Source organism: Drosophila persimilis, unplaced genomic scaffold (genome assembly GCF_003286085.1).
Source record: "Drosophila persimilis strain 14011-0111.01,24,50 unplaced genomic scaffold, DperRS2 tig00000579-arrow-pilon, whole genome shotgun sequence".
NCBI lineage: Eukaryota > Metazoa > Arthropoda > Insecta > Diptera > Drosophilidae > Drosophila > Drosophila persimilis.
Genome location: NW_020825322.1, coordinates 2,260,813 through 2,325,546, shown reverse-complemented (window position 1 = coordinate 2,325,546; position 64,734 = coordinate 2,260,813). Strand labels below are relative to the sequence as shown.

The 64,734-nt window shown below is 45.3% G+C and overlaps 7 protein-coding genes across 7 annotated transcripts; 3 read left to right on the top strand and 4 right to left on the bottom strand.

The window, feature by feature from the left end:
* Nucleotides 1-23,250: 23,250 nt before the first annotated feature.
* On the bottom strand, nt 23,251-23,622 carry LOC6598551 (protein new-glue 1). The gene has a single exon (XM_002023669.1). The coding sequence runs from the start codon at nt 23,620-23,622 to the stop codon at nt 23,251-23,253; it is 372 nt and encodes a 123-aa protein (XP_002023705.1).
* Nucleotides 23,623-27,561: 3,939 nt separating this feature from the next.
* LOC6598552 (protein new-glue 1) lies at nt 27,562-27,915 on the bottom strand. Its single transcript, XM_002023670.1, has one exon. It carries the CDS (start codon nt 27,913-27,915, stop codon nt 27,562-27,564), a length of 354 nt encoding a protein of 117 aa, XP_002023706.1.
* A 446-nt stretch (nt 27,916-28,361) lies between these two features.
* On the top strand, nt 28,362-28,724 carry LOC6598553 (protein new-glue 2). The gene is made up of 2 exons (XM_026990468.1): nt 28,362-28,553; nt 28,617-28,724. Exons 1-2 carry the CDS (start codon nt 28,362-28,364, stop codon nt 28,722-28,724), a joined length of 300 nt encoding a protein of 99 aa, XP_026846269.1.
* Nucleotides 28,725-30,107: 1,383 nt separating this feature from the next.
* LOC6598554 (alpha-tubulin N-acetyltransferase 1) lies at nt 30,108-31,285 on the top strand. Its single transcript, XM_002023672.2, has 2 exons — nt 30,108-30,171; nt 30,238-31,285. The coding sequence occupies exon 2, from the start codon at nt 30,262-30,264 to the stop codon at nt 31,129-31,131; it is 870 nt and encodes a 289-aa protein (XP_002023708.1). The 5' UTR covers nt 30,108-30,171; nt 30,238-30,261; the 3' UTR covers nt 31,132-31,285.
* A 3,232-nt stretch (nt 31,286-34,517) lies between these two features.
* Nucleotides 34,518-37,571, top strand: LOC6598557 (cAMP-specific 3',5'-cyclic phosphodiesterase). Its single transcript, XM_026990467.1, has 3 exons — nt 34,518-34,598; nt 35,076-36,382; nt 37,368-37,571. The coding sequence occupies exons 1-3, from the start codon at nt 34,518-34,520 to the stop codon at nt 37,387-37,389; spliced, it is 1,410 nt and encodes a 469-aa protein (XP_026846268.1). The 3' UTR covers nt 37,390-37,571.
* Nucleotides 37,572-39,215: 1,644 nt separating this feature from the next.
* Nucleotides 39,216-39,695, bottom strand: LOC6598558 (pre-intermoult gene 1 protein). Its single transcript, XM_002023676.1, has one exon. The coding sequence runs from the start codon at nt 39,693-39,695 to the stop codon at nt 39,216-39,218; it is 480 nt and encodes a 159-aa protein (XP_002023712.1).
* A 2,700-nt stretch (nt 39,696-42,395) lies between these two features.
* Nucleotides 42,396-42,755, bottom strand: LOC6598560. Its single transcript, XM_026990466.1, has 2 exons — nt 42,543-42,755; nt 42,396-42,500 (listed from the first exon to the last, which is right to left on the bottom strand). Exons 1-2 carry the CDS (start codon nt 42,753-42,755, stop codon nt 42,396-42,398), a joined length of 318 nt encoding a protein of 105 aa, XP_026846267.1.
* Nucleotides 42,756-64,734: the final 21,979 nt, after the last annotated feature.

Genomic DNA, 64,734 nt, shown 5'->3' with positions numbered 1-64,734 from the left:
AAAAAAAAGAAAATTGTTCCTAAAAAATAAATATAACATTCACATATAATAATTCATCATTTAAAAAAAATATATATATAAAAATAATACAAATATATATACAATTAAAATTAAAACAACAGAATTACAAAATTAAAATATATAAAAATATATATTTACATATTTAAAAAGTTGAATAAAATCTATAAAGATTAAATTAAATTAATAAGTATTAAATAGAGCTTGAAAATGAGAAGCATCTCAATAAATATGAATTAAATTATCCCGAGAATATTTTGTTTTATGGTGACTTGTACCCAAAGTAATACGTTTTTTGTAAAGTTTTGAATGTCAGGAAAAATGATTAATCTATTTTTTTTTTAAATTACAAAACGTCTTATCACATTTTCTTCTCGCAAAACATAAATATCCCAAAATCTGTGTTTATATTATATTAATTAAGCCTGCAGCAAAAAAATAAATGTATCAATATAAAATATAATATCCAGAGACATTTTGCCTTGCCATTGTCTCTCCCCACGACGAGGGGCCACAAGAGTATTATTGGCCTCGTCTTGAGCCAAATGGCATATGTATGTATGTATGTATGTACATATTATTGAGCAGAGTCGGCAGAGCGAATTCTTGTTCGGCGGAGGCTTTGCGTTTGACGACTTAACAGCTCCCCGGTTGGCAATAAACGAAATTTTAATGCTGGAAAAGTAGCCGAAAGTAGGCCGAAAGTAGCCTGAAAGTGGCCGTCGCCAAGGCGCAGTTACAGTTCGAAATTAGACTTTCAGATACAATATGATAAGCCTTTCGAGGCAGCAAACCAGCGAACCAACAGCAGCAGACTCGGCAAAAGATTATTTGTTTTAGGACGGCGGTCGGGGGACGGAGAGGTCGGACAGGATTTTGTGTGCGTAGAAGAGGGCTCAAAGGGAATTTTCCATCAGTTGGGATGGGCTCCCAGTGTTCTAGCCACGCCAAGGCGAGTCCTGCAATCGATATGTCCCCCTCTATATGTATGTACATGAGTATACAACCCGTATTTGTATATGAGCATGTGTATGGCATTAAAAAATACAATAACAGGCGTAAAAAAAAAGAAAAAACGTGGAAGGGGAAGGGGCAGGGGCAGGGGCAGGAGTCCACAATCTGCCTCGTAAATGTGGCAAAGAGCAAGCAGAACTTGGCGATAAATAAAGCGAAAGCAAACGCGAACGCCAACGGAATGGAATTCCATTGAAGAAGTCATCCGAGAGCAGCGCTTACATGTCTTTTGTGGACATACTCGTATCATAAAAAAACTAACACAAAGCAGAAATAGTTGAAAGTTTAACTGGCAAAGCATATTTCAAGGAGATTGTTCTGCCAACGTATTCATAAAATGCTATCAGTGAATTTCCAAACATTAAATTTAATAGGAATATATATATCTTAGTTTAAGGCTTCCAGAGAGTGCTGTTGTCGTTCTTTGCCACAGCCTCTGCCTCTTGACAGTCATCATTGAATGGAATGCATCCATCCTCCAGCCTTGGTATTATCAGAGCCCAGAGTCGGCCTTCGACTGGCTGTACTCATGGTTTCATTCACCATATGGTGCAGGTGGGCTTACGGTAATGTGTATTGGTATTTTAAAAGCAGTTAAAATTTTATTTACTGTCTTGAAAATGCTTAAATCCACCGCAGATGTGGTTTAGCGGTGGCAAAAATACTTTTTGACGGTGCAGATGGCCATATACGTAGTACATACTAGACTCCTGCCTGAACGGGCAACCAAATCGATTCTTCAGATCCGAAAATTTCGTTTGTTTTTCTCGCTCACTCTCCATGCGCTTTCATAGAGTACCTCTCTAGAGAGAACGAGAAACGAGATTCGAATCTGACTGAAGGAAGGTTTCGGATTGATCGAAAGAATTCAAGAATCATGAGTATTTTGAGTCGATTTTCTGAATACTATGGACTCATTTCATTTGTTTGTATATACCTTATTGTTTGTATACCACCTTTTGTGTAATACACCTTCAACTTTTTATGGATCTGAGGCGAACCCCAGGAATGGCGTCATCATGATCGGACAGGCTATATCTGTGCTAGTTTATTTATTTTCATTACGTTAATTCATTTGTAAATATTTTCCTTTAACTTTTTGCCAGGCTCTTGGTTGCTTGTTTATTTACCGATTTTCCACCCCACTCTTTTCTCTCTCGCCGTATTGACCGAGCCTCTTGCCAAAGAACATTTCCGTGGTGGAATGGATGGGGAGGCGGGAGGCGGGCATGCTTTTGAATAAGCCAACCAACGCTCAATTTCATTTATTTTGTTGTCATTCAGTGGGGCACAGTGGGGGGGACCTTCGTCTGGAACTGGCACTGCGGCAAATATGATAGAAAGAGATTTCCATTCACAGCAAATGCTGTAAAAATTATATAATAATTGCCTTTTGGGCCAGTATCGCAGCGGGCGAAACAAAAGCATCCACTGTCCCAATCCACTGTCACCAATCGCAGACGGGACGCCATTCTGCCATTAGCGAGTACAATGCTCATAGTACGTTAGAGGGCGTTCTCGGGTAGCGATTGATGGCGGGGACAAAGGGACACTGGCATCCCAGACAGGATATCGTAAAACTATGGATTTGGGAATCAAAGATTTGGGTCTGGGAGGATGGAGTCTTCATTGTTCTCGATCGAAGAATGGCATAAATCATTTCATATTTTCGAATTGGATAAACATTTTACGGAGCACTCATCTGGGAGCGTTTATTGACGCTCTCGGCCCACTGTCTGCTCGGTTTGTTTTGAGGGAGTTGTTCCTCTTGCCTGCTGCCTGCTGGCCCTCTGCTTCTTTGTGGCCATTTTGTTGTTCTTGTGCGTTGTTTAATGTATTTGCATGCCACGGACGAGCCGCGTGGCTAACAGTATTGGCCTTTGGCTTCCAGCTGCCTTCCAGCTGTTTGGCCTGTGGGCAAATTGCAATTGATGAATAAACGATGAGCTCGTCATTAATTGCATCCCCTATGGATTCCCCTGGGGGTGCGGGAACGAGCATTTACACACACATTAAGTGCAGTCTAAGGTGCTGCATGGAGTGCACTTTTTGGCCGGTGGATGGTGGGTCTTTCTCTCTCTCTGATTTATGCAAGTTGGCCCAAGCCGTGCGCCAGGCGGTAATTGCAGGCTCGGGCCCCCCTTTTGTGCCTGGAATGACGTCAAGCAAAGATGAGAGCCCCCAAACAATGACGACAGAATTTATCGCATTTAATTTGCATGCAAATTTGTGCAGGGAACTGCGCTTTTGCCTTTTTCCTCTCGCCCTTTGGTTTCTGCCTCCCTCCGCCATTGAGTGGGGGCCGAGATAAGTTTGCGGCCGCGGTGTATTTTTCTTTCTGTCCGAGTTTCCCGCTGAAGAATTGCTGCAAATGAAAAAAGGGAGAAAATTACAAAAAAACAAATAGGACAGCTCGGGGCCTCAACGACAGCAGGAATACCCTATGATCGAAGTGGGTTTTCTATACTCGTATAATATTTCAAAGAGAGGGAAAACATGGTATTTTCAGAAAACCTCTAAAGTTAGATACTAAAGTTAATGAAATTGTATGTCAATTGGTTGTATTATTTATTGAAGAAAGTCATATTTTTATTGACTCTTAAGTTTTGTTAAACATACTTCAAGTGGATTTTCAGAGCCTCATCGGCCAGCGAACATCCTTCCCAACAAAGTGAACAACTTTACAGTAGCCATTATAAATGACAAACTAACCAGTCGCATTTATTAGGGAACTCTTCAAGAAAGCAGGACTTGCACTAGGACTCTCTGGACACTCGTTGTCTCTGTTTTTGTCTCTGTCTGTCCCACCCGGGACTTTGGCTTACTGCTTCTTCTTGGCTATGTTTCCGACAGCTTTTGAGTGTGTAATGGAGGGCATAAGGAGGGGGAGATAAGGAAAGGAATTTATTAGCTATTTATTTGCTACTTCATTATAGCACAAGGTGGGTGGCCCAAGGACGGAGCTGCCCGCGTACTTCTGGCGCAAACTGGTGGCAGGGGGGATGTTCGGGGGGGGTCCGGCACTCTTAACTGGCAGCTGTAAAATTAATTTGAAATGTTGCGGACAACTGAAGAACTCTGGCTGAATGGGGCAGCGCTGGCTGTTCCTGTTCTTGTGGCAAGCGAGTATTTTCCATTAAGTATTTAAGATGAACATTTTTAAGCAGATTCGGAACCTTTTGCTGCTTCAGCTGGGCCCAAAGGCCAGGAGATGGTCTGAAGGATGGCAGAGTGGGAACCCGCGAGACCCGAAAACTGGGAGAGAGGCAGCTATGTGAGTGAGAGAGTCTATAGAATGCACAAAGCGGCTTAAGCATCGATAAATATTCAAGTGCCAAAAATGGAATCCAAATGAATATGAAAATTTGAGGGCATAATACGATGCCTTCCAGGGAATCAGGTGCTCAGATCTTGAGATGTTTTCAGAGGAATGCCAAGAGGTTATCAGCAATACATGACTCGACCTAAAAACATCAACCATTACCAATCCCCCTTAACAAATCTGTATAGGCTTTCCTCAATTTTCTTGGAACATTTAACTGAAATTCTGCCCGTGTTTCATCGCTGGTCGAAACTTTATTCCCTTTGAACTTTCTTCAATCTGGTGTTATCTCATTGCAAAGTTCCTTTCATCACAGGAGATACTCGCTTAGCTCGAAATTTGATTTAATCACTGCCGGTGCGGAAAGAAAACCAGGTAAAAGGGGCAATATTCACGGCCTGTGGCTAAGAAAACTTTTTAATAAATATTTTAAGAAAAAATAATGCCCAAACTTGGTTTTTTAATTAGCGAAAGAAAAGTGAAAGGCGGCGACTAATTAACAGGTTGGCAGGATAATGTTCAGCAGCAGAAGGAGCGAAAGAGAGGGACAGGACACGCCAGGCCAGGCCCGGGACGGAACAGGACTGTCTTTCGTATACTTAATAAGTTGCGCATACGCCACGTGGTGTGCCGTTAGCAAAGCCGAAAACGAAAAATATTAATAAATTAATTGTTGGCAGCTGAGCGAGAAAAAAGGAAAGCGCACACAGAGCTACACACACACACATACATACACACACACACACATACGAGAGAGCTTACGTATCCTTCTGGCCCTGTTGCTGCTGCTGTTGCTGCTGTGTTCGACCAATAAAAGGAGAGCAGGAGAAGGACTCAGATCCATAGCCATAGCCATAGCCACAACGTGCTCTCAGACCTGCCCATCACACTAAAAATAACAGTTTCCGCTCTAATAAACATTTCCGCTTCGTGAAATTTAACATTTTACAATAAATTAAGTGAGAAGGAATAAACATAATCATCATACATAAAGCCAACAGATAGAGAGTGATGGCGAATCGCTTTGCCTGTGCCTTTCGAGCCACTTTCTTATCGATGGCATTACGCTTATTTGCCTCTCTGTCGCCGGGTGTGGTCGGGCATCCGAAATTGATTTCAGCCACAGGCACAGCCACAGCCACTCATTGGGTGTTTCTTGTACTCTTAAAGGTCTTTAAAATAAAAATAAAAACACAAAAATTCCTCCTTATGTTACGCCTGCTCGGCCTCGGCCTCGGTCGCGGCTCGGCTGCGTTTTGATTGACGTTTTCATGTCCCTCGAATGGGGAAATGCAACTTTCAGCAAGCCATTTCGCCCACATAACAGCACAGCCGACGGAGGGCAGGCATGTGTGTGTCTACGGAGCATATTCCATATTCAATCACTTGCAGACATTCTGGAGAAGACAGCAATTGGAGCTACCTTCTTATCGAATGCATTCGACTTTCAACAAACAGTTGGCGAACAGTTTGAATTTAAATTTGCATTCATAACACTCAATATTAAGGTACAGCTCGGGCTTTGCGTGTACAGACCCTTGGACCGCTTGCCCTCGTCCTGGAATCGTCTGATGTGGGCTTGTGGCCCAAAGCGAGCGCACAGATCGCCAACGAATCCAGCAGCGATGGCCACCATCGAGTCGGACACTTCCCGATTCACGAAGAGAGCTATGTGCGTGCGATAGGGCCCCCTCTGCAACACCAGATTGGTCATCAACTCGGACATAATCTCGTCGCAGTAGGGCAGCATCGGCAGCTCGATGACTGCCACGCAGGCCACACACTGCGCGGCACAAGAGGGCCAGAAGATTGTCCTTGATCATCTGAGATTGGTTCGTTGAGTGAAGGGTCAAAGGTGGTGGGCCACAGGCAAGTGGACAATGATGCCTTTATCCATCTGTTCAGTCAAAAATAACGCCATGGCGCAATCCACTCGTAGAAGAGACCATTCGATACAGCGTTGGCACCATCGCGAATAGCCTTCTCACTGCCAGCGCGGTTTTGACAGTTACCACAAAATATGATACGTTGTGAGCCCTGTTCTTTCACACATTCTGCTGTCAAAGTATAGAATAAAATCGTCTGCACAAAGCAACGTGCTGTCAAATACCGCAAAAACTAGACCAGTTGCGACTGTCATTGGAACATACCAATGCCCGCACTACTGAAGTGTTTCTTATTGATGGGAAATCTACAACAGCAGAATGATTGAAATAAGCATTCAGCGAGCTCTGGCGCTATCCAGGAATGGCTGGCTGGCAGGATGGCAAGGTGTACGCTGCATTGCGAGGCTCCTTCAACGGGTGGCTTTTGTGCAGGATGCGTCGCCGCTTTTTGGGAACACCATGATGGTGTTTCGCAATGAAATTCAAACGGTCGCTCTTCTGGTTGAATAGCTCCTAATTGTATTGATACCCTGTACTAAACACGTAATTCTTTGGGTATGCTCCAAATAAGGTATATGTGGGGTATTTGGCGGTTCTAAGTATGAGGATGTGATCTACAGCTCCTGGTGTGTCCATGAAAAAGGCCCAGACAAAGCATTTTGTTTCCCATTCATTTAGTTTCTGTGTGTGTTTGGTCTCCGTTTCTGTATCCAGGCCAAAATCAGATCAGCAGAATGCCAGCAGATCCAATCCATTCGTAGGAGGCCAGGGTATCGAGTGCTGCGGCCCTGGCTTTCAGTTCGGTTTGAGTTTCCAACAAATTTGGCACTTAATGCTGAAAACACCCACAAGCACCTGGCTACGGGGCTGGCTACAAACACAGGTGCCAAAGGAGTGTCGGGAGTGGAAATGGAGCCCCGGCAAATTTGGCAACTGTCACGTACTTGTTAAATTAAAAACGATTACTTACTCACCAGCAAAAAAGCCTCTCCGAACGGGAGAGGCGAGGAGAGGAAGCAACAGCAAACCGGCAACAGCAAACCAGCAAATTTGCTTTCCGCTTGCCGTTGCACTTAATTTAAATCGTTATTGTTATTATTTCTATATAAAGTCAGTTTGGCGGATATTCCGCTGGCTACAGGCGTGCCGGGGCGGGGCGTGGCGGGCCAGTGTGTTTTCAATTAAAAGGATATGCGTACCAGGACTTCTGTCGAGAACAGACAGACAAGCCGGAGGAGCCAGAGGAGCAGCAGGAGCGGGAGGAGCGGTAGGAGCCAGAGGAGCTGCAGGAGCGGGAGGCGTGCCTTGCGTGCCGCTGACAGTAAAAAATAAAATGCAAAGAAAACGTAGGGAACGACGGCTGCCGAAAGCGAAACTCAAACCGTAACACAAATGGAAAAATCTGGCAAAAATAAATGAAATGAAATGAAAGTGGGAAATGGAAAATGGAAACTGGAAAATGAAACGCAAAAGTTAACAAAATAAGAAAGAATGAAAAAACCGAAGCAAACAATAACAAAAAAACGATGACAGGAATAATTTGGTACAGCAGAAAATTAAGCACGGAAAAGCAGGAAAATCAGGGCCAACGAAAGTCAAAGACAAAGACAATGAAAATATAATCACAATTCAGAAATTGTGCTTCAGACAAAATTGCCTCAATTCCCAGGACAGGCTTAGAAGCCCCGACAAAACCTAACAAAAACTATCAGAATTTGCTCTAATATTGTATATTTTTAGAGCCTTAATCCATTAGAAATTGCTGCTGTGGCTGTTCAAAGCTTCTGATGAAAATCACTCGAGAAACTACTTGAAATCTTTCTTTGGAGGCTTTTCTTTATCTGGCGGCGCACCAAAGGGTTACCAGATCTGTTGAGGTGGCGCTGGGGGGGGGGGGGGCTATGGGTCTATATATATTGTCCAACACATCAGAGGCGAGATGTCGCGTCGGTCTGGTTTTCAGAGGCGAAACCAAATCGCATGACAAGCCGCAATTTTTATTACAGGAAGCGGCGAATACCTAATATACCGAGGGAAAACTTTTCATTTACTTTCTCGGCGGCGGTGGTGGTGGGGTTCCGTCATACTTGGACGATCCTTGCTTCTGGCTGGCTGACGTCACAATATGATTTCAACGCCTTTCAAAGCCCAAAATATTGTAGCAGGGGTGGGGCAGGGGGATATAATAATAACGTAATAAATGAAAGTTTTCCTCGTTTGTTTTGTAAACAGTTTTCTGGTTTCTGATATGTCCGTGCATGTTTTTATTTCTTTTGATTCTTTTGACCTTGACCAAGTGGCTTGAAAGTGAAAGTGGAATGGAAAGCATTCTTTATAGGCCGAAAAATATATACCACAAGGCATTTACCCCCATTAGCAATTGATATTCCATTCGATTATTCATGTCTGTTTTTTTTTTGTTTCGCTTTTTGCATAATTTTAATTAACTTTCGTGTGAGCGGAATAAGCTTTTGCCGCTTGACTGGCCACCGAATCGCATCGAATGTCAATTTTGCAGTCAAACAAACTGTCATTAATTTTCAATTTCTAATTGTTACGCACTGCAATTAAATGCCTGACCTTCGCTCTCCCTCTCTGCGGTTGGGGTTAATCAGACAAGCCTCGACATTCCGTTGAACACGTTCAAATTTCATTTAGTTAATCCAATGTAAAGGGAAACTGTGGGGCAGGGGGTTCTGGTCTGGTATTGTGGCTTTAGTTTGTTGTGTACTGCAGGACGACAGACGGAGCTGACGATGATGATGGTGGTCCTAGTCACTTTTTAGCCCTGGCTGTGGCTGTGTCTGTGGCCAACGCCTCTAAGACGTGACGCAAATGAAGATGCAAAAACGAGGAAGAAAAAAGAAGAAAATGTACAGAAGAACGTGACTGGGATTAGGGAATACAAAAGGTAGGAGTGGGTTAGCTTTAAGGGATGCAGAAATGTTATAGCAGGATCATCACAGACCTTCCGGGGTCCCAAGCAATCCTGGCTGTTGACCGCCTCGTGGCGCCACTCGACTGTACAGTTCTTCGGGTAATACCTTCTGTCGTTCGAGAGCGAACAGGGCTTGTGGAAACTGGCTTTAAGTTGTTTCTTCATTGGATGATTCCATTATGGCAATAAATATATCTCTCTGAGCTGTAATTCCCACTGAATTGTTGATCTCTTGTGTGCCTCTCTTTCTGTGCACTTTCCCTTTCTCCTTTCCAATTCCTTGCTGCACTCTGTGGATTTCTCTGTCCCCCCACTCTCTGCATCTCTCGTTGTCTCTGCCTCTGTCTCTGAGAGGAAAAAGTTAAGTGAAACTGAATTGTAATCCATGGGAAATGGAAATACTTGATGCCGGTGGACGGTGAAGGAAACGTTCGGGAATCTTTTTTGACAGTTGCCATGAGGCTGGTCGAAGGCTGTGGCTCTCTGGCTAAAAGCCTTATGTAACAATATTACGTATACGTTACGTTTCCCTAAATAATTAATACACACAGAAAGCAACAGGCCAAAAACAACTGGCCACTGGCCACTGGCCACTGGCCGATGGCCGAAGGCCAAACCGCAGGTTAAAGCCGCTGTCAACCAACCCGGCTTTTCTTCATGACAACCCCAGCCGCATCTCCAGAGCCACAGTCAGAGCCAGAGCCGCCGCAAACCGTCTGTAACAACAGCAACAACCACTTACACAATACGTATACAAATACAAATACATATACAAATACATAGCCCCTCCACCATCGCAGAGAAGGGGAGAGTCTGTGTGGGACTTAGTTTGACCGCAACCTTCATTTCACTGCCGGTCAATGCATGCCAGTGACAGTTAACAGCCTAGCTGGCCGCCTCCCTTGCCCCCGAACCACCCCACCCTTATGTAATAATAAAAAAAACCAACAGGGGAAAAACTTTCAAATGGAAAACTCGTAAAAAGCAAAAAATAGAAACAAAAACCAACGATATCTGCGGCAATTAGCCGCATTTAAAATTGCCATTAAAAATTATTTAAGTGCCATCATCAACAGATGAATTATATATTATGCGTATACCTATCTCTCTCTCTCTTACCCAATACTTACACACAACTTTTACTAATTTTTGTTGTCTTTTCTTCTCAATTTCTTATTTCAGGTGAGTCTGAGCTGTTAATTGTGTCGGCCCCCCGTCTAAAAGAAACTTTGCCTAGAAAAAAGGTTTGAAATGAAATATTATAATAACATATAATATAAATAAAAAATATAACTTTTAATTGATTTAACTTTAAAGAAACTTTACATAAAGTTGCGCACTCAAAAGTCTTTTCAAAAACAGTCCCATCTTATAAAAAAAACGCGTTAAAAGAATAAAAATTAAAAATAAATAATATACACAAATATAATAATAAAATAGTATAATAATAATATCAAAAAATATATATAAAATAAACTTCAGGTTAAAAAAACCAGTAAAATATAATCCGTAATAAAAAAAAATAAATAAGAAATTGTAAAGTTGAAAATTAATTCTTTTGAGAGCCAAACTATTTTTATGAAATTAGAACTCATTAATTTGTGCCTAAACTCTCGTTGGTTTTAGTGTATTTTTTAGGGAATTTTTCGAGCTGTCAATTGCCGAAATGAAGATCCTTCAAGCTGTGGGAAGTTCATTAATTTCATTCTCTCTCACTCCGACTCGCACACGCACACGCACTTTCTGTTCCCCGCCGCAAATACTCATTTATATATATTCTTTTGGCGGCCATTAGAATACCAGAAGGAGAGAAGGAGTCGGTGTCCGGCCAGGAGGAAAAACAATAAATTTGCCAACGGAAAAGTGTAAATCATATAGCATCAATTTTCATTAGATTGCTGACAGGCGTATGGTCATTTCGGGATGTGGGCATCCCCCGTGCCTCCCCCGGCAATTTAGTTGATTTGCTTAAATTAAATCAGAAGCGTAGTCCATGGGGGAATAATGAGATCTGTGATCTGAGATCTGGCAAGCAACCAAAATGACAAGTGATCCCATAAAAAACACTTTCTTTGGGCCCCCCTATCATTTTGCCACTTTGTAGCACGACGCCCCTGTCTTGAGGTCTGTTTTTTATATTTTTTTTTGTCCTGGCGGAGAGAGGCAGCAACAAAATTAATTGCATACAAATAGGCGTCAGCAGTTGGGTTCTAGGTAAATAAATTAGTTTCGGGGGGCAAAGGACCGGGGAGACACTGGGGGGAAATGAAGAGCATAGTGACAATGGCCATCAGCTGGAGGCGGAAGCTCACTCCGACTTCCGTCACATGCTGAACGTCGGGCGTCGTGCTTCGAGCAACTTAAAGCCTTAAAGGAAGCGATGCCTGACGATGGGATGCCATGCCCTGAGACCGCAGTGCCATTGCCAAAGGGGATGGTGTGCCGTGGTGTTCTATCGTAGTAAAAGTTACTGAAGCCACAGTCACGACAGCAACACTCAGCCGGGCTCAAATCTGCACGCCTTATGCTCTGAGACTTCGGCTGAGACTCCAACGCGTCGGATGGATGCGAAAATGTCATCAAATGCTGTAGATTCAAATAAGAGTCTACTCGATATGTGGTGAAAGATGTTGGCGAAAGGCAAAAGCAATCGTTAGGTATTATATGGATATTTTTTGGAGGTTTTTCAAGGAAAGAGCTGCATATTTCTGGAACTCCATTCCTTGATATTTGTGCAATTTTGTAGTCGTTTTCTTCTTGGCTTTAGAGCATTTCCAGTTCGTTATGCTTCTCGCTGGCGAGAGCTATCCGCCTCTCGTTCTCTTTCTTCGGATTTGTGTCAATGTCTCGATAGAGAGGCGGAGGGGAGGGCCAAGAAAACAGGAGCAGGGTGTAAGATTGAGATTAAAGAATGAAAGCTGAAACCGAGAGACCCTAGAAGAGAATGCGGATGCAGGGAAACTTTCGTGGGGAAACTTTTCCGTCGCCTCGCTCTGGGGCCTGTATTTATTTCATTTCATTCCATTTCAATTTCGCGCTCATTTCATGCATATGATTTTAATTTTAGCTAAACATATGTACATATAGTACGGGTGTGTGTGTGTGTGTGTGATCGTCAGACCCTCTCAGGGCCCGCCTTGGATTTGAACGCACATTTTGCTTGGCTTGTAATTGAATTTGTTTCTGCCGAGATGTGAAAATGGAATTGCCAGCCAGGCAGGCAAATGGCTATATCTGCAGATGCCAGATACATTCATCTTACACACATAGCTACTCCTACATACATATGTACACAACAGAGTGTGTATTCCTGGCAGGACACACTCTCATGGACTCTGTGGCAGCTGTCAGGCGTCAGGCGTCAGGTGGATGCCGCCACTGACGACCCTCCCAGGAAGCAGGGAAAGCAGTGGAAAGGCCACAAATCATAAATCTTCTTACAAGCACACACACACCATGAAAGATACAGAGATACTCATGGATAGAGATGCCAAACTGTTGCACACTCTCTAGGGGGGGCAACCCGCTGTCCATTGTGTGGCACTTTTCTAATGCAAATGCCACCCAAAAAAAGGAAAGGCAAGGAAAGAAATGGAACTTATAATTAGGTTGGTTCATCCCCGATGAATGCCAGAGAAAAGTATACAAAATGGATTTACGACTGCACACCAAAATACAGACACAGACACAGAGATACACAGATGGGGATGGGCGTACGGCGACGAGACGATCATCATGTTGTATCTACGAGTTCGCTCGTCTCCACTACTTGAGCAACTACAGGGATAATCAGGTTTAGCCAAGAGCTTGGAAAATTTACGACTGTTGACAATGTTTACAAAAGTTGCGTCACTTTTTACTGCCTTCCAGGATTGAAACGACGTGTGAAACTTCCTGACGTGGCAGCAGAGGGCGAACCCTCGCAGAGTCTTGGGGGTCGTAGGGTCGTTGGTGGGCGGGGGAGAAAAACCCTGGAACCCTGTCGTTCCCGGCAATTTATGCAGACTGCTCGGAAATTTACAACTATTTTTATGAAGCCAAGCGGGCGTCCTTGGGCAGCAGCTCCAAGAACTTTACGACAGCGACACGCCCGAATTTCCCGGGGTACGGAGATGCTGCCTGGCAGAAAGTGCGCGTTGAAAACGGAAATAAGTTGCAGAGGAGGTCGGTGGGAGGAGGGTAAACCAGTTACGTTCCAGAAAAAGATTAGAAAATTGATTTTGAAATCAATCAAAGTGGAGGATAAGTGGGAAATGGTTCGTCTTTCAGCTGACAATATTATGAAAACTTTAAATGGACATGCCAACTAGTTGGCGAAGGAAATACTCAGATGACTTTTGGCATCCACAAGCAAAAGGATAGCCCGTCCTTTGGGCTGTCTTTTCGTGTCTTCTCTGACATCCCATTGCGCCACGAAGCCATCGAATCCGTGGTAGCAATGGCTCAAAGAACAAACTAAAATTGGAACGAATTGAAGCTGTTTTTTAGGATACACCCTATACAGATGCAAACGGACTTAATACTAAATATTTAATATTGGTTTTTCTCTAGTACCACGTATTTAAATGTAGATATATTTGCAAATGTTTTCCGGTATTTACATACATACATATGTATATGTATATATAGGTAATCATCCATGGGAAAATCGAGATGAAAGAATCCCTGATAGGTATCCTGCTTTGGATGGGATCGTTTGATGAAATGCTAAGTAAATCGTAAAATATCTATTATAAGAAAAGTTTTGGCTCATATCGGGAACGAGCGAGTGGGCTCGACGGAGGCGAGTGGACCCGACCGCAGCGAGTGGACTCGACCGAAGCGATTGGACACGACCGCAGCGAGTGGATCCGACTGAAGCGAGTGGACCCAACCGAGCCGAGTGAACCCGACCGAAGCGGAGCAAGTGAGCCGGGGGTTGGCGCACGACCGAAGAAAAGTCGAGCTAGTTTTTCGAAATGCTGTATTCCATCTGGTCACATATTTTTTCTATGCTAAAACCCTTATAATTTCCTTCTGTCTTATCAGAAGTTTGAACTATAATTTTCGATGTCAAAAATGCCTTGAGCTCTGCAAATGATTCAGTTTTCTGAGCCTTCGGTGCTTAATTTTTGGTCTGGGTTTTTTTAAACACTGCCAGCTTGCATTAAATGTGATTGGATTATTCTGTAAATAATTCCAGGCCAACGAATGGAATGAGATTTGGGGCTGAAAGCGGGTTTGGGAGCTTTAGGGGGCTAAGCACACACTCAGACAGACAAACAAAGAACATCATTTGCGTTTGCCCTCTAAAAGAGGGAGAGGAAGAGGTGGAGGGAGGAGCAGAAATCCGCAAAAATTTGTACACAGTTAGACACGCATGCAAATGGTCTGGCAGTTCGTCAAAATGAAGCCATTTATATGCCCGGCCAGGCCCCGGTTTTGTTACTGTTATCCCCCACTCACACACACACAGACTCATACACACACGCACACACACGATGGTGCTGATGCCGCACTCGACGCATATTTATTTTGATTTTCAGGACATTTGAGGCCTGGCTGAGAGCTTTCCATCCAGCACCATAAGCTCAAGCCAAACTCAAAAAATGTCCTTCATTTGCCTCATCAAAATGGGTAATTTATATGGCAGGACCCAGCTTCATTGTTGTGGACATAATTTGGATACGTTTGCAGAAGTTTCATAAACTAAATTAATTAGAAACTAACGAAATGTACCATTTTCCAACTGCTTCCATTTTTGTTGCCATTTATGGCCTGAAAAGAAAATATGTACGGACATTTGCACATCCTGAAAGCAATATTAATGGAAAGGTGGAAATTTAAGCCTGTCGGGCGGGGAGGGGGGCCATTTTAATTGAGTTGAGAACTGCACCTGTAACCACACTCGCAGAGAGAGAGATAGAGACCAGCTGCATGCAACCTAATGATGATGCATCCCCACTCGAAAATGTTTCTATAATGCATTTGGGCGATTCATCAATCAGCCAGACGGCCAGCCATCCAGCATCCAGCCAGCCATTGGGGGGTAAATCAATCAATCCCCGCCCCAAAAAACCACCCACCAAAAGCACTGTTTGAGTGCAAATATTTTGCAGGCCCCAAAGTCCATCAACAATTAAATTCATAAGCCGCTTTAATTGTGTTCCATTTTGAGGTCGGGTCTTCCTGGATGGAAGTGGGGCGGTTGTATTGGTGGCCCGAAAGGACATACATTTTGACACAAAAAGCTGGCCAGAGCATTCCACATCAGCTCGATCTATTAATAGAGAACAAGAGCCAGGCAGAAGGCTTTGGCTGGGGCTGGGGGCTGGGGCTGGGTGCTGGGACCAGGGACTGTGTGCCCTCTTGGCATGGGGTGGGTTCTGTGTGGTTGGATGGCTTAGTCTATTGATTTTCAGTATGCCATATACAAATGTGGTTCACCTGTAGTATGTGGAGGAAAAAACAACACACACACATACACACACCCGAACACAGAAATAGTCCGGAAAAGCCACAAGGGGTTTGCTGCTGGCAGGCCATAATGGGTGGTAGTGGCGTGTGTGTGTGCTTCTGTGTGTGTGTGTGTGTGTGTGTGTGGCAAGTGTTAATTTTAAATTATTGACCAAAATGCCGGGCAGCTTTCTCAATTAGCAAGGCAGCAGGGGCTTGGGGGCTCTACAGGAGTCCTTGTAAATCCTTCTAAACCAAAAATATGTGTAGCATACTTATTCGGGCCCGCTCTGTCATGCGCTTTAAATTCCGTCAACGTGTGCGGTGCCGTGCGGTGCGTGTGCCTTTTACATTTTTAATAGCCATTAAATTTAACTGCACATTAAGCGCAAATTAATTATTTAATTAAATAATTGAAACTAAATATGTAATGTACAATGCTCCAAAGAGCGACAATTGAAATTATTTCAACATTCGGTCTTAATTTGCTCAGCCACTCCCCCAATGGCTTCGAAGCTTTGAATCATAATTATTTAATTGCGGCTTTCCGCATTGATAGTTCATGGAATTTTGCTAAGCCTGCTCACCCGTATGGCAATCAATTGAAAGCCAACGAACGGGTCATTTGAGGTCAAGCTGGCACTTTTAGTCGCACAACCAATCAGGCATTTGTCCCAGGCAATTCCAATGCATCATTTAATGATTATAATTGAGTTGAGGTTTTGCAGCACAATTGATTGGAATCTGCTAATTATTCAATAGAATCAACAGCTCTTTTGGCATAGAAATACTTGTAAATAGACATTGGTTTGGCGTTGAGGTTCCTTTCGTTTCTCATATCAAACCTCAGAAAGGCTTAGAGCTCTCATCAGGCCGACCACTATGGAAAACGTTTTTACATTTAAAGGATTGCAGGGTCGCTTCTCTCCTGTCTCTCTCTCTCTTTCGCAACTGCCATGAACGGCACTCTTGGCCATTGAAAACGGGTCAAGCGTGGCTTGTTGCCGGTGCCGGCTGCTGGACATCCATGGGCTGTCATGCACTGAACGCGTGTTGACGGACCACCAACATGGCCGCAGCAATCTGGTCCCAGAACAAGGTCCATGGACGGATGAGCTGGTTTTTTTTATACCCGATACTCAAAATGAGTATTGGGGTATATTAGATTTGTGGTAAAAGTGGATGTGTGTAACGTCCAGAAGGAATCGTTTCCGACCCTATAAAGTATATATATTCTTGATCAGCATCAATAGCCGAGTCGATTGAGCCCTGTCTGTCTGTCCGTCCGTCCGTCTGTCCGTCTGTCCGTCTGTCCGTCCCCTTCAGCGCCTAATGCTCAAAGACTATAAGAGCTAGAGCAACGATGTTTTGGATCCAGACTTCTGTGATATGTCACTGCTACCAAAATATTTCAAAACTTTGCCCCGCCCACTTCCGCCCCCTCAAAGGGCGAAAATCTGTGGCATCCACAATTTTAAAGATACGAGAAAACCAAAAACGCAGAATCGTAGAGAATGACCATATCTTTTATGCTGCAGAATCTGAATTGGATCGTATTATTATTATAGCCAGCATCAAGAAAACAATTTCATTTTTTCTCGCCCTGTCTCTCTCTAACACACACGTAGCATAGGCGGCTTTGCTTAGAGTAAAACATTAGCGCCTAGATCTCAGAGACTATAAAAGCTAGAGCAACCAAATTTGGTATCCACACTCCTAATATATCGGACCGAGACGAGTTTGTTTCAAAATTTCGCCACACCCCCTTCCGCCCCCGCAAAGGATGCAAATCTGGGGATATTCACAAATCTCAGAGAATATTAAGGCTAGAGTAACCAAATTTAGTGTCCGTACTCCTGTTAGATCTCACTATAAAACGTATATCTCAAAATTTCGCCCCACCCCCTTCCGCCCCCACAAAGGACGAAAATCTGTTGCATCCACAATATTGCAGATTTGAGAAAACTAAAAACGCAGAATCATAGATAATGACCATATCTATCAGATTGGTGAATCTGGATCAGATCAGATCATTTTTATAGCCAAAAGGAACAAATCAATTTGCATTGGCTACGCAGCGCCCGACGTCACGCTCAGACTGATTTTCTGTCTCTCTCGCACGCACTCTTTGTCGTGTCGTTAAATATTAGCGGCGTCTGCCGGAGGAGAGCCATACTGACTTAGTATCGGGTATAACCGTAGAGTTGCGGTGTCCGCAGCAACTCACAACGTTCCCCCTCGTTTTATATTCTATTTTTTATGATTTTTTTTGGATGAAGAGACACGACCGCAGCGGAGCAGGCGAGAGGGCAGCAGTATCCTCTGAAATTGGCACACGAAAAGTGCTCTCATTGAGCGCCACTGCATTCCCTTGACCAAGCACAGGACCTCCCCCCCCCCTCGCAAACAAGGCCGACGCAAAGTAAATTAAAATAAATTAAATTTGGGAAGAACCACAACAACAAGTATTTCCCATTTGTATTTTATTTTTTGATTAATTTCTTATTTAAATGGGTATTTTTTTACATCAATAAATATTCTAATAATTCCAATATAATTTATTTATTTATATCATAGTTCGATTTATGGGATGATTTAATTTTTTTTAATATATTAATATATGTATAATTCGTTTGCTGGACTCATATCTAATTATATTCTATTTATTTGGGCTTTGTTGTCCTTTGTAATGTCTGACAATCGCTGCTTATCGCAAAAAATACACCGATTAGAGCTGGTTTTTATAGACTAAGATATTCATTTAGCAGAAGAGAAATTTAGTTCAATTTGAATACTGTTGAATACTGTCGAAATGAATGTGTTTTCTTTTGTCATTTTGAAGGTGTTTTTTGCAGATTAGTTCATTCGCTCGCCTGCTACCGCATAATCATCATTATCCACGAAGCTGTCTTGCTGCTCGAGGGCCTTCGTTGCTAACGGAGATTAGCCGCTGAAGCCACTTCATCGTGCTCTCCTCTGCTGATGGACACTTTAAGCCAACCTGAAGCCTGAGAACCTGAGAGCCTGAAAGCCTGAGAGCCAGGCCGAGCCGCATCGAGCAGAACTGGCGGGAAGTAGAGGGAACCTGGGGGGGGACAGTTGTAAATGTCGCAATCGCTGTCAAATTTGCCGAACGATGCCAGGGACACGCCGTGATTGATGATGATGTGCGTGCTCTGCTTCCTCGCCGGAGGAGGAGCCGGAGGAGGAGCCCATAATAATTAGCCCAGCTGGAAGCCATGCCAGTGGCTGGCTGAAAGGTTGAAAGCTGGAGAGCAGGATAGCTGGAAATATTCAATTGAAGCAAAGTCAGTGTGCAAGTCATATGAAAATTGATCTTTATTCGATGGGATCAGCGTGAGAGTCTCAGCGTTTGATGGGAGCACAGATACTAGATGCCTTGGCTAATTGATTGATTGATTGATTTGGTAGGGGTTGAGAGAAAGCTCCATACGTTTGGTCCACAATTCGTTGACAATTCCGCACCATAAGTCCAAGAGGCAGAGAGGCAGACAGGCAGAGACGCCCACACACATACTGAGTGGTACAATTAGGACGCAATTCAAACAGCCAACAGGCAGACATGTCAAAAGTTGGTTTATTGGTTTAGCACATACAGGAAATGGCAACGGCAATGGCAATGGCAACGGCAATGCTAGCGAAACAAAATCAAACCCAATGAGAGGAAAAACCCGAAAGGCTAGACAAAAAAGTCTCAGAAATCAATGAATGATGCCCAGAAAGAGGAATAGAAAGAGAGTAAGAGAGGAGAACTTGGTAACAATCATCCTTCCAATCCTCCCTTGCCACCCTATCCTGCCATCTTCGGTCTCCCGTCTGCCAGTCTGGCGCTGGGCATGTGCAGAACATGCGGCCTGTGACCCGGCATAGATGCCACTGTCCGCATGTCCGTGTCCGGTCCGTCAGAGTTCGAGTCCATGTGGCTGTTGTCTGTTCTCTGTCTTGGCCAACACGCAGAGCCTTGGCCACACCTACACGGCATGGCTACGCCCACCAGAAGCAGCAAAAAAAAACAAAAAAAAGCGTCCCACTAACTGATTAAATTTATGCGCTCTTTGCATACGAATGCCAGAAGGCCATGAGCATTAGGCCACAAACAAGAACAAAAGTAAAAGAACAAATTAGGCAAAGCCATTTGCAGAACGAATGAATCGAATGCGAAGGCCTGGCCTGGTCTGGCCCCGGATAGTGGATAGTGGGTGTTGGGCAGAAACTTATACGTGATCCAGGCAATCATTCTTAGAACTGTGGTAATTGTGATTTATTTGATCCTTTCTTTGCCTTTCACAGTCACAGTTCAAGGCTTGTCTCGTCTGCCCTCTCACGTCCATCAAAAACTTTATTTTCCAATCCCAACTGCTATCATCTTTCAATCGGAAGTAGGTCTATAGCTAATTTCTCGAACAGTAGATGTTGGGGGATATCCTTTAGAGATCAGATCCAGACCAAAATGCACTCGGAATTACATTTTCTGTTAACCAATGACCCCGAATAATACCAACTTATCTGTGCTATTCGCACACTTGTTGCTCCAGCTCTCTCCCTCTCCCCGGCGGCAGGTCCTGCAATTGTCGCTCGTCAACTCTCGAAAATAAGCCGCACACCAGACGGCCCGGCCCCGGCCCCATTGTGTGTAAACCAAGCGCACAAATAATATGGCAAAAAGGGAGCCAAAAAATAAATGTAAACTCAAGAATGGAGAATACAAAAATTACCCAACATGCTTATAGTGGGCAATTGTTGTTCGCTGGCTTCAAATATGTTTGGAGCATGCGGTGGGGGGTAGGGGAAGGGGGCCTCTTGGCCTCAAGTATTTGCAAAATAATAAGCAGTACGACGAAAGTATTCCAAAGAATTGGGCGTCGTAGCAATAACAATAATAGGAGCCAACAACGAGAGAACATAAAAACAGAGCTCAGAGACGAGTGGAGAGGGGTGTGGTGGGGTGGGGAGGGGCGGAGTGGAGCAGGCAAGGAACAGAACAGGAACAGACAAGAACAAGGCATGGCGAGGACAAGACAAACAAGGCGTAATTGTATGCCACTCTCGCTCTCACACACTCTGACACAAGTGCCTCGTACCTCTCTTTAGTGGCACAGATGTGGATGTGGATGTGGATGTGGATACATAGTAGCATACACAATAAATGGTGTGTGTGTGTGTGTGTGTGTAGAGATATATGTATAATATAAGTCACGTCGAGCATATCAACATCAACGGCCACAAAGCGCAGCATATCAATACACATACATATGTGCATATTGTACATAAATACCGGGTGTCCCGGGAGCAACGCAGACTCGTGCAACGCGACAGAATGCTGAGAGCCCACAGATGGAACTACAGCATACCCTGGCCGGATCTCACTTCGAATCTATGGCCAAATATCTCTCTAAATACCCCCCATAAAAATTAATAAAACGATTAAGCCTTCGATTTTGCAGAATGTGAAAAAGTGAATCCCACTTGGAATGGTTTCCTAAGGAGTCCCGATTTTAATCGAATTTATCTGAATTTTCAGGGAATACTTTTCGCATTAGAGAGTGTATAGAAAATAGCCACAAAATATAAATTATTATGTAAAAGCTTGATCTTTAAACAGGTTCGTTCCCACTGCAAAACTGAAGGGTCTCTGAAGATTCTCTGAGCGCGTTTGCTGACTAAATCCGTGCCCAATCAGACATGGATATATGGCTTATATGAACTCAATTAGTAATGCTGATCTGATCAATAATATTTTACCTACCTGGAGCTGGGGGGATATTATATAAACGAAACGAAATCAAATGAAATGATTTTGATGGGTACGCCAGGGGGTGTGCTATATAAATTTGATGGCTTTTCTCCAATTTGATAAATGGGGGTACCCTGTATGGGGGTTAGGGGACTCTCATGCCACTCAGCCACCCACCGACCCACCGACCCATTGTTTTGCGGCTCCTTCTCTTTGGCCTATACTATTGCCTTCTCTATCGCCTTGTCCCCCTCAGCATCGCAACTCTTCCTTGTGCTTGGGCTTTTGTCTGAAGACGAATGTCACTTCCACGCGACTACCGTTGTGTTCTCTTCTCTCTTCACTCTGTTTGCTGTGGCTGTTGCCGTTGCTGTAAGTGGGGCTGTGGCTGTGGCTGTGGGCTGCGGCTGTCCTGCGCTTCGCTTTCATTTCAAGCTCGCGCCTGTCATTACTTGGCAATGCCAGACAACGGCACAAGCCACGGCCAAAGCGGGCACCAGAAGCCAGAAGAGAAGAGAACACAGCAGAAACAAGAGCAGAACAAGAACAGCAACAGCAACAGTTGTGCCCATTGTAGTGTATTGTGTTGGCATTGCTGTTTGCTTCTTGTTATTGTTTTCCATTTCGATACCCTCCATCCAGCGGGTGTTACAGTATTCCCATGCGAAGGAGAACAAAAATGCAGCTGGATATGCCCGAAAGGTGAATCCAAATCGAATTTAACCTAAGAGCCCTTCATAGCAAGGTCCTAGAAGGCGCTTTGCAGAAGGAAAGATTCGTATAAAGCAAAGCCTTTAAAGGGGGATCCTTTAAGGAAGTGGAAATAAGAAATATACCCCTTAAAAGGTGAATCGATTGGGGACAGAGGATCCACATCAGGCAGTCGTATATTCAATAAGGGTATCCCCATATTCGGTTTTGATGGCAGCCATAATCATTCCTTTCTTGGTTCTTGGTTATAACCATTTTTATGTGCTCGAATTGCTGATGGGTTTTTGTGCTGTGGTTGGGGTATTTCTGGTCTTGTGATTGGGAATGGTATTGGTGTGTGTGTGTGTGTGAGGGGGGCCTTGATGGCTTTTGCTTTTTGCTTGCGTGGTCTTTCAACTTGTTGCTTTTTTTTATTGCAGCTCATACGAGGACGAGCAGCTCTCTTGTACACTCGTACAATGTCGTACAAGTGTGTGTGTGTGTGTCTGTCTGATTTTGTGCGGGTTGATTCAGTGGCAGCTTTAACCTTTCACCCTTGAAGCAACAATGTACGGCAGGGCCAAGTAATCAAGCTAACCGTTTCAGTGCATTCCAAATGCCCCGTTAAATTCATTTTGTTCGCCCCCACCTCCACCTCCTCCGCCACCGACTTTGCTTTGTGAAAGGGAGGTCCTGTAACCTGTACCGTGACTGCCAGGTCAAATTCAATTTGCAAATGTTCCAGCAGCAGTCTCCTGTTCACTTTTCTCTGCATTTTATAAGGGCCACAGTTTGAGCCACTTAATATTTTTGCAGGAAATGCGTTGCTTTGTGGCGAAAGATCATCTTGGGTTACTTGCTTTAAAGGCTGGAAGCCGATTCCAAGCCCATGAATTGTATAAATTCCATTTAGATGTCATCGAAAACCCTTCGATTCTCGGAATAAACCCAACGGAGCTCAATATTTCAGCTTTTTGCTCCGATAAACGATCCCAAAGAATTGATTATTTTTTTAAAGCATTTCTAAACCATAGCCCAGGATACATATTTAATTACTGAACATTGACATACACAAAGAGGGGTACAACAACAAATTGGAGCTTCCAGCGTGCGGGGGAGCCTCGTCCTCATCGCTATTGGTATCGGTATCGGTATCGGTATCGGTATCGGTTCCGGTTCCTGTCCGTCCTGTCTAGCCCCTGTTCCTCCTTCTGGCAGCCCGCCTTCTGGCAGCCCTCCTTCTGGCAGCCCTCCTCCGACGACGTAGCCGGGCCTTGCGCCTGGCAGCGGCACTCTTCTTGCTGGAGGAGCTGCTACTGTTGCTGCTGCTGCTGCTGCTGCTGCTGGCGGCTGTGGTAGCATCGTCGCTGCTGCTGCTGCTGGCCGAAGTGGTGGCCTCCGGGGTGGAGGCGCTGGTGGTGGTGGTGGTGACGTCGGCGGCGCTGGCGCTGGTGGTGGTCACAGTCGCTGCACCGGTAGTGGAAGTGGTACTGGTGCCGGTGCCGCAGCTGATCCGCAGCGAGCAGGCCAGACAAACGGCCAGGAGCAGCCAGTGAAGCTTCATACTGGCCGAGGACTGAGGACTACTTGGCTCGGGATAAATTCAGTGGAAGAGCTTTAACTCTTCTCTGACGTTTTCAGCATCCATGCCGCCCTATTTATATCACTCGGCAGCGACGCACTTCCTGCGTCACGGAGCCGGTACAATTGCGAATACCAAAAAAAGACAAAAATACGTCAAAGACATAAAGCAGCCAAACACTACGCTTATTGAAATACTGAAATATTTGCACAAATGCCAACTATTTGCCCACGAGAACAATTACCAGTCAAGCAAATGTCAAACAAGCGATCCCACAGCCCCAGACGATCTGATAATAATACTTGCCGAATTCTACACTCCATAGAGAGACTCTATTTGTGTACATCCCGGCCGCGGAATCTTCATTCATCGATCCGAAGCGACTGATCTGATCGCTTCGGTGGCTCATCGATTTCATTCATCAATTGCCTCTTGGGGCTTGCGAGCTGTTCGGGCTTGTTCAATATTGACACTCGTATAGCTGCTGTTTAGACGAAGGCCGATCCACAAACAGATCGTGCGATCATTGTTCTGCTCTCTGGGAATACCAGACAACTAAATGGTGTTATATATGTGTATAGAGATACACAAACCCCAGGTGTAGCAGACGACAGGCAGACCCGAGAGTCTGCCAAAACTTGTGTGGCAGCTGCCATCGACGATTGATTCCCATTCCATCTCTTCTTGATGTACAAGGACTTCCTTACCATTACAGGGAATGATCTTAAGGAATAGTCCATGACCAATCTGGAACCAATTTGGAATCTATCAATAAGAAAGAGTTGTGCTAGTGCTGGTGTGTTCTGAGGATATGCGTACAAATGCCTTGATCTTCGACTTTGACACCAGCAAATTACAATTGTACAAATAGAATATTCCTGAAAAATAAATATGTACAAATAGGGAATCATCCGACACTGTTCGATAGCAGAACTATCGGTAACAGAACAGCTGGCCACCAAATGCCATCACCAAGTCGAGGTAGCATCTCTGAAGCACGGCTTTCAATTGAAACCGAAATGTAAAGCCAGGAATAACCATGCAAGACCAACTCTCCCTGAAAACACCGGACTTTGGGCCACAAGTCCGTAGCCTTTTGAATGGTGTGGCCACCAAGGATCAGACCTGCCCCGGATTTCATCCCGAAATGTGCTGAGACATTCTCAGATGTTTTTTTTTTTTGTATAAAAGTAGACGCAAATTGCAGGGAAACCAAGTTTATTGATGCCTTCTTCTTTGCCGAGTGGTATTTGCAACAAAATGTTGATCTGAAGAAAGTGAAAGCTATTGTGGTCTAGACCGATGTCTGTTCTAGCACTTTGATAATGGGTTTTTTTTTGCTGCAGCTCCTTGGCCAGATGCATGATCCCTCTTTTCAATATCACCAAATTCGCTTCGAGGCTTATGTCCAGCGAAAATAAGTTCGTGGATGGTCTATGGCGTTCCCGAGTGATGCAGTCATGGTGGAAACCTTTCTTCAGACGTGTGATTTTCGCCAGAAACTGCAGGGTCTCCGGGTTGGTTACTTCTGTTCGATTGTTCAGCCGATTCCTGAAACACACAAAAAACAAAACACAGACAAAACACAAAAGATGAGCAAGGTATATGGCCCCAACTCACTTGGGGATCCTCTGTGCAAATTTGCATTAGAATGCTTTTAGTCCAGTCCAGCTCAAAATTTGGTGATGAGTTAATTTTTCTCGAAAGAAAAAATCCCACAAATTTTAGTAGACTAAAAATTTGGGTTTTACATGCCGAAAGATGGTCTGAAGCACTAGAAAGTCGAATCTACTTCGATAACTATTTTCGTGTTTAAGTATTTGAAATTTTTGGAGGTTCGACCCAATCCTCGTTGGCGTTGAAGCAATTTATTACATTTCTCCCATTACTCTGCAAAAACCCCGCTTCACTTTTACCATTTGAGCCCAGGTCAGATTTGATTGGGCTCTGGTTCATCCTTTCTGGGAAACCGTACCCCAATCCCCCAGCTGCATCGCCATGGACATGATGGGGATGAGTCCCCATTGTGCGGCTTTTTGCACGAAAATTAATGACATTATTTTTGTATTTTTTTATATAGAAACTCGGTGTATCCTCGTATGTGTGTGTGTTTGTGGGGGGAGGTGGTAACTCCTGTTAATGCTGAGAGCAGAACAACAGGAACTAGATTTGTCCGCATCAATCAATAAAATAACTTGACACGAGTCGAGTCTCGCTGCAGCATAACTGGAGGCCATGGAAGTCGCTTATCAGGAGCACACACACATGTCCTTTGTTCGGGTGGGGCCAGGACGCAGGATGTCGAGGTTGTGGATGAGGCAGGGCTGCTGCTCTCAAATTATTTGCCATCAAAATGCTATTGATTTATTAATGCCGCTCATCATTCGACAAGTGGAGTCGAGTCGAGCCGGGTCGGGTCGGGTCGAGTCGAGTGCTTCCTAGGATGATCTGCTATCCCGCATCATGGACATTAATTTTGCAAATGTCTCAATAAAAATCAATAGCAAATACATGTATGTGTATGTATACCCAGCAGCTTTATGGCTCTATCCAGGCTATGTGGCATGCAACAGCGAGATTTTGCTATTAGAATGATTTCTTCCCCTTCTTCCCCAGCGAGAAGCCAGAGAGAAAGAGCTTCGATTTGGATTTGTTGTGAAAGTGTCACCCAGGAAATCACCGACTCTATCAGAAATATGCATAATTGAAGTCACCAGATGAAAGGAAGTTCCATCAAAAATGCATTCCGAGAAACGCACTTTGAGTATCTCAGGTGACGCTTTGGGCCCTAAGTAGCCAAATTAGTTATGCGAAATATTTAGATTCGTATGAATTATTTAGGAATTCCCTTCAGCATTTGCAGATTCACGTCCCAGCATGTCTGCTGTCTGCTTTTTGGGGGCAGGACACCATCCCCCGCCAATCCAACTATCATTCCAGCTCGTTGCCCCAAGACCTGTCAGAATTTTGGCATAGTTTTCGGCATACCTGGCGGCGACGGCGACGGCGATGGCGATGGCGACAGGCAGCTGCTCATTCGACTAGCAGCCCCGAAGCTATGCTCCAAAATTGTTCGAATAATTCATCGCATAATGAAAACAATTTCTCGCGTCCAGCTCCCCAGATCTCGCCGAGAGTGGCAGGCGGTTCGGTTGCTGTTTTCTCAGTGGTTTCGATGCTCGAAATTTTTTCGAGCACACCTCCTTTGTTATGCTAATCGTTGTTGCTGATATTTCTTAAAAATATTGCATGTCAAACACACACACACACACACACACACACACCCACATGACTGTGCGGTATCTATGGCAACTCTTTCGTGGCCCAAAAGTGCTGCCCGCCTCGGTTTTTGGTTGTTTTTGGAGTAGAAAGTTTTCACTTATTTCGTTGCCTGTAAACTGATGTTCCCCCCCCGTGGGGGTGAGGCGTTTTGCGGGTTTCGTGGGTTCGACTCTTCTGCTAATGGGTTTCCATGGAAACTGAAGTTTGACAGCTCAATGCATCGAAACATAAATAAATAATGTTCATTTTTAGAAGTACGCATTTCTCACTCCCAGCAGCCAAAGACTTTTCTACATAAATACTTCAAAAGAGGTCCTCCCCAGAGCCAGTGGAACCTGGGCGGAAGGAAAATAAGATGGGTGCCCTTCGTGATTATCGCCCATTCAAAGGCGACATCCTGGCATCCATATGGACGCCTTCTGCCAGTTCCCCAAGAACTATATTACTTTGTTATCAAATTTTATATTTGCCTTAAGCTTAAGGAACAGAAATATACAACGGAACAATTAAAAGCTAACAAAAATATGATTTCTTCGGGACTTCGTTTGGGTCAGCATCAGTATCGGAATCGGTATCATTAGGCATCCATTCGTGGCTCCATTTACGGATTACATTTGTGGATCTAAAGTCAGACCTAGCCTAGCCACTCTTGTTGTCCTTCTTGTTCCTGTTCCTGTTCCTGCGGCGGATGGACCTCTTCTTGCCCTTGTGCACCTTCCTCTTCCAGTGGCGCTTGACCTTGGTCTTGCCCCCAGATGATGAAGAAGGTGCGGCAGTTGTGGCTGCTGAGCTTGTGGCGGCGGTAGTTGTGGTGTCGGCGGTGGCGGCAGTCGTGGTGGCGGATGCAGAGGTGGTGGTGGTTGTGGCAGTCGCCGCGGTTGTGGTGGCTGTGGCAGCCGCCGCGGTGGTGGTTGTCGTGCCGGTGCCACTGGTCTGTCTGACCAGGACACAGCCGAAGAGGGCCAGGAGGAGGAGGACGCAAGAGTACCGCATGTTGGTGATAGTTGGATTGGCTGACAACTGATGCTTTTCCAGAGACCAAATCGGGGCTTTTATAGCCGAATAGATCTGCTTTCTAGATCAGTTTCCAGCCGAAGCCCCTTTGGGTTTATCCCGAATCTGGCACGCCTTCTGGGGCTGGCTAAATATAAAATGTGTCACCAATGCGAATACTTCGGTAACAAAGAGCGTTCTGCAAAAACAATAATTCGCAAATTTGCTCTTACGCCCGAGGCAACTGTTCAAACACGAGAGATTTCTCTTCTGTTTCTATTTTCCGCCACACTTCCAAACAATGATGAACTCGTTGTGTTGCTACTCCGATTTGAATTTTAGGTTCCATTCTCTCTGGTACAGACAGCTTCCGCGCCGGGGTACAATAAAAGGCAGTCGAATCTCCCTAATTGTCATCAGTTCTTCAAAGCAATCGATCCATAGACATGCGGTACTCTTGCGTCCTCCTCCTCCTGGCCCTCTTTGGCTGTGTCCTGGTCAGACAGACCAGTGGCACCGGCACGACAACCACCACCGCGGCGGCTGCTACAGCCACCACAACCGCGGCGACTGCCACAGCCACCACCACCTCTGCATCCGCCACCACGACTGCTGCCTCCGCGACCGCCGACACCACAACTACCGCCGCCACAAGCTCAGCAGCCACAACCGCCGCCCCTTCTACACCATCTGGGGGCAAGACCAAGGTCAAGCGCCACTGGAAGAGGAAGGTGCACAAGGGCAAGAAGAGGTCCATCCGCCGCAGGAACAGGAACAGGAACAAGAAGAACAACAAGAAGAGTGGCTAGGCTAGGACTGACTTTAGATCCACAAATGTAATCCGTAAATGGAGCCACAAGTGGACACCATAATGATACCTACCAATTCCGATACTGATTCCGACCCAAACGAATTCCTGATAACTTAATTTTCTTATTTTAGTTAATATTTTTTGAATAGTTTTAAGGCAATTAAAAAATTTTATTTAATTTATTTGATGGCTCAACATGAACTCTGTCAGAATATCAAAGTGTGTCGTGGGCTGGGGCTGGCTCTGTTGGGTATGGCAAGTGTTGTCTATCCCGCAACTGGGCCACGTACAGATCCTGGCGAAAGCTCCCCTCAATGCCGAGCAAGGTATCCACGCGTGTGACCCCTGGGAAGCAGCTGCTGACCTTTCTGCCAGGCCTGAAATTGGCATTGCCGTCCTCTTTGGTCAAGCAGCTGCGTCTTGCCCCTTACTTTGGTCCTTATGGAGTAGAATGCAGAATTCTGGCGATCTCCTGTGAAATATATCCCGTATAGATCGGCTGCTTCGCTTTTGTTTCTACCTCAGAGCCCAACGGGTTCGATTCGCCCAGCGAATGATCTATTGAAACCAGAAACTCCCCGATTTGCCGACGGACCAAATATTGATGAAAGCTTTACCTGCACAAACCCGAACCCAAAGCCGGGCAATAGCACCGATCAGTGGAAGCAGCCGCAGCCATCATTTGTGGCTTGTGCCACCCTTTATTGCTTGTGGATTGCCTAATCCGTAAGCCTTTGTGACTTGGTGCTACTCAATGGCAATTCAGCCGCCAAAACGGGCTTACTTCAAGCAAAATGGGAATGCAAATCCCCCAAAGGCTGGCTTGATCTGTGGCATGTGGCCAGTTGAGCCACGGACAACTGTACACATTTTCAATTGATTAAACCACTAACCATACAGTATATATATATGTATAGTGATTAATGATTAAACTAATTAAATTCCACGAATGGACAGTGTTGGAAGCTTTCGGTAGTGCCAGCCAATTGGTATCGATTGAGTACGATATTGTTCTTATTTTATCTTTAATCATCACCAACAGAATTAAATTCGTGGTTTCTTTCATTGAAAAGTTTTATTCTAACGAAGTCGTACAGTTTTATTACATTTTTATTGGCTATTCACCATATGGTGGCTTTCGATTTATTTACCTTTTTTTTGCCGATACTTAATCGCTTAGTGTGACCGCAGAATGCACGGGAATTGAGGTTATTGCTTGTACTTTCTGTATGAAAAATATTCATATGGATAATAATTTATAGATATATTTTCACCGAGTTACGAAAAAATCTAGAAATTTGATCACATAACTTTTGTGTCAGCTATCTGGGCCTGGGGCTTCCGAAATACAGTCAATGCTCAGTGTTGGTCCGAGAAACATCGGCAGGAAAAACATCGAACTACTAGGAAATCGGTAACAATCGGAAAAATTAACGTCTGGCACTGTAAGTGTTAAAATTCAACTATATTCACTCTCGTATAAGTTTCTATCAGAATTTTATTTCGGCCAGGACAACACAGAAAAACTAAATGCAATGACGGACTTCTGCTTTGATATTAAGCCTCTGTTCCCAGAGGCGATTATAAAAGTGTCGTCGGACCTGCTGCCGCAGAACTTTTCCGGCAAGCGTTTTATGTGCGCGGACGTTACTTTGAAGATGGCGGAGATAATCGACCGTATGGGCCAGCTGTCGGCCACAGCCCAGGACCTCATCAACCCGGTGACGACGGCCCAGCGCCTGGAGAAGAGCGACAACCAAACCGTGTATCTGATGGCGGATGGAAAGGAAGGAGCCAACGGAGTGGTCGTCGGGCTGCTGAAGGTCGGCACCAAGGATCTCTATTTGTACGACGAGACCGGCCAGGTGCACAAGGTGCAGCGGGCTCCGGCCGTCCTGGACTTTTATGTGCACGAGTCCCGCCAGCGCTGTGGCCTGGGCAAGGAGCTCTTCGAGGCCATGCTGGCGGAGGAGAAGTGGACCCCGTCGAAGCTATCGGTTGACCGTCCGTCCCAGAAGCTGATACTATTCATGGCCCGCCACTACGGCCTGGTGCGCACCATTCCGCAGGCCAATCACTTCGTCCTCTACGAGGGATACTTTCATGGTGTGTCACCCTCGATGCCCCTCCTGCAGGCCACCAAGAGCGTCCCAGCCATTCTGGCCGCCGGCTCTGAGAGTCAGCACACCAGTGCCATGACGTTCCATGTCGGGGAGGCTAACTACAGGAAACGCCGCCTCCAGGACCCGCAGCAGCAGAGCTGCTCAACCACGGACCTACTGTCGTCCCGCTGCAACAGCGACTGCAGCATGGCCGAGATTATTCAGGGCTCTCGGGCCAGAGGCACCAATGCCAGCCACGCTGCCGACGGACAGATAAGCGGCACGAACGTACGCCACACATAAATCGCACACACCACAGTCCGCATGGATATGTGCGACACACCAGAAGACGGCAGACAGCAGGCAGCAGGCAGCAGACGGCAGACAGCGCCTAAACAACTGAGCATTAGCGTTTATCATTAGTTATTACATTATTAAATATGTGTGCATTTTGGTAGACCTTTGTTACTTTTGTTTTACAAGTAAGTCGGGCGATTCCCGATCCGCGCTCGAGACTATGCAACACAGTCCCCGGGCCGTTCTCGAGTCGCGCAGCACCCAGTGGTAGGCCACAGACGATTCCGTTCCTTTGGTGTGTGTTCGAGGTCGTTTCCCGAACTTTGGCAGCTGTATAGCCGGCAAAGACAGACCACTATATTTGCGAATTCTTTGTCTTTTCCTTTCTCTCCGGAATGTGTGGCGGCGAATGGCAACGGAACAAAAGGTTCGCAAATGCAAACACAATTGCAGAATCACGCTGCGGGGTATAAAAAGCCAGTCTTTTGCTGGAGTTTGGCAAAGAGCTCTTGCAATCGCCATCATCATCATCATGAGATACCATTGCGTTTTGCTTCTGGCAGTCCTGGCCTGTGTCCTCATCGGGCAGTCTTCGGCAGCGTCGTCGACGACCACGACCACGGGAACGGCCACAACAACAACGGCTGCAACTGCCACAACAACAACAACGTCGGCAAGTGCCACAACCACAGCAGCAGCCACGACCACAGCAGCAGCCACGACCACCGACGCCACCACCACCACGACCGCCGCCTCCACCAGCGGCAAAAAGAAAAAGAGGATCGTGAAATGGGTAGAACACCGAAGTGGTGGCAAGAGGAGCGGGAACAGGAACAAGAGCAAGAACAAGAGCAAGAAGAACAGGAAGGTCAGGAGGCGTCACCATCACCGTGTCTCGACCACCTCTAGCAGTGCCATTAGCAGTGGCACCTCATTAAGGCGCCGATCCCTCTCCAACCGCAGGAGGAGCGGCTAGACACCACCACCCCCCCTGACCCCAAGCTACACTCCGCCGAACCACCACGAAACGATCACGTTGAACGATACCCATTTCGTCTTTAGTTTTATCTCTTATCCAAGGCCCAACGAATACTAACCTCACTTTTTTTTAATATTTGGTTTGAACAAAATTAAACGAAATAACTGCTTTTAAAACATACATCAGAGGGGATATTATTCTGTCTGAATTGTCTAAGACCTTAATGGACTTACATGGTTTCGGTACTGCGCTTTCCATATTGGTCGGACCTGATATCCAAAAAGTAATGGCCATGCAGCAGCATGGGCATCGTTTAAAAATGTTGTTCACAACTTTCTCGGTAACTACAAATCACCGGATTACAAACAAGAAATCGACAATTTTTTTTAAGAATTACCACAAGATTGTAGCTCGAATTTCTGCATTCAAATCTTGATTTTTTCCCACAAAACTTGGCGAGCGAATACGAGCGAAGGGCAAGGAGAGCGGCTTCATCCTTGTATAGCGAAAATCGAAAGGCGATACCCAGGATTTTGGGACGAAGGCATGATGAGCGACTACTCTTGGACCCTAAAGCGTGAAACAGATCCCAAGAAATATAAAAGACTCAGTTCAACCTCTGTTCATTTCGCATTTGTACTTTTCAATTCAATAAATGGCTCTTAATGGACAATTTCAGCCTCCGAATCTACCTTATAAACAGCTTTTGATTTCTCAGGTCCAAAACCGTGTAAACTTGTGTTATGAAACACTAAACTGAGAATTTACGCTCTTGTTTGACCGTCTATAAAGAATTGTGTAGAGATATTCTCAAAAAACATCCTTCTGACTTATAGATACCATAGAGACTCAATTCAAAACAATACCCTCAATAATTTGAAAAATTTCCATTCGGCTAAGAGCTTTTAAAAGCTAAAAGAAAACAAAGTAAATGGTTTTAAAAAAGTCGCCAAAGAACAGTTGAAACTGAACCCTTTCTTCAGAGATATCCCGGTTTAATTTCCTAGATCAGCTGAATTATGTGGGTTTTTGTATCCAATGTTCCATATCATTGTCATTTGTCCAAATATTTGTCTTTGATTTGCGTATTATTTTTAAACGCCAATTCGGTTTGCGAATTTCCCATCCACTTGTTCAAAGGTCTCTATTATGGTGGGGTTTAAATATAGCTCTATATCGTTCTATCCCAAGTACGAATATCGTGATAGTCAGCCAAGCACCAAGTGATCTAAATATTTGTTTATCTCTGAGCTTCGATTGGTTCCATTTGAATTGGATTATTGGGAACCAGGCCACAATGGAAGAGATTTATCTACATAAATGTCTAACGTATCTTTATAAGAATAATATTGATCTGCCAAACAATATAGCATACAAATATCTGAAGCCTGCTGAACTCTTTTGTTCACAAATATATCGCACATTTGGTTTGGGACTTCACAAATGATCTATCTCTGCCTGCGAATCTTTCATTCAATTTCTTAAAAAGTGGGTCTCTGTCGCAGAGGTGCTAATCAAACATTCCATTAGTCCTCGAAGGAAAGAAAAAGATTGAAATTATTACAGTAACCAAAGCGGGGCTCCTCCCCACACTCATTATATTTTTTTTGGGAAATAAACTTCAACAAAACAAAAAATTCAGCAAATTATCCTCATTTCACAATCACTGAAAGTAGTCTTCCTGCTGCAGCGTTGTGAACGTGTCTATGTAGTCCTCCGGATGATAGTCCAGGCTGTTGTAGAACACAGACGGCTCCGTAAAGTCCGCGGGCTTGTACAGGAACTTGCATATCAGCAGCCAGGGGAGCACCAGGAGCAGCACTTTCAGTTTCAGTATCAATTCCACCATCGGCATCAGAATTTCTCTGCGTTGTGCGCCCAGTGGCAGTGGCACTGCGCGATTCCGTCCGATGATGGACTTAAGTGGATTTAAGTGAATCGCTGTGCCGACAGCGGAACTGAAATGAACCGAATACCGAACTCGAAGCTGGGGCACGCCGCCTCGCTGTGTGTGCATGTGGCATGTGGGTCAGTTTGTGCAGCTGCCGCTGCTGGTCGCCGGAAGGTCGGATGCGGATGTTGGCAAAACTTTTGTTGGCAAATATGTGGATAACCCACATACGTGCATCGCATCCCCACCTGCTGTTCTGCTGATGTTCTGCTGCTGTTGTGTGGCATACTTTGAGGCGGCACCGGAGGGGAAATTAAGAAAAGAAATTGGAATGAAAGTTACTCTCGCGCACCGCAATGTTTATGCCCTTACCATCTTTATATTCCTTATGTATTTATTAGTTATAATTACACATAATCCATGTACTGATCGTGTTTTTCTCTCTCTATCTCCATCTGCTTTCAGACAGCCGTGTGAAGGACCATGTGCCGCTGACCAGGACCAAGGATCGATTGGGGAATGATGCGTCTGGCGAGGCTCGCGCAGAGTTTTCCGTTTAGCAAGAATGCGGGGCCAAAGGGCTCGGACCAGCCGCCGGCCAAGGTTGAGGGGCGGGGAGGCAGACCGCAGTCCGCTATATATATATATATCCACTAATGATAGCTAAATAATTGTTCAATTTGTATTTTTCAATGATTTCCCTTTGGTTTCCAGCATCGCGTCAGCAGCAGCAGCAACGGAAACGGAAACGGCAACGAGAACGGGAACGGGAACGGCCACACTGGAACAGCTGCAGTAGGTGGCATCTGCAACGTTAACGGCCTGGCAGCCAGTGGGGGCGGTGGAGGCGGTGGTGCCGCTGGAGGCGGAGCGGGAGTGGGTGCAGGAGAAGGAGCTGGAGGCGCAGCCGTTGGCGGCAGTAGTAGTGGGAACGGCTGTGGGAGTGGCAAGGGGCAAGGAAAGCGAAAATCAAAGCCAAGGACCAAGTGCTTCGGTGGCACAGTGTTTCGCTGTTGCCTACCTTGTCGCGGGGGCGGCTCCGCAGCCCCCGCCACAAGTCCGCCCCAAACACCCGCACAGACACCGGACGAACCCAAAACCAACAAAAACATTTCGGACACCACTGATCCACAACAGAAGTCGGGAGTGGGAGTGGACCAGGAGGAGGCCAAAAGGAAAGCCACCAAAGGAGATCATTCGATTAACGAGCCACACAGGGCAGCAGCAGGAGGAGTAGAAGGCGCCGCAGAGCGGCAGCAGATAACCAGCGAGTCCGACCTCGAACCGTATACCAGCGGCGAGAAGAAGCACTCGCTGGCCGACACGATCGGTGGCACATCGGTGACAACGCCCATATCGCTGAAGACTCTGATCAACGACGTGGACGAGGACTTGGAGCAGCAGCTGAGCGCCGCCGACATAGCCGCCGCTTCCCTGGCCAGCGGTCTAGTGGCCCGTCGCGCCGAACCAGAGACCCTGAGTGACGCTAGTGTCTCACCCACCGCAGTAGTCCAGCAGCTGGGCTCCGCCACCAGCACAGCCCCCAGCCTGATCCAGCCAGTGACGGTCTCCACGGCGACGACAGCAGTCGCTGTCTCAAGCAATCTGCTCACTTCAGTGACCACCCCATCCAGTCTGTACAGCAACACGAATCCGAATCCGAATCCAAGTCAGAACCAGAACCCGAACCCGAACCCCAATCAGAGCCAGGGCCAAAGCCAGAGCCAGACACAGCGCTGCAGCTGCCAGCCACAGACCTCACCACTGCCGCACATCAAGGAGGAGGAGGAGTCCGAGCAGGCCAACTCCAAGCAGCTGTCCCTGAGCAGCCAGTGCTCAGAGACCCTACCGCCGATACCAACCATCGCCGGGGCGGGATATTGCGGCAGCTGTGAGAGTGTGCACCACTCGTCGGCCACCTCGTCGTCCACGGGACCGGCGACAGCAGCTGGAGGATCTGGATCGGTCAGTGCTGGCCAGGCCACCGAATACGGCACAGCCTCAACTCCGTCGCCGCGCATCAAGCTTAAGTTCCGCAAGCCGCACAAGTCCTGCTGGTCGCGCATCGTCCTAGCACCCATCGGCTCCACCGGCGGCAGCTCCTCATCGGCCACCACCGTCATTGGCAGCAACTCGAACGAGACCCTTGCCTCCAGCGGCGGCAGCACTGGCAACGCCACCAACACCCAAAACAGCAGCAGCGTCAGCGTTGCGGCCCATCATCGCCTGACCTCGACGTCGGCCTCCGCTCTAGCCTCCTCGCATCCGAGCAACTCGCAGCTGCTGCCCACCAGCAAGATGCAGGCCGAGCAGGGCTCCATCGGGGACCTCCAGAAGTACCACAGTCGCTATCTCAAGAACCGACGACACACCCTGGCCAATGTTCGGTAAGTTCACATTCCGAAACATACTCTCTAAGTGCACTCTTTCAACACTCTAGAACTCAACATCCTAAAACTGTCCCTACAATAGTCCCATCTCTGCAAAGTCCGTGCTATCTGGCTTATTCCCTTCTTTATCCAGATCCAAAATCCCTGTCTCCGCAATCTAGATGTTTGGAGCACCTCAGAATCTATCTCCTTCTCAGTTACATTTCAATGATCCTTCAATTGCCAGCGGACTTGTCCTCATCCTCCTCCAAAGGTAGTCTTTGGAGTCTTTGACACGCCCAGCTTCCAATCGATGATAGCCATAATGAGAAAAACAGTTACCAGTTGTGGCTGTTTCATAAAGTAAGTGGGCTTATTGAGGCGAAGCTTTTGGCCATTTAAAGGTTGAATTTCGGTCCGTCCTGTGCCTGACGCGGTGCCTCTCCATCAATTAGAATCAATCAATCAATGTGCATAATTAAATTGCTCATTAGGCGCAAAGTAGGGAAGAAAGCAGCCGTCGTGAAGGCCACAGGCGGTCCCGCCCTGACTTCGGTGGAGGCGGACAGAAAAACAAATAAATCAACAAATCAAAACACACAGACCTCGCAGCAACATACATATGCTTCCATGTGTCATGGTCTCCTGCGGTTCTGTCTTTGCATCTCCACATATGCTCCAATCAAAAGAAAACAAGTTACACTTCGATTCGCTAAGGAAACTCCGGGTAAAATGTAAGAATCGCTAGACCAAAGGGATAGGGGCCTAGAGATGGTAGCATCGATTTCGTTGATATGTTTTTCTTGGCGATCCCACAGTCAGAAACCACCGCACATCTTAAGCCAGAACCAGACAGACAACAAATTTGTGAAATATTTGAAATATATATTTGAAATTTTTGGAGGTTTGACCCAATCGAGTCCTAGTAGGCGTTGAAGCAATTTATTACATTTCTGCCTTTACTCTGCAAAAACCCCGCTTCACTTTTACCATTTGATCCCAGGTCAGATTTGATTGGGTTCTGATTCATCCTTTCTCTGCTGGGAAATGCTCACGTGTTTAGTGACCCCGTACTACCAGTGCATGGAGCCCTACATGATCTTTACCGCATCATTGTGGATGCCATGAAGGCGACTAAGGACCCCAGGACATCCAAGACATCGAGTTCTGGTCGGCCGTGTGCAAGGAGGAGATCGAGCTGGCCATCGTGGCCAAGAAAGCCATGGACAAGGGTCTTACACTAGCGCGTTCTTCCAAGTACTATGCACTATGCTAATCAAACAGGACGTGTGCGAGGATGTGGATGCCTGGAGTCCTCGTCTGTGTGCTTCACGAGGCCGGCCACCTGTTGCGGACACGAAATCGAGGGTTCTGTTCGGACGTTCATCGAGGAGAACATTGGGTCGCTCCGGAGCCATGGTCGGCCATCGACCAGAGACATCTGCCACCGCTGGTCGAGTGCTTTCTGATGGCCTGGAGTCGGAGCTTTGCACTAATCGTCCTCTCAGAGGTCGTCTACAATGCGGCCCCAACCGATCGTTCCGATGGTTCAGGGGCCAATCTGAGGGGCAGTGCCTACAAGGCCCTGGCGAATAATTATAATAATACATGTGCATTAAATGCATTGCAATGAGGTTTTCTTGCCGAGAAATCTGACTGCGAGGCGTAAGACCAGCTATTTGCCATTCCCCATTGCCAAAGGAAGCCGCAAATTTGGGTACCGCCTGAAACTTACACAGTTGGATAGCTTCTAAATTGTTTTGAGAGGCAGTTTTTGGCAATCTTTTTTGCAAATTAAAGACCCACAATCTACCAGTGTCTGGCCTTCGCAAAGATAATAAATGAAACAACAAAATTAAATGTATTTGCAAAATAATCAGAAACAAACGAGTCCAATTGTCTCGCTGGCATTTTGGCAACGTTTGCACAAATGTTCCCCAGGTTGTTATTAAATTACCATACACCCAAGCACGTCAGACAAAAGCCAGCAGCACAACGTGGCTAGTACTACCGCTTCCACTGCCACTGCCACTTCCACACCCACTGTCACTCTCACTCTCATTGTCAAGCTGTTTGCGAATACGCCCCGTCTCTGTCCCCGTCCCTGTCTCCGTCCCTGTCTCCGTCCCCGTCTCGTGGGCGTAACCAAACTAGAAAATCAACAACTTTAACTAACTGAAAAGTTAGCCCAATAAACGGGGTGGGGGTGGAGGTGGTGGTGTTGGTGGGCTGGGGGCAATTAGCGACTCACAATGAAATCAATTTCCAGCTAGTCGAGACTTAATCGAATTACAAAAGTTAAGTGACAAAACTTTCAGTTACCACCACACAGGTTTCAGGTTCAGGTTGCTGCAGACAGGCAAAGAAAAGATGTTCAAGTTGATTTTATTTGTGGATTTTGGATACAATACGAGTATCTATGTATGTATCTATGCATCCATGTATTGGTCTGTGTGCGTTCTGGGGCTTTGTGCTGACAAGGACCTGAATAACTTATGATGATAGCCCTCCGAAAACGTTGTGGATAATTGAACAGTTTGTGGGGACTTATACTCCATCGACTTCTCTATTTTTATTTTCTTTCTGCCATTTTGAGCATGTGCATATCCGCTTTCCATTTGAACGAATTTCGAACATTTTTTGGTCATCGGTCAACATCACACAAAAATTTCAACCAAAAATGTTTTGTTTCTTGTTGATTTATGCTTGTTTTATGCTCTTTAAAACAATAAAAAAAAACTAAAAAAAAGTGATTAAATCATAAAAAAAAATTTATTTTGCATATACTCTTGTTGTTGTTGTTGTTGTTTTTGTTGCTGTTGTTGATGATGGAGAACCGAACACCGAACCCCTAACCCCGGGTTCTTCTGGCGTTGTTGTTGGCGCGACGTTTGATCCTATTGTTGTTGCTGGTGGCACGAGCAGCACTCCTTCTGTTGTTGTTGTTGGTCTTCCTGGCGCTGCTGTTGTTGCGCTTCCGGGCAGCGGTCTTCTTGTTGTTGGCTTTGTTGCTGTTGCCGCGTCTGTTGCCAGCCTTCTTCCTGTTGTTGTTCTTCTTCTTGGGCGGCGGTGGTGGTGGCGGTGGAGGAGCTGCCTCCGAATAGTCTTCCCCATCCGCAGAGCCATCGTCCACATCGGAGCTGCTGCCACCATCGTCTGTCACATCTGTGCCGTTGTCTCCACCCGACTGATCGGCACCACCCACATCGGTGGAGGAGCCACTGTCCTCTTCGCCCTCGGAAATATCGTCCAGCTCCTGGCCGACCACCAGGGCCAAGCACATGCCCAGGCAGAGGAGGGCTAGCAGCAGAAATCGCTTGTCGTACTTCATTCTCACACAGTTCGCTCCGTATTCTGACAATCGTCTAATCGCTTTCGCCGCATTTTATAGTCCAATGTCGCTTGCCAAAAGTCTGTTTGCCCACGCGAAGGTCGGGCTCGGGCCCCGAAACAATAGAAAGGTGATTGCTCTGGAGATGTGACTATACTTAAAACTTCAGGCTCTGGCGATAGCAACTTTGATCAATACTCGCGTAAATCTTGTATTCAATTCAAAGAAAAAAAGTAATAATTTGTATTATATTTTTGAGAAAGTAGAAAATCCTTGCAGCTATCGCAGAGCTCTCCCATTCCCATATAGTATAGATATAGTAAGCAACGATCTTCTCTTTGAGGGTGAGATCCACAGCAAAAAAAACGCGTAATTGAACGAATAATTCGAAGAAACCGAAAGAAAAGCAAACCTAAAGTCAATCAATATGGTAATAACCAGATGTCGCTAAGTAAACTTCAACGAAACCAAAAATAAAAATAATTTCAGCTAAAATAAAAGTAAGAACGCGCTAAGTAAAGCGCGTGGAGCGAGCCAAAAATGGAAGAACAGACCTTTCCAACAAACAAATATTTGTGGAAGGCCATCACCCGACACCTACGAATGGCTGTGGCTGTGGGTAGGGCCAAGACCCCGGGATCGTCGTCTGCACCTCTGCGTATATATAGGAGATGCATTGGGGCTCTCCGGCAGCAGTGTGCAAGATGCGCTTTCTCTGGCTGATGGGACTGATTGTGGCTGGGGCCCTCTTCGAGGCCTCTGCCTCCAAGTGCTCAAAGAGAAGACCAAGAACATGTGCAGGCAGGGAACCAACCAACGTCGACGACAACAGCGATTCGTCGGAAGACTGCGATGGCTCCGATGGCAACGAGGAAGAGGAGCCTTGTGGTGCAACCACCCACCCCCCGATAGTGGACTGCCAGCCGACCTGCAGCACCTGGTCACCGTCTGACGCCACGTCGCCTGGCACGACACGCCCCACAGCAGAACCAGCCACCCAGCCACCGTGTGGCTGTGGCAACGAGGAAGAGGAGCCTTGTGGTGCAACCACCCAGCCCCCGATTGTGGACTGCCAGCCCACCTGCAGCACCTGGTCACCCTCTGACGCCACGTCGCCTGGCACGACGCGCACCACAGCAGAACCAGCCACCCAGCCACCGTGTGGCTGTGGCAACGAGGAAGAGGAGCCTTGTGGTCCAACCACCCAGCCCCCGATAGTGGACTGCCAGCCCACCTGCAGCACCTGGTCACCCTCTGACGCCACGTCGCCTGGCACGACGCGCACCACAGCAGAACCAGCCACCCAGCCACCGTGTGGCTGTGGCAACGAGGAAGAGGAGCCTTGTGGTGCAACCACCCAGCCCCCGATTGTGGACTGCCAGCCCACCTGCAGCACCTGGTCACCCTCTGAGGCGACGTCGCCTGGCACGACACGCACCACAGCAGAACCAACCACCCAGCCACCGTGTGGCTGTGGCAACGGGGAAGAAGTTCCCTGTGGTCCAACCACCCAGCCCCCGATATCAGACTGCCAGCCCACCTGCTGCACCTGGTCACCACCTGTAACACCACTCCCAGACACGTCGCCAGGCACGACCCGCACCACTGCTGAACCAGCCACTCAGCCACCGTGTGGGTGTGGAGAAACCAGAGTTCGGAAGCACGGTCGACGCAAATCGTGTGGTTAGCGAAAGGGAGCACCCAGCAACACCACAAGGGTGGATCACGAACAGCCTGCGAAGCATCCAATCCTCCCAGGCCGATCCCATTAAGTCTTAAATGATTCAAAAATAATAAAAAACCAGATATAACAAATACTAAATGTATGAAATAGGCAGTAAAGATCCCCGACCATTGGTCTCTCTTTATGAGCATCTAGATACAGAATTTTTTGAGAGTAGTTCACTATTGAGCTCTCTCGTATGTTCAGATGTACATATTTTTGCACCCACATCAGTGGAAGTTTTACCTGGCCGCATCAGACTTTTGTTTCTTTTGTGTGAAACATTTAATGGAGCACAGCCAGCCCACTAAACACAAATTACACATGCAATTGTCCTTGTCCTTGGATGCTTGCCCCAGCCGGCAGTGCCACAGATGCCACAGAGCCACAGAGCCACATCGCGTGTGTTAATGTTGCCTATCCCATCAAAGAGAGAGCTCTGTTTCGTTTCTGTTTCTGTTTTTGCATTTTGCACGCCATTCTGTGTGGCCACAGCGGAAATGAACCTTCAGACAATGCTCTGGCTACTGTAGTGGAACCTTTTGTATTTATTTATCACAGGATGAGGCTTGAGGTGACTCGTCCTCGACTTTAAAGCAAATTTAAATAGAACAAAAGTGGCATAATTATTCCTTTAGTCAAAATTAACTCCTTAACCCGATTCTCATACATTCTTCTATAGATAAAGCGATTATAGTTCCAGATAAATCAATGCAAATTTTCGACTACGAGTTTGCTTCTATCCGAACATTCCGAACATTGCTGGAACAATCCACGACGCACTTAACTCTCTGTTCTTAAGTACTTCCTTGATACAAATGTGATTAAATCCACCTATTTTATTGCCTTAGAACTATTCAAAAATAATAACTTAAATATAGAAAACAAAAAGACATCGAGTTATCGGGAATTCGTTTGAGTCAGGATCAGTGCCAGGATTTTAGACCTCCATTTGTGGATCTAGAGCCAGACCTAGCCTAGCCACTCTTGTTGTCCTTCTTGTTCCTGTTCCTGTTCCTGCGGCGGATGGACCTCTTCTTGCCCTTGTGCACCTTCCTCTTCCAGTGGTGCTTGACCTTGGTCTTGCCCCCAGATGGTGTAGAAGGGGCGGCGGTTGTGGCTGCTGAGCTTGAGGCGGCGGTAGTTGTGGTGTCGGCGGTCGCGGAGGCGGCAGTCGTGATGGCGGATGCAGAGGTGGTGATGGCTGTGATACTCGCCACGGTGGTGGTGGCTGTGAGAGTCGCCACGGTGGTGGTTGCGGTGCCGGTGCCACTGGTCTGTCTGACCAGGACACAGCCGAAGAGGGCCAGGAGGAGGAGCACGCAAGAGTACCGCATGTTGCAGATAGTTGGATTGGCTGACAACTGATGCTTTTCCAGAGACCAAATCGGGGCTTTTATAGCTCAATAGATCTAGTTTCTATATCAGTTTCCAGCCGAAGCCTCTTTGGGTTTTACCCGAATCTGGAGCGACGTCTGGGATGGCACGCTTGCTAGGGCTTGCCTTAGCCAAAGTGTGTCAGTAATACGAACACTTCGATAACAAATAGCGTTCTGGCCAAACAACAATGATCTGTATAAAAAAGTCTATATTTAGCTAATTGAAAAATATACGAGCATGGCTTATATATATGCCGACATACTGGAAAGATTCTTCTTTTTGCCTCATTTTGCCTCTGACATGGCTTCAATTTGTGTTTTTCTTTGCTCTACAGGCTCTACGGTTGGAGCTCCAGCGATCTCTTAGGCCCTCCAGGAGGTAGCCACTGAAATTGTGAAACCATGTGTGTTGTTTGGAGTAAAAGCATCCCACATTTCATGGAATCACGTGGCAAAGACAAGGTTGCGGGGCGGGAGGCAGCCCCTCTTGGACCATCTTCATTGATGGCAACTGTTGCACACACCTCATCCCCATCCTCCCCGATTCTCTGCCAAATTCATTATCTTGATAAGTGCCTCCGTCTTCGCCTCCGTCTCCTCCTTCTCCAGTATCCTGTTCCTGTTTTGGGGCACTGGAGCCGAACGGACAGCAGCTTGCTGGCAATAATTCACGCCTGAGTAGATCTCCATTGTTGCTAGTCATTGAACTTCAGCAGAAGACGTGCGTAGGTGTGTGGCGATTATTTATAGTATGGATAGGCCAGGGAACGGGAGATAACCTTTCCGGGAACGGGTCAGGTTAGGCCAAAAATAACTCCCATTTAATCAATATCAATTTCCAGGGGGCACATCCAAATGGCATAATTATTAAAGTTATTTCTTTTTTTTTAATTTTGCAGTGTCTGAATTTTTTTTTTTTTTAGAAATACTGGATAAAAATATGATTAAAATTAAATTATTTTTAGTTTGTAGTTTTTTCCGCTCAAAATAATTATTTTCTTAAATGATTCAAAAGGTCACAAATGCATTTTACACATTATTATTTGTACTTTGTAGAAATGCTGGCAAAAAGTATGATTAAAAAAAAATTATTTTTTCCAAAATAATTATTATTTATAATTACCCTGAAAAACATCCGCTAAAATTTAAATTAAATTTTAAATGTTTTGTTCCTAAAATATATGTAACTTAGTATTATTATTATCCCTGATATAAATGTTTAAGCTGAACGTATGGCAGCTTTTGACAGCTTTTCTTGAGCTTTGATATATGGAGCTTTTGCCAAAAAGCTTAAAGCATAGCAGAGCTGTAGCCGTTGTTATCCATCCATCCACCACTACCAAAGCCTTCGTAAGCTTTCACCACGGCCAACATATGCTTTCGCCTAAGCTTTTTTCGACAAATTTCTCAACCGAATACGGTACCCTCCAAGCTTTACAGCTGCCGCCATCCGTGAAGCTTTTGGGATCCAACGGGAGGGAGAATCTCGGCTCTTACTCCGACATTTCGATGCAACCGGAAGTGGGATTCAAGGCCAAAGTGTAACTCCTGCAAGTGGGAACATTATGGGCCATGCTGCATCTGGCAGTCAAGGAGCCAGTCAAAGTCTTTGACATTGCTTTGTGCCCCCCGGTCCAGGAGCAGCTGTGGTCCAGTTCATGGCCAAGGCTGCACAAGAAGGCCGGCGGCAGGCGGCAGGCTGTGGTATGGAGCTCTAAGTGTGCAAGTTTTTGAGTTGATAGTTGCCTCTGCGGTGGTCAGAAGACTACCTGCAGCGCCACAGGTAATTTGCCATCAGGATTGCACAGGAAATTGCGGTTAAAGATGTAAAAGCATCAAAAGAGCCAACCAGCAGCACAGCACCCCCCACATCCTCGATAGGAAATATTTAATGAAAATTAAATCAAAATCGATACATGCACAACTTAATGGAACAACAATTAGTGCTCTGGAAATGGAACATATCACGTTTAAAGTAGAAGATATCCTGTTCAATATTAACATGGTAAAAGACTATCCATTTCACTCAAATATCGAAATAATTCGAAGAATTAATTGTTTTTGGTAATTGTTTAAACGCTAGGTAATCTTTTTTTCTTGGAATTCCATTCAAATCACAGTAATATTTCATAGTATTTTGAGTGTGCCCTCGAGGACATTCATGACTCAATTATCTGCCATTGATGTGTATTTGCCCACACTTTAAGTCCATTTGTAATGAAATCAGAAACTTAAACAAACATTTTGCCATATTCCAAGCGATTTTCCTTCCCCGTCCTCACACATTCATTGCCAATTTAATTAATCAAGAATTTTCACTTCCTTTTGATTTCTTTGCAGGTGAGTTTGGAATGTTTTGACAGTATTTTTCCCATAATCAAAGAAAATCGTAAGTGAAACGGATAGTTTTAATTACTCAATTGCCGTCTGACAACTGCAAATCCATACTATTCCCGTTCCTGGCATTCCTGCACAGGCAGTGATACCGGTACTCGTGTTGCACAAACTTATTTCAATGATTTTTGTATAAGGTGGGGAGGTGGGGAATCGCACAGGTGTAGATGGGGCAGATGGTGCATGACGTGGGGGTATGGTGTGACCCAGCAAAAGTCCAGCTTAATGAGGCTTTGCCCAGTTCATTAGGAAGCTCATCGGGGGCAGGGGGGGGGGCTGGGTCTTTGGTCTCTGGTCTTGTACGAGTATGTTTATTTTTTGTGTGCTTTGTTTTAGCCACATGGACCACGAACCCCCGCAAAATTGTCAGTCCGTCAATAATTGAGAGAAACACAGAGCAAGATAACCGCTAAAAGAGTGGAAGTACATGTACATACGAGTGTGTGTACATGTGTAGTTCAAAGGTTCTTCCTCGACATGTTCAATCAATTTAACTGACATTTCCCATCCTATATTCGCTTATTTCAATTATGTTAACTATGAAATGGATAGGGAACGATGGAGTGTTGGGGCTTTCCAGGTACTGCTGGGTGGTTCGACATGTGGCTTTTATTTGCTTTCAAGGGAATGCAATATACACGTATACCTGCCCAGTCCTTCTAAAAAGAAAGCAATTATGTCAAAAGTCAATGAAGAAGGAGTCAGGAAGAGGATTCATTTGGTGCTGTGTTTGAGGGTCAAAATGAGAATGAGACTAAAGATAAGAGACGTGGGAAGAGTTATGCATATTGAGTCCAGAAGTACCGACAAAGAAACTGATATATTATTCTTTGTCTTTCGCCTACCCATCAATTTACTTGAATTTTAAATCGGAAATAGGCCATATAAAAAGTTAATAAACTACCTATAACGAATCCAAAATGATCCAAACGTATTTCGCTAATCTTCTCTATCTCAGAAATATTAAAAATATTATTTTCCCCCTTTTGAATTTTGGATTAAATTAATTTCCAGAATTCAATTTCTCATAAAAATAAAATAAAATACACAGTCCTGGAGTCCTGGAGTCCCGGAAAGTGACTCCTGTAAAATTGTAACTGGAATATTATTTATTAATTCCAGAAATAATAAATTAAGAATTCATTTCATAAGATAAAAAGCAATTAGCAACGAGTGTAAGTTTTAATAAAATATGTGCAAATAGTGTAAAAACGTTTTTATGGTGTATGTATGGATTTAAAAGAGTTTAACCATCAGTTGGAATGTTCGTGGGAGCTTGGGAAACATCAAGGGTTCCTAGGTATCCAAGGTTAGCAAAACGATCCCTTTGGTGCAGGTATAACAGCATTTATTTAATTATAAAATAGCGATCTTTTGATAAAACAAACTGCAACCACTTGCTCAAACCTCCATTGAAGAGAGAAACGGAAACGGAAAAAACAGAGAAGAAAGCAAACACAAACTCAAATGTTGAAACAAAATTAAGTTAGGAATTTAAACTGCTTAGCAGAGGGCGAGAGAGAACGGGAACAGAGCTACAAACTTGTCACAAAAGTTGACAAAAGTTTGTATTTCTATCTGTTGTTCTAGTTTTTCCGAGTAGTTCCACTGCCGCTAATGCCACTGCCTCTGCAGCTGCCCCGGGGGGACCGGCCCTGCGGCAACTGTTGATAAATGTTTGCTAATTTGGTTAATCATACGCAGCGTTGCACAAATCCCCCTCCACTGCCGACCATTGTTGTGTGCACAATTCCTATGACTAATGCACGCCTGGGACCTGAATGCCAGAATGCGTTGAATGCCTGCCAGCCCTAAAACCATACGAATCTTCAGCTCTAACATCATCATCAGAATCATTATCATTGTCATTCCTGTTGCAATTTGTGCTGTTGCTGTTGCTGTTTCTGGTCCCGGACTTGGCTTCTGCTGCCTGATGTTTGCTGAGGGCTTCCATCGGCCACATAAATGCCCCACAAAGTCAGCCAACACAACATGTTAGTCTCTGGTCTGACTCTGGCTCTGGTTCTGGCTCTGACGGCAACATGTTGGCTCGGCCCCGGCACAGTGTCCCAAGTGCCATTGGACAGTCGAATAAAATATAACATTTACAGACCAAACAAAAAAACAAAACAAACAAAAACAAAAAAGTGAAACGTTTTTCCTTCGAAAAGGAAACTTTCAGTTGGCTTTATCTTTTGTTTGTTAAAAATGAATATATGAATATATTAAAATATTTTTTTTTAAGCTTAAAATATCTGTAATACTTAAATATTCCAAAATGGGTATTGAAAGTAATTGAATAAAATGTCCGACGGAGAAAGTGCAGCTGGCATCTTAAATGTTGTATTCAAAAGTTTACTTTAATTTATTTTGAATGACTCTTGCCCCAGGGCACCCACACATAGTGTCTAGTGTCAACTTGAGCTGCATTTCGATTAATGCAGTTTATTTGCCCGATTGCCTGTTTGAGCATCGGCTGCCAATTTCCTGGCTCGATTGTTTTTGTTTCTCCGAGCACACCGCCGCTTCGCGCCGTGCCCCATGCCCCGTGCCCCGTGCCGGGCACTTTCACTGCCTCGCAACATGTTCGACGGGCAAGCGAACGCGCCCGAACATGAACAGACGGCCTGTCGAGCCCGTGCCCGATGCCCGATGCCCGATGGCCGGAGTGCCGTTATCGCTGCTGTGCCGCCCATGCCGCTAAGCAGTTGCAAAGCAGTCGTCTAGCGTGAAAGTCGAGCAGCAGCAGCAGCAGTAGCAGCAGCGGCTAGCAGCCCCAAGCAGTTAGTGAGCGCCACAGTAGAAGCAGCAACCACCCACAGCAGCAGCAACAGCAGCAGCAACAGCAGCAGCAACGGCAGTGGCAGTGGCAGCGCCAGCAGCACGTGCCCCCCCGCCAGCGTCAACAAACAACATCCTACAATCAACATCTTTCCGAGTACTCCCCGCCAAGGTGTGCGTGTGGTCTTTGCACTACCATTTCCATGCCCCCTCCATAGAACTTTTTTTCAAAGTGCTTTCGTTTTTTTTTTTTTGTTTTTTTTTTGTCGCGTGTTGAGTGTCGAAGGTGCTTCAGAAAAACTACGGCAAGAAAAAAAGTGTTTAAAAATCTCAGGCAAAGCAAATCAAAGTGCACCACCGAAGGGGAAGAGCCGAAAGTGCGATCCCCATCGAAACTCTACAAAAAAAATGGAACCCAAAAAGTCATACTCTACTCGAACTGAAACTTCAGAGCGACTAAGCGACTAAAACCAATCAAAACAGAACGTGGACTCGAGAACAGCATTTTAAGGTTGATATTCCATTCCATTCCAAATAAGGTGTAGTATTGGTGTCGAAACACTACACAAATAACTGGAACCCAATACTGAAACCCAACGTTTACTAAACCCACGACCAACACCGAACTGAATACTAAAAAACAGAACCTGGCTTCAAGAACTTGTTGCAGGGCATTCATTGCTAGGGTTGATCTCCGTATAAGGTCGGGTCTGGCCAGTGGGAACCGCTAACGAGCGCTCTGCAAAACGGCGTGGGGGCTACGATTTTGTCAAAGCTAAATCCGTAAATAACATTATGAGAAAGTGCCATAAAGGGAAATCAAGAAAATCGTATAGAGAAACAGAAACAAAAACCGAAACCGAAACTAATCGCTTCTATTGATTGTTATCATTTGTTTCCTATAAATTGTTCGCTGATTAATCGTCGATGGGGCATAAATATTTGTGCGTTTGAAACAAAAGTTTGGGTAGGGGCTCGCTCGGTGGCCAGCAAGGTGCTCTTTGTGGCGATAAAAACAAAAAAAAAACTTAAAAGTCGGCAATGATTAATGATGCTGCAGGGCAGCGGAGTTCCCAATGCTAAAAAGTCACCCGAAAACCTCTCAATTAAGTGCGACCAAAGGCATTCAAGGATATCTTGTTAGGGTGATCTCAAGATCAAAGAATAGGATGGCAATGGCAATCAAGAGATGACTGGGGCATAGAACAATATTTAATACATAGTAATAACAACAATACTTTCCAAAGAAGGTACCTCAAAGATTTATGGACAAATGTATGTACTAAGAAATAAAATAAAATCTAAAGAATATCAAGAAAACATTAAACAAAACCAAACGGATTTCAATACGAAGGAAAACTATAGATAGAATTTATAGACTGGAGTGAAAAGAGCAAAAGGGGGCCCTCCTGAAAGTTCGAATTGGCAATTATTGGAATCTTGTTCCCCTAGAAACTCTAATTCCTTATCAAAACTTCCATCTGCATTGGCAGAAGATTTCCCAACACAAACTGCACAAACAATTCAGAGTTCAGAGTTCAGCGTTCAGCATTCAGAGAGTTGTTGATCCCCGAAAGATTGTTGCCATCCCATCCCCCGAAAGTTCTACTAGAAAAGGCAACAGACAACAAAACCACTTTCAACTTGGCCAATTTCCGATGACTCAAGCAAATCACAATTGCTAGACCAAAAAAAAAAATATGTATAAATAAAATAACCAAAGAAAGCAAAGACAAAAACTTCTCATATCACTTGCTATCGAACGCAGGGGAGCACAGGGGCACGCAGGGGGGAGCTCACAAGAGCAACAACAATTAGCGTAATAAACGCATAAACTCTATAAAAATGTGTCGATTGTAGACCCGGATATCAGTGCGGGACTTGAGAGAGGGGGGGCCACGGGGTACAGCAAATAAACAGTCAGAGACAGGCACTCGTCGTCCACTTCTGTCGCCTTCCTGCTCCGTTACTTTTGAGGGTGGGTGGGGGCTCTGGCTCACTTAGTCAGCCAGCGAAATGCGGCCGTCTGTCTAAGAATTTTTGGCAGCAATCAAAATTATTGGACCTCGCCTATAGAAAGCCCCACCACAACCACCACCAACAACAACAATCACAATGGGGCCTAAGAAAATTAACACATTTCGTCGAACTTTTTGTGTGCGGCTGACAAAACAATTTAAAAATATTATTTGTGTTTTCTTTTTTTTTTGCCTTGCAAGAGACAGGCAAATGATGAAAACCAGAAAATGAAATGAGAAATTTTCAAATCTAGCAAACACCTTCTGTACCCCTCAAATAGTGAGACGATTCTTGAGGATACCTTCTTTTAGAATATTAGACATGAATGATCTGAGAAACTGTGTTCTTTAAGGCTAGATATGTAATAATATTCTACCTATAGCATAGTTTGGAAGATAATCAGTTGCCAAACGTATCCAGCAACATTCTGCCACATGCCATTCCACCGCCCACCCCCCCTACAAGTGTCAATCTTAAGAGATACCATACCGCAACTAATCCATTCCGAGCAGGGAACAGGGGAAATCGTCAAATGTTCAAGAGAACCCAGAAAGAGAGAGAGAGGGGGCCGTACACACATAAATAGCAGGGGGAGGAAGGCACATTCCCCAAGAACGGAATTCATCAAAATTGAAATGCTTGTGGGTCTGTGGCTAAGTGCTTGTGTCGCATAATTAACGCATTCCCTGGTGCAGCCGCCAGGAAGGAGAATCTGCTCTGCTCTGCTCCGCTCTGTTTCTGTTTCTATCGAGTCTTGTACGAGTGTATCTCACAGATACACATGATGAGATGAGATGAGATGTCCCCGCTATCATCAATGGTGCTAGCTTGGCTTAAAATTCATTTCGCTCTGGCCATTCGATGCTGCTCTGCGTGCTACCCCGAAAAGAACAACGAAACTTATTTATAAAACTGAGCAGTCGAGTGGATGAATGCCGCTGCCACTGCCTCTGTGCGGTGCCCTGATCCGGGGCGAGCCAACGGACAAACGAACGAACCAACGGAATCACGACAGAACGATAAAAATAAACCAAAAGCTAAACGGCGAACGAGACAAAACTGTGTTTATACGCAAGAAAAGCCAAAAAGTCACAAAGGTGTAAAAAAACAAGGACGTAAAATATTGAAAGAGAACTAGAATCAGAATCAGTAGCAGAAAAGTACGAAAACAAATGAAAATGGACAGAAACATATGTACTCGTATACGTACACTCGTTGTGCTCGGTACTCGCTGATTTCTGTGTGTCTCTCGTACCCGTACCCGTTCTCGTACTCGTATCTGTCTCTGACTCTGGTCCCTGTGTGTTTTATTCCACTCTTTGTTTGCATTGCGCGTTAATTTCCACATTCTGCTCCTCTGTTCCCCCCACCCTGAAACTCGCAGATAAATACATAAAACGTAACAAATTCAAAAGAATACAGAGCCGAAACAAGACAACAAAAAAAAATTTATTAAAAAATTACAAAAAAATTCAACACAAGTAAAAGCTGAAGCTAAAAAGCAATTAAAACAAATTGTGCCGTAAGTCAGGTTGGTGGGCGAACGGCCCGGGCCCCCCAACTCCCGTTCCAACAAAAACAACACTCCACCTAAAGCAACAGCAACAAAGAAACAGAAACTGAAACTGAAACTCTCCACCGCACAAAAAGGTAAGCGAAATTCAGAACGGTAAAAGGGAATTATTTAATTAATATTTCATAAAATACAATCAAAATGAAACTCTCTGAATGGTAGAGTCTCTTGCCACGTTGCCACCTGCATACTTTGAGGGTGAAACGAAACGAAACATAAATAAATACATATTATACCATATTATTACATGTAGGACTCGTTGTCCTGCTATTCCCACTTGAAGCCGCATATCATTTTGCACTCGATTGCATTTGATTCGATTTCCGTTGAAAATTATGCGTACAAAAAATGAAAAAGGAACAATATAAAAAAAACAAGAAAAATGATGCCAGCAATTTAGCAATATATTATGATTTCATCGTTTGCATAAGCAAAAATACATACCTCCATTTATTTGAATATATTTGAGCATAATTTGACTTGCTAGGGTTGTTGTTAGGATTCGCCTGAGTGCCCACAGAATGCACACCAGCAACACTCACTGTTCATATCCTGACAGCGAGGCAATCCGAACAGAAAACATGTAAGCGAAACTTGTTGATCAGGACTGGGGATGAGGATCGGATCGGGCCTTTCATCTGTAATATAACAAAAACAAAGAGAATTCTTAGTCGGGGATACAGATGCTGGACATGGTTGGTCATTGGTTATTGCCGCTTCGAGTCGCTCTGTATCGAATTTCATATATTAACTTGCACAGCCCATAAATATTAATGATTAACGAGAGCCCACTCACAGACATCCTACCCATACCCAGCATTTTTTTAATTTCTCGGTAAATGGCTGCTGCTCAATCGAATGAGTGCGTCCTTAAATGCGTCACTCTGCCCCAGAGGCGTATCGAGAAACTCATCTTCCGCAGTGTCTGCTCGTCTGCTCATCGCTAATGATGACGATGATGCACAGATGCCTGTCTGCTGCACAGTGCCTGCCAATCGTCTGACAACAGGCGTTTATTGAAAGCATCAAGCTTTGATTTCCACCCGACACCCAGCAATCGAGGAATACCACCGATCTACAGGAAATGCTTCAAATTAGAATCACTTGAAAAACCCATAGATGCTCGTATATTGACAGTAAACTGGAAGGAGCATCTGCTATGTGTGTTGATAATTCATTTGGCTTTTCATTCGAATCCAATATCCGAGTATATCCATCTGTAGTGCTTTTTGGAACACTTTCGCTGCGTGCTGAGTGCATTTATGGAGTGCTAAACTTATTTTTAATCTACTGTGACTTTTCTGGGCTATTTTATTTAAAATTAATCACAGAACAGAAATGCGAAATGTTTCATAATCGACGACTGGGCCGCGGGACTGGGAAGGGGTATGGGAACGGGAAGGTGGCCGAGCGAGCAGGCGAGCATTCGATAAGATAAGAGTCTCTAGTGCGATAGAGACCAGTCGACCAGCCGACTTATGCCAGAAGTAGGTGGTATTTGGGGACAAGAGCTACGTAGAATTTATACAGTAGATAGCACTGGGAACCGACACGAGGAGCGCCTTCGACTGGCGTGTGACATAACCGGTGTCTACTGTACTGCCATTCCAATACCAATTCCAATTCCAATGACAGTGTTCTACTCTACTCACTTGAGTAAATGATTGACGTACAGGGGCAATTAAAAGGCGACATAGCGACTGGGAAATCCATTTGAATTCGCTTTTTTGTTCCCAATTTATATTTTGGGCAGAACAAATCTTTAGGGTCGGATAAGCGTGGCAGCGCTTGCTGCCTGATAAGATCTGCACCTGTTGAGTGCTCAAACTTTTCGGTCTCACTGTTGGTGTGTGCAACATTTCCGTCGATGGCCACTTAAAGGATTTGCATACAGCCAGAAGGCCGAGCCACACACTCCACACACTCCATACACTCCACGACAACTTTGTCATTCAAGTTGATTGGCAAATTGAGGCAAATTTGTTCAAATGTGGTATTCGAATGGCTTGGAAGAAGATGGGCTGGGCTGGGCTGGGATGGGAGAGAGCTGTTTACAGCTGTCTGTGGCCGCAGAAAAAAGTTGATGCAAATTTTTATGTTTCCTCAAGCAGGGAGAAGGAGCACATGGCTCCGTATCCGTCGCCATTTTGCAACAATTTACATTTAAATGAAAAGAATGTTGAAATGCTCCAACTGAGCTTTGTTTTCTGCATGCATTTTATTCCGCTTTTGTACCCTCTGCAAAGACTGTACAATTACATAGCACAAAAGGCTGAGTCGGTCCCCAGAATCCAGCAATAAAGTGCACACTCTTTATTCGTTGTTGATTAGTGATTCACGGCAGATTATAGTCCAAAGGCCAGTCAATCGGTTGGATATGAGAGCTAACTCAATGATCACTTATTGACTGACTGGAAAATGAGCTAAAAAGCCAACATCATGAACGCAAATCGACTCAAATCATGGGACATTCACTAATTTGATCGTTCATTTGCACTCATTTCCATTCGGCACGAACTCAAAGTAATTGAAATGTAATTGACAGATTCAGCCTTTGCTTCAGCTTCGACTTCGACTTCGGCTTCGTCTAAGTAGCTGCCTGCCAGCATCCCCCCTAATTCTGTTTGGTCTTACATTGAGAGACCGACCCGCAGACTAGCAGCTGCTAATGCAAGGCTAGTCATGTGCTTCGATTTATCGACAGCATTTCTATTTGTACTCTTGCCACAAAATATTTACACAACTGACAGCTGCTTCTGTTCGGTGCTGGGTGCTGGGTGTTCTGGATGTTCTGGCTGTTGCGGCCACCCCTCTATGGCATGGCTGTGTTCTGTGTGCTGTGTGCTGGATCTGTGTCTGTGGCTGTGTTTGTGGGGGTGTCTGCTGCTTTATGTGCTCCTCGTAGCAAATGAATTATCTAAGCTTATTGTCACATAATCTTTGTCAACATGGAGACAGCGCCAGCGACTTAAGATACACTCGCCGGCAAGGGCTTAGCCAGAAATGCCATGGGCTTTGGCTCAGCAGATTGGACGCTATGGCACGGGCTGGACTTTGTCCAAGATAATAGATTCCTCTCTGAAGACTATCAGAAATAATCTAGCCAATAAAATCATTTATCTATCATCTATCTATCCTGTACTCTTACAATATTACCAGCAACTGTTGTTCCCCAAACAGCTGCCATATACCTATGATATATTTATGTCAACTGATCTTTATTGGAAGGGAATAGTGTACAAAAAGGGTGTTCAAAAACCCTTAATGTTATCTTTTCCACTCAGATACATACATGAATACATGTATGCCCTTGTATGTGCAATTGTGCGTATACGTAATATTTCAATTTTCACTCAGCTAAGATCTCCCCATATCTTTATCGTTCCTTCGTTTATTCCATTCCACTTAACCGCAGATTATTAAACACGACAAGAACACTCGCCAGGCTGCCTGGCTGGCTGGCTGGCTTTCATTTTGGGGTTTTTTTTTGCGGTTGAGACTCTTCTTTTGCTTATGCCATTCCACAAACCGCAGAACCCAGCGACAGATACCTACTATAGACAGTCAGGTATTAGATGAAATCCGTTGGAAAGTTTAGTAATTAAATATTAACAAATAGCAGATGGGCAGGGGGCCGAACCACTTAGTTGGTAACAGGCTTAATCCATCATTCGCATTCCCCAAGACATTATTGTATGATGTTCGCCAGCCTATTGATTATCTGTTTGGCCCTGTGACTGGTCGGCTTCCGCCCTCTGGTTGACCAGGGGCCGGCCAGAGGGGCAAATTTGCATAGAAAATCAAGGACAAACCGAAGTTGACAAACTGTCGGCCATCATTTTCGTCTTGGCCCTGACCATGGCTAATGGTGAAAATTAACGCTCCACAATTTGTGTCAGGCAAAAGTTCAAATGGTGAATGTTGAATGTTTTCCTGCTGGCAATTTTCTCCATTGATTTTACCGAGAATTTTGCCAAGGCTTAAACAATATGTGCTAGTTCTCATGAGCTCTCATCGCTCGATAGATGGATAAATGGATGGGCCTGCCAATTGGCTTTTCGAATGTCAAGTGCAAGAACAAAAGACAATTACCGCTTCAGAATGCGACTTCTGGGTAAATTCCAACGAAAATGTCACTTCAGGTGCAAGAATTTTGAACAATAAGCCCAATAAGCGTATACTTAATATTTTGCTAATGAGTGAACAATGAAGATTATCAGGGTACCGGATTGGAGGAGGTACTTACGGTAAGTAAATAGCAAATATTCGTCCAACTCCTCAAAGAGATTCTCGGTTGTCGGATGAAATCTGATATGCAAAAGCGTACCCAGAAGCCAATCGAATGTGTATTCCTCTTTAATTCCTTGTAACTCCACTCTCGTCCAGATGTGTGTATTTGCACATGAGGAGCATTTTTATTAAATGTCGAAAAGTCAGTTGGCAATCGCTTTTGCAAAAAAAATTCATTAAAAACCTTTGACTATCAGGCGAGTATATGCAAATATGAAATATTGTCACCCGTCAGAGACTTGCTGTATTCCAATATGTTTGCCAGCAGACGTAGTATTTGATTTTCTTTTTTCCACGTGTGCGTGTATCTGTCGCTATCTGCTTGAATTTACGAAATAATTGAATTCGATTGTTTGATTTTCCAGTTTCTATTCAATGAACATTTTCAACATCGATTTCTGGCCCTAAGACTTGCACACACAGAGAGAAAGAGGGAAAGAAAGCATAAAAATAAGGCGAACATTTTCGCTTCTCTTCCCCCTTGAGGCGGCCTAGACTCCAACCTACCACCCACCAGCCACTGGCTTCCACTTGAGCCATCGATTTTCGATTTTCCAGCTGCTGCGGCTCTGCGGCTGCACTGCCTCTCAGCTTTTCTTTCCTTTTTCCTCCCACCCCCCCCCCCCCCCCCCCCCCCCCCCCTTTTTTGGGTTCGCGCAGCACAAATGCACGGGTGAGAGGGCGACAGGTGTGCAGTTATTCGTTACTGCCACTGTGGTCCGATTTCTAATTAAAAGTATCCAACAAGCCATGTCCCATGCCATGCCATGCCATGCCATGCCATGCACTGTATATTCATTATGCACGGCCAAGCATCAAACTTTGATTTCCACGCGATACCCAACACTCGAGGAGAGCTACCGATCTACAGGACATGCGGCATGGGGTTCGGAAATATATTGACCAAATGAGACTTGGAGCTAAATCTCTTGATGTGTCATGGTAGACAGAATAAGGACACCCGCCGTGAAGAGGCAGAAGAGATTGATCAATATTAGCATTGTAGAACACCCAACTAAACCCCGACAGGGGAAAAACCATACAAATTATTGGTTTTTGCCGCACAATAGAGCCGTTCCGTTGGTGTGGTTTCCCATTCTTTTTCTTTCTTTTCTTTTTTTTTATTTGCAATTCGAAATCAATTTGAGGCAGTCAGGCTTGTGGGTGCCGGTGCCGACACGTTCATCAAATTCCATTTAGGCTTATGCCCCAGACCTTCATCTTTCGGCTATCCAGGATTTTGGATTTCACATTTTTGGCTATTGCGGCTCTGAGGCTTTTTGCTTTTGCTTTTGGTTCATTTCTAATTAAAGGGTCTTCTATCTGGGGCAGAGTTGATTCTATCATGCCACACACACGCACAGCTGATAGACCATGTGCCACAATCAGTCCTGCCTTCCAATGGACCCGACTCGACGCTGTCTCATTAAATGGGAGAGAGAAATACCCCCGAAAACATGTGCATTTGTCAGTTGAAATTAATAATCGAAACTGCGCCCCAATAGGGTATGGGACGCCTCGTGGGGGATTGGTAGATAGAGACAGACAGAGAGATATGCGTAGAGTGCGGGACAGGCGGCTGGCCAGTGCGGTTTGATTTTGTGGTCATATAATTTACATTTATGCAATCTCAACCAGCATCGGAATCACATTTCCCGTATCCGTTTCCAGCGCAGAGCCTTTGGTGTTTTGCAAAGCTCTTAGGCCCCAAAATTGAATTTGCAAATGCATTGGAGCTCGGCACAGTCTTTTCTTCTCTTCTCTTTTCTGCTTGCACTCCGATGGATAGCCGGAGGGAATCAGCCACACCTGTTATAAAGCACATTACTGCTGGTGATTGATTTATTGATTGATTGAGTAAAGCAATTTTATGAAATATATTGCTATATTTTCATTTGATATTTGGCTGTATTTTGCTTGAGCTCTGCTCAAATGTTCGTACATGCACTCGTTACTCGTTACTCGTCTTACTATTTATATTGTCTTTAACGATTTCGATTAATCTGGCCACTTGGACGATGCTTCAGCCACTACCAATTAGAGCATATGGCTATAAGCCAAAGCTGTTAAGCTGCCAATAGCCGTGGCCTGGACTGGATTTCTTTTACTTCAAAGCAATCCGTGACTCCTGCGCTAAAGCTGGTTGTCCCCAGTGCTGCTGTTGTTGTTGTTGTTGCTGTTGTTGTTGCATGTACAACTTGCCGCTCAATTGGCAAACATATTTATGGGGAAACGCGCCATTGGGCGAGGCACAGGGACATCAAACACACTCTGAACCGTCCATCAATGGGATATCGATGCCCCTGGATGCCCCTCCTGCTCCCCTCCGGCAAATGTGGGCCAGTTTCTGTTCAATTAAATCTGTTTGGGGCCATACTCATAGCCGAATCTGTTTTCGCTCAGATGCCAAATCAAATTTGGGAAAATTTAAATGGCTCCCCCCCCCCCCCTCCTCGAGTCCGGAGCCGCAGGGCCCGGACCCCTACAGAAATGTATCTGCTCGAAAACTTTTGAATATAAATTAATTACAAATTGCGTATAACGCTGTCATTTTGTTTGTTGTTTCTGTGCAAAATGAAAAGGGTTCTTGGCACATCCAATTGAGATTTGTGCGAAATCTTTTGTTTTCCTGCTGCCGGATATCTTTTGGGAACAATATTTTAATGGCCGTGTGCTATCCTTCGTTTTGCATAAACTTTTAGCCTTAAATTTTCAATTGCCAAAAGACCTTCTCCCCCACATTTAAAATTCTTTTTGTTTTTGCCTGCTGTTTATTTTTTTCGGACAGATTCTGACTCGGCTTCCGCCTGCCGAGAACTTTTGCCCATCTGTTTTACACGCACTCTTTCCAGCTCACTCTCTGTCTCGCTCCGTCTCTTACTCTCTCGTTTGGCTCCTTCCACCTGTTGTGCATAAAATTTGAATGAGGTTTTGATTAGGTTCTGGCATACATAACAACCATGGATATGTCTTCTGTGTTACAGAATGCACAGCCTCTGCTTCGAGCAGTCACCAGAGTACTCCCGAAGTTGGCTTTATTATACACAGAATATATATATATCCTAAATATTGTGGCTACTTATCGTGCATAGTGAAAAGTTTGCTAAAAGCTGCTTAAAGTTCGTATAGAAATTAATTTTGCTGAAGTTGAGGAAGCACCGATTAGCGCCAGATGAAAGGATTACATGTGGGGCCTAGAGGAGGCAACAAATGGCTAATTATTTCAAGAATATGTGGCCTGAGATATTTGAAAAGTACGAAGTGCGCGTAGTTCTGCTAGATAGAGAGCAGCGGAGCGGAGAACTTGTATCTGGAAATGAATTATAGAAGAGATAATGCGGGACGACAGCTAATCCGGCAAAGCTATCGCCTTTTTGGCCTATCATATGCGATTGCCTGGGACGAATAATGTGCATGTTATTATTATTATTATTATTTTTACCAAACACACTACTGATAAGCAGATAAGGGCTGTAAAAAGGCCAACAAAAGAAGGCAGCAAACAACCAGCCAGCGTCGAGCCAGCGTCGAGAACAAACAGCGACTTGTTAACATGACTTTGATTGTGATTTATAGGGCACACACCATGGCCTTATCGCCGCAAATACATACAAAATAGAGCAACAAAAACATGGGGGGAGGGGAGAGAGTAACGTATCTAAACAAATGGCTAATAATTATAAAGCAATCGGAAGTGTCGCAGTAATCATTGAGAGTCGAGCAGGCGATCCATTTTTACAGATCTTTTGGATCATCGGTCAGCGGTTTCCACTTCTGACCGCCATGAGGACCACACAGAAGGTGGATATGTATCCCAACTGGGATGTTGCAAATAATTGGCAAGTTTCAGCCACAAACAAGCGGCATCAACAGCCTTCAGAGTAGTACCCAGCATGCGGCATGCAGCAACAGCAGCAGCAGCAAAGTCGAGTGCAACTTCTAGAATTTAATTGAATTAAACGAAAGTTTAGCATTATACAGAAAAGGGCAGTCACAAACAGACGAATAGACAGCCAGAAAGATAGAGAACGGCAAGGGGCCAATCGGGAAAGTTACCAACGGTTGCCAGTGGCAACAGAAGTACACGCTCTGCATGCAATTAGGTACCCGTAACACCCCCTCCTGCCCCCTCCTGCCACCTCCTGCCACCTCCTGCCTGCCTGTGGCAACTTAGTTGCCAACTGTTTTGTGGCGCCCAAAACTGAAGGCTGAAAACTGAAATGCAAGTGCAGGCGGGTGTCATAGATGCTCTTTGGCATCTGTTTGGCATGCAGCCTGTGCGGCAGATTTCCCACTCCAGGGGCTGACAATCTGCAATAGGGGTCTTCCCAGATCTCATATGAGGCGGTGTGCCACGGCAGCGGTTGCAAGAATACTTCCAATTAGACGGCTCCGAGACCGTATGATTAGTGGTAACTGAACGCATCCTTGGCTGCACTTTGTGGCACATCCAGTGTGGAATTTTCTGTTAAACTTCCACCTGATCAGCGGGAAACTTGCCACCGGAACGGCGTCCGGAAAAGGCCAAGGCACACAATTTGTTTGTAAATTAGCAACATTTTGCTTGTACAAGTATTGGTCTGCTCTATATGTGTGTGTCTGTGCGTTCGGGCTTGGGATTTAATCGGAATCGGAATCGGCTAATTTCTCGTCGAGACTGGAGAACGTTGCTCCTGTCATAGCTGCACTTTTGGCCTAGACAGGAATTTTGGCTGCGATGTTGTTGCAGTATTTCCTGTGGTCTGCTCTTCCCTCCTGAGTTGCGTGCCTCATTCTCGGACATTCTTTCTATTCTATCAAATTTTTGCATTTGCTTGGCTCAATGTTGTTGGTCAGTTTTGGAAAATAGCAAATATACATCGGCCATTCGCAGCTATCGGCAATCATTTCATCATCGTTTCGTATGCAAAAAGGGTATCAGAGCATCTCTCGCCTCCCCGATTCCGGCCCTGTTGTTGCACTGGTCTCCAATATGCATTTCACATATGTACATACATACATATATGTGTGCTTACGTGCCACCAGGCCAAAAGCCAATTATGACCTAGGCGTTCGAGCTGATGTCGAGCGGCGTTGATGCCTCCGCACCGTGTGTGGTTGCTACTGTTGTTGCCCCGCTGCCACTTTCTGGTGGGGCAAAGCAATTTGTGAACGCTCAATTGCAGGCGAGCGGCAGTGGCGTGGTGCACAGCTCAACCACATGTCAACAGTTCGCAACGCAACGAGCACGGAGCACCGAGCACCGAGCACCGAGCACTGAGCACCGAGCATGGACCAACGGCTCTGCCAGTCGAGCGAGCAGTGGCTTTGCTTAGCCCCGGCTTTGGCCCTGTTTACATGTCAATCGGGATGAAAGAGAGCGAGAAAGAGAGCGAGAGCAATTGTCTGGTTGCAGGCTTTGTTGTTGGACTTTTGCATGCCACGTTATGATTGGTTTGGGCCCCAAAACTGCAAATTGAGAGAGGAGCAGGAGCAGAAGCACGGACCGGAAGGCAAGTGTCATTCCCCGCCGAGTCATTTGGAGCTGCAAAAGGAACCCCAATCAAATGGATAATCGTTTTTATTGGTTTTTCAAGATTTCACTCACCTTTCGAATGGGAATGCCACTTGATTTGAGACTTTAAAGAGCCAAGCCCCTTACGGAATACCTCCCCAAATCGAGTGCCAAACTCCTTTAGAACCAGCCCCTGCCAGGTGTAGTCTCAAACAAAACGAAACAAGACACCTCAAACTTTCTATAGTGCACTTTCATTTGGCCAACAATACAACCCTTTTAGGCATTCCCATTTGGCAAGGGTTTCGGTTCAAAAAAGTTTGCTTTCCTCTTTTTTTGTCTGTGGGCAAATCGGAAAGAAAACTTTAAAGTTTTCCGAGGCCCGGAGACAGGGGGAGCAGCCAGTGTAATTGCATTCGAACCACCTCATCGATCAACCCCAACCCCTAAGGCTGTAATTACTGGAAATGCAGAAGAAAGTTCCGAATTGGACGCGTGTCAATTTGATTTAATAATGAATGGCACTTGCATAAAGCCCTGAAGCGAGCCACAGAAGGACGGGGGCAAAAACTGTCCGAACTATTCGGAAAAGTGCAAACGTGGTGAAGGGGAGGAGTGGAGAAGTGGAAAAGTGTTTGGTTCGACTTTCAGTTTCTCTGCGGTCGGGCGGCTCTCATTAGCCTGGGGAGGCCTTTCCCCCGAGCATGTTTACGTTGTGGCTGTATTTTATAATATGTTTCATCCCCTCCTCCTCTGCCCAGCCCAGCCCAGCCCTGCGGTGTATCCCCTTGTTTATTTGTGCAATTTTTATGCCTTTCTGTCGGCCATTTATTGGGATTTTGTTTGCGCCTTCCATTCATCATGTATACGCAACGTGGTCCGTAAGTCTTTCATCATTTTTATTCGGCTTTTGCTTACGTGGTGGATTCATTTCTTTTCTTTTTTTTGGTTTTGGGGTGGGATGGGGGTGGGTGTCCCGCAGCGTATTCAAAAATTTATCAATTCTTGGAGGGTGCAAAGCAATAAATTGCCTTTAAAGTGAAAAGTCTGTGCCGGCAGCCTCCCTCCCTCCCCTCAAACCCGCACAGAGCCGCATGATTAATTGCGTGTGTGTAACCCCCAAGATGTGTGCATGTATGTGTTAGTAAATGACAGAGGGTGGAGGGGCTGGCGGCTGGCGGCTGGTGGCTGGGGGCTGGGGGCACCCAGCTGTTTTGCCATAATGAGCGCTGTCATTAACTTGTTTTATGTCGCCTAATCAAGTCGGTTTTTGTGGGTCCGCCGACCGTCGAGCTTCGAGCGTTGACCAGAGCCCAAGTGCCAAAACTTTCGCTTGGCCAGATTCAGTTTTTACGTTCAGACCCTCGCGCAAATTAACTGGCGAAAGGCCGAGCACAAACCGGACCAAATGAGTTCTACCCATGCACTCGACTAATTCCATTTCAAAACAAAATAACAACAAAAACATTTTATTTTTTGGCAATTGCATTTTGAGCAATTAAAGCCAGAGTCGATTCGAACGGACCTTTGACATGAAGCACTACTTAATGGCACATTAAACTACAAATATTAAGGATGCGCATAAACTCGTAATGAATTGTAATAATATCTTGCTCTAAAATATTATATTTACATATATTCAGAGAGAAAAGCCCTGAGATTCGAATGTAAGCATGCTCGTATTTGCCTCGAGAGTTTAGATTACATTTGCATTTGGATGTGTATACGGAAATATTTGGTTTAAATATACAACAAATTGGAGCTGTGAAATAAAAACTTTTCTTGATATATAAAGGATCAGCAATGATTGGATTGCCCTTCAAAATAAACGCCTTGAATCCGCTGAAAAGCAATCTTCAAGTCACTTTTTCTACTCCACTGAAGCGAGGGATCTTTGCCCCTTTAATGCCCAAAAATTACCTTATCTCATGACAATATTGCACTTGCATTCATTTGTTGCTGGAAGGACGAAGGACACTGATGAATCGGTTTTAGCTGAACAATGCTGGCTGGCCAGACATTCTTGTCTCGAAAATCATGACGCGGAAATGTTCATGAGCTAATTCCAATTTTCTCCAACAATGAATGAATGAATACTTCGATTATCGTTAAATTATTTGATATATGCCTGATTTGGCCCAACAAGCAAATCCCCTCAAGTTCCGACTGGCTGCAACTTCAACGTGTGGCACACCCAAAGGCTTCCTTTCCCCTCCTCTTTAAAGGGGCAGGCAGTGTCCCCTAATATGTAATACGAGCATGGCAGACTTAAAAGTGAAGCAGTAATGTAATGTGTCCTTCGATGCCCCAATTGAGGTGTGCCGTGCGACGCTGTAGGCCAGTCGTGCAAGGCAGTCTTCCACAGAATGGTCACAGCAGCCAATTAAGGAGCTCTTCTTGGCCAAAAATAGACTCCATTCCATTGCAATGCCGAAACAATATGCATAATCAATCTGTGTGCTATTTTGGGTCTCTGTCAAATGAGTAAACAACACACATATACGGCCCCCACACATCTGTGGAAGGTAGCAAAATAATCAATTCAATTCAATTCAATCCGGTTGAATCGTACAGAGAGCCCTCTCAGGATCAATCTCCTTTTGGCTTCCGCTCGGCAAGCACTACACACTCGTGTAGTGGACCAATGTCAGGGCCAATGTGGCGTTCTGCCGGAATGTGGCTCTTGGGCTCTTAGCTTCCCGGCTTCCGCACAATGGGGCTATTTGCACCACTCGGCATTCTCTTGGGCCCCCGCTTTCATTTTTATAATCTCCTTTTGGCTCTTCCCGGCCACTTTAAGTGTCCACTTCCTATACGGAGCTAAGCTCTTTGAATGTCATCTGGAGCATGGCTTTCTCGTTCTCGTTCTCGTGCTCATGGTCCTCCTTCTACTCCGACTGACTGCTGCCTGGTTGGTGCCATTAACGTTGATGCGCTTAATGCCAGCACACAGACAATCCTTTGGCCCCACACTGCAGTACTATATTTATGTATGTGCTTATTATCCTTATCACACACGAGTACCTACTACTCTCTCGAGCCTCGCTTCAACCCCGGGCTAGTGGAATTGGGAGTGGAATCCGGGAAAATGCCTCGTTCTCAGTGTTTGACATCGCCATCGATGCTGATGGTCCTCTGGTCGCAGTACATGCAAAATGTTTGCCATGTTGCGGACCTACAGCTGCGCCACCGCGTTGACAACCTAATCCTGGCAGCCCCCCAGGATTACATCAGTATCCAGCCACATAGCGTCTGCTGGCTGCCATTCGGCATGCCGAATGAATCTCAACAAAAACATTAGTTCAACATCAATTTGTTTGATATTTATTTATCTGTGGCAGCTCCAGGCTCTCCAGAATCAGAACCAGTTCCCTTTAGGCCCCTGG

Excerpts from the sequence above, each read along its gene's own strand:
- LOC6598554 (XM_002023672.2), top strand. The coding sequence starts at position 30,262 with ATGACGGACTTCTGCTTTGATATTAAGCCTCTGTTCCCAGAGGCGATT.
- LOC6598551 (XM_002023669.1), bottom strand. The coding sequence starts at position 23,622 with ATGAAGCTTCACTGGCTGCTCCTGGCCGTTTGTCTGGCCTGCTCGCTG.
- LOC6598552 (XM_002023670.1), bottom strand. The coding sequence starts at position 27,915 with ATGCGGTACTCTTGCGTCCTCCTCCTCCTGGCCCTCTTCGGCTGTGTC.
- LOC6598553 (XM_026990468.1), top strand. The coding sequence starts at position 28,362 with ATGCGGTACTCTTGCGTCCTCCTCCTCCTGGCCCTCTTTGGCTGTGTC. Across the intron at positions 28,554-28,616 it reads CCGCGACCGCCGACACCACA|ACCAAGGTCAAGCGCCACTG; the intron begins ACTACCGCCGCC and ends TCTGGGGGCAAG.
- LOC6598558 (XM_002023676.1), bottom strand. The coding sequence starts at position 39,695 with ATGAAGTACGACAAGCGATTTCTGCTGCTAGCCCTCCTCTGCCTGGGC.
- LOC6598560 (XM_026990466.1), bottom strand. The coding sequence starts at position 42,755 with ATGCGGTACTCTTGCGTGCTCCTCCTCCTGGCCCTCTTCGGCTGTGTC. Across the intron at positions 42,501-42,542 it reads CTACCGCCGCCTCAAGCTCA|ACCAAGGTCAAGCACCACTG; the intron begins GCAGCCACAACC and ends TCTGGGGGCAAG.
- LOC6598557 (XM_026990467.1), top strand. The coding sequence starts at position 34,518 with ATGCGTCTGGCGAGGCTCGCGCAGAGTTTTCCGTTTAGCAAGAATGCG. Across the intron at positions 34,599-35,075 it reads CGGACCAGCCGCCGGCCAAG|ACACCGGACGAACCCAAAAC; the intron begins GTTGAGGGGCGG and ends ACACCCGCACAG. Across the intron at positions 36,383-37,367 it reads CACACCCTGGCCAATGTTCG|GTCAGATTTGATTGGGTTCT; the intron begins GTAAGTTCACAT and ends ATTTGATCCCAG.